This window comes from Leguminivora glycinivorella, chromosome Z, assembly GCF_023078275.1.
Source record: "Leguminivora glycinivorella isolate SPB_JAAS2020 chromosome Z, LegGlyc_1.1, whole genome shotgun sequence".
Classification (NCBI taxonomy): domain Eukaryota; kingdom Metazoa; phylum Arthropoda; class Insecta; order Lepidoptera; family Tortricidae; genus Leguminivora; species Leguminivora glycinivorella.
This window is the reverse complement of record NC_062998.1, coordinates 26,812,620-26,884,708: the sequence shown is the minus strand read 5'-3', so window position 1 is coordinate 26,884,708 and position 72,089 is coordinate 26,812,620. Positions and strand designations below refer to the sequence as shown.

The 72,089-nt window shown below is 35.9% G+C and overlaps 1 protein-coding gene across 1 annotated transcript; it reads right to left on the bottom strand.

The window, feature by feature from the left end:
- Window positions 1-18,900: 18,900 nt before the first annotated feature.
- LOC125241422 (inactive ubiquitin carboxyl-terminal hydrolase MINDY-4B) lies at window positions 18,901-67,336 on the bottom strand. The gene is made up of 10 exons (XM_048149903.1): window positions 67,101-67,336; window positions 42,637-42,725; window positions 42,259-42,488; window positions 35,478-35,667; window positions 29,695-29,765; window positions 29,408-29,555; window positions 21,815-21,952; window positions 21,303-21,382; window positions 20,782-20,919; window positions 18,901-19,712 (listed from the first exon to the last, which is right to left on the bottom strand). Exons 1-10 carry the CDS (start codon window positions 67,261-67,263, stop codon window positions 19,649-19,651), a joined length of 1,311 nt encoding a protein of 436 aa, XP_048005860.1. The 5' UTR covers window positions 67,264-67,336; the 3' UTR covers window positions 18,901-19,648.
- Between the last annotated feature and the right edge of the window lie 4,753 nt (window positions 67,337-72,089).

The window sequence follows — 72,089 nt, the reverse complement described above, 5'->3', positions numbered from 1 at the left end:
AAAATCATCGTCTAAAATTTATATAATAACTAATACTTTGCGTTATCCTCCCCTTTAATTAAACTAAAACTATTAGTAAATCTTGTCCCGGCCATACCTACCTTTATATAATAACGCACCTGCCGTCTTCCAAACGTACGTGTAGCTCGTGCAAAGGGCAGCGCTCTAAAAGCCTTGAGAGTGCTTCTTAACGCAACTGGAGCAATTAGTGAACACCTAAGCTTATGACCTACATTAAAGTAGGTATAAGCACGTACAGAAAATACGTCCTGGCTATACAGGGTGTAATCGTTACCAAACGGTTATTCCGTAAATTCATATATCAGAAAAGTGCAAGCCGATATCGAGTGTACCATAGAATAAACCTATTACGTAAATTGTTTCTTTCTTAATGTGTAATTATTTCATTAGTTTTTTAAGTTTTGTTACAATACCAGCAATAAAATAAAAATAAAAATCCTATAGCATATAACACGAAATATTTAAAAAACTTAAGACTGCGTCGTCCTCCTCGTTGGCCTTTGTCGCATAGCTTTATGAAATAGAAATACAAATAAAATTATATTTATTGCAAGAACATAGTTTTGTTACAGAGAGTGTGGTGTTACATTTAAGGAGGTCCTTATGTTCTACCTTGAATAAAGTCAAAATAACAAATAACTATTATAATGTTATGCATTTGTGGTCAAAATGGCTTCCTAACTTACAAAAAACATTTATTTTCTAGAATAATTAAAGTAAATTCCTTGATTTGGTCTTACGCAGTTTGTCTCTTTCTCTCGCGCTATACTAGTAATGAGCGGACGGCGACAAAAGATGGATGAAGTGGAACATAGTTAAAAATGGAATGATGGAGTCGCTAATTTATATTTTTTGTAAAAGAAGCCTATTTCATATTAATAATGTATGTATTTATTTATTATTATGGACCAATAAGTCTGAAATAAATGATTTCAATTCAATAATATTAATACATATCTTATAAATTACTTTAATTATAAAAAGAAACAACCCGGGAATAGCAAATTCGTTTTTAAGTAATAAAAAAGCTTTTTATTCCAGATTCCCAAAACAAGACGTTGAAAGGGAAAAATGGCGCAAGATTATAGCTGAGGAGCGGAGAGAAGATTTACCCAAACAAAGCTTTGAAAACATTGCGAAGTTTTCGTATGATAGGCATGCAATATAAAGCTAACATGCAAAAACAGTTCTATTAAAAACCTAAATAACAAATCTTGGGATTAGTTGTCAAAGCGGACCCCAGGCTCCCATGAGCCGTGGCAAATGCCGGGATAACGCAAGGAGGATGATGATAGTAGGTATTAGACATGCGCAAAATTTGTCTATCTTTCATACACTGTGAAGTACTTCACTCTTTTAGTTCAGTTTATTTAGTTCAGTGGGTCAGCAGACCGATTTATATCAACAGTTCTAGTTTTCTATCTCTCATTCGCAGATATATTGAGTTTTATGTAAGATTTACTTAAACATTTCATTCAGTTCGATATATGAACTGATGAAATGAAGGAAAAATAAAGGTACAACCTTCATGACTTGGAAATAATGGAAATGGGAACGAAGTGACATGAAACACACTCTAAAACAGGGTCACTTTTAATAATGCAATGAATTTAGGGGATCTGTTGCATTTCGTAGTAGTTAATTATTTCTTAGTAAAGTTGATATTATTCTGAATAAAAATGGTTATATCAAATCAAGTAGGACACAAGGTTTCGAGAAAATCAACATGGACGTTAAGTCGTTTTTATTTATTTCATTTTGATTTGATTAGATGTATGTATACGTAGGTTCTACCAGAGACTTCCCTTCATACTTGATCAGGCTTAGGACTGACAATCTAGATTCACTTACCGACTTTATTCATTGTCACTTTTTAACATAACAAGTAACTAAATACATTACATTTTTTTATACTATACAAAAGACATTTCAATAGGTATCTGAATGTTTTTCGTTTATTAATTACATATTGTAGACTTTATTAAAATACCTATAAGTAATATTAAATCAACGATGTTATGACTAGATTGGCGTATTTAAACGTGTGGTATATACAATGATTTCAATATACAAAATTTACAATATATGTACAATATTTACACGGCACCTATGTACATGTATGATATATACAAGCTGTATCTTCCTATGTGTTACAGCTAATGAAAAGAAGCTCCAAAAGCTTCTTCGAGGAGAGCCGGCGTCTTCGCTCCGTTAAAATATTCCCAGCTTTCGAAAAAATGCCTTCGCAGGGAACGGAAGTCGCCACATCATTGAATCTCTGCAGTATGTGTTTATATAAAATAAGGTATATAAACTGGCGTTCTTGCCACCACAGGAATGGGTCGCTTGTTCGGCGAAGCATAGGTTCTTGTAAGTAATTTAGTACTTCGACAATGCCTGCTGCTATTGGGTTGGTTGGCCTCAAGTTTCTCACTTTTTGGTCGTAATCTGCCCAAATCGAGGAGAAAAAGGTTTCCTGTAGCGGAAGCGGCTGTTCGTTAGACGTCGACGGTTGGTTCAACTGCGGCTCAGGTGTTGATTCCTGTGGTTTGCATTGGAGACCAACTCGTAGTTTTAAGCTATCAACAGCTTTAATAGCTAGTGATGGATCTCGGAATCCTTTATCTTTGAATCGAGGATCCAGAAGTGCTGCATCCACATACAGCTCTGATTGCTCAACATGGGAAAATCTTTTTTCGAGCTCCTCTTTAAGGATTTTTACCATGTTAAATATTTCAGGCACTGTATGCTCTGCAGTGAATATTTGTCTTGCGTTAGATATTAATATCGAGCACAGTGGGATGACCTTAGACAGTGTAACGTTTTTTTCACTTCCACTGTTACTTCGTAAAAAGATTTCAAAATTGGCATGGCTGCTTCTACAATTATCCAGTCGGCACCTTTAAGCATTAGATCCGGCCTGGTGAGAGACAAAGTGGCGGTGACGGCATTCTTTATCAGTACCATGCGACGCAACATTTCGTAGGTAGAGTTCCAGCGAGTAACCACGTCTTGCTTAAGTTGAAGTAATGGCACACCTTGCTTTTGTATTTCTTTTAACTTAGCCAGGGCTTGTGAACTTCGTTTAAAATACTCCACGATTTTCTTAACTCTATCAGTCGTATTTGAGATTGCAGCCAGTGCATTTTTAACGCAAAGATTTAACGTGTGAGCGAAGCACGATTTTTGACACCAATCTGCTGCTTTGATGGCTGCAGTGATATTGGCCGCGTTATCACTAGCCACTGCCGTGATCTTGTCCTCAATTTTCCACTCACGAGTAACATCTTTTAAAAACTGGGCTAAATTTGCTGCAGTATGACGTTCTGAATACTCTACACAGCTTCGAGTCTTTAATGTAGTGAGCAGTAACAGCAATGAAACTTTCATTGTTATCCGACGTCCACCCATCTGTGGTAAGGATATAGCCTCTCCATCCTCTATTTTATCTTTTGCCTTTTCCATTTCCCTTTTGTAAATTTTTGGCACCAGGCTTTCTGAGAGAGTTTTGCGGGTTGAAAGTGAGTACCCAGGGCAGAGCATAGACACAAAAGTTTTGAACTCCGGTTCCTCAACTAATGAAAATGCATGATGCCCTTTGGCTATCATTTTAACTAGTTGCTCATCCAGTTTTTCGGAGCGCCGAAGTCCCACCGGCTTTGTATTATGAACGAATTCGTCCATAGATTTTGAGCTGGGGCGGGTTTGGGTGCACGAGCTCGTAGAATCGGTCTATTTTGAGCCAGATCTTCCACGAAAACTGACTCGGTTTGTGGCTGAATCAGATACGGAGTTGGAACAACAGCAGTTTGAGCTTGAGGGATATCCTGTCGTTCAATGTTCAGAGGCACAGTGGGATGTTTAGACTTTAAATGTCTAAGTATTCAAATTTCCCACATTGCCACCAGAAATACCCAAAGTGTTGGTGCAATATGAACATTTTGCACGTTTTGGGTCGATTTCGGTAAAATGATTCCAAACAGCGCTCCTTTTTCTCGATGACGACATTTTTGTGAATTTATTTACACGACGCAATTAATTATTTACAAATTATACAGTTTATTTACAATATTAACAATCTCCTACTTTTATATACACTTAAAACTATTACACTGTTAAACTTAACGAACACTGTAAACTGATATCGATATTTTTTAGTACAGGTTTTGTTTGCAAATCAAAGTTTTAATAATCACAACTATCACAAGCCATGCGAATTGCGCGAAATTGAAACCAAAACTGGGTAAAATTCTCGTAAATTCCAAAACTTCTATATTTTGTATGTCTTTCCCATCACGGAACAATGGTGTTCCGGACCTTTGGGAGGCGTGCGCGGGGCCGAAGCCAACGCGTAGAGGCCCTTTCGACACTTTAATGAAATGTAAGGGGAACACCGAGCGGATGTTGCCCTTGCCCGTATCATGGGACACAGGCAGAGGCAACACCCGCCAGGGCGTAAGGACTATTTGAGAGTTAATGGAATCTAAAATAAACTAGTCTATTTTGATGAAAGTGATGGACTAAACTATATTTTGTTATTATTATGCACAATGTGCGTGAATTCATAACCAAAAAATGTCTTATGCAATTGTTTTAAAGATTCATTTCATTTACAAATTTGAAAATAAAAATTAAAAATAGTAACACATTTCTAATTCGTGGAAACATTGAGCGACAGCACTCAAAGAGTACCCAAAAAGTGTGAATTTTTACTAATCAGTATACATTGCTTCATTCGAACGCAGCAAAAAATAAATGTTTGTACAAAACAAGCAATATATGTTGCGTAATTATTTCTTATTCCTTATCGTTGGGTTTATGAGTAGGCAGTGGCGCCTGAGTGAAACGGAATATAACTTTCACGCGTAAGTGTGAGGAGTGTTTCCGATGTTGACGCGTCCTCGACGCGGTATGCCAGTTGGCGCGAAAAGCTTTCGTGATATTTCGGCCGCAATCGGTAATTTTCGGAGAAATGGCGGCGGGACGCAATATTACTGTGTCCTTATCGCTTACTGGGCGAGTGAACCAGTAAAAACAAAGATAGATAAACTGAACTGTTGAAGGACTAAACTAAATAGATCTCAACTGACGTAGTAGTAAGGTGTCATCTAGTGAAGTACTTCATTTGAATCTTTCATTCACGAACTACTCATGTCTAGTAGGTATCACTTGGTAGCAAAATATTTACTTACGATCTTTAACTAAATATTATTAACTTACTCTACCTATCGTGCACGATTGATGCTTAAATCTCATGGAGAGAAATTATTTCCAACAGCCGAAACTTTTAAGGGCCATAAGAACTAAAAAACAGTGTACAATACTTACACGTGAGATTATTTAAACGCAACTAAGTGCAGATATAGCACCCTTCCATTCTGTTTTTTTTTATCGACACTCATGCCACTTTTCAGCTCCTTAGTTATACGCTTTCGTAGTTTAAGTAAATATAAAAACACTAATAGTAATCACGTAAACTTTAATCAGCAACTGTGAACAGTAGACTATAATATAATCTTAAAATTACTGTCGTATTAATATAGTCACTATATTAATACGACAGTAATTTTAAGTCTAAAGTAGAAAGAAGTTCTAAGAATAACTAAGAGTTAAGTACCAATTTATAAACGCAAGTTACGACGCGTATACAAACTGTGACCAACTAATAAATAATAGTAACTGTAGTCAAGACTACCTACTATGTTGATTCATATTTTTGATAATTTTAAAACAGAAGATTGTTATTTAGTCTTTAACCTGTTAAATAAGAATAATCTTAATTATGAGTTCAATCCTAGAAATATTATAGTCAATGCTTTAAGTACCTGTGGGTACATAGCCAAGTCACCAAACGCTAATGCTCATTCGCTAGCGAAACGCACCTGTAATTGTCGCACTAAATATATAGTCTACTGTTAAAGTTTACTGCCGGCGTAGCTGAATGGCAATCGTCGACGCCAGACGCCGACAAAAATGCAGTCTGGTGCAGTACGCAAGAGCGATAAAGATATATAGCTACGAAATAGATATTATCGTGAGCGTTTGTGCATACGTTGTGGGTACGTACCCTGATTACCATAGTGTTTTTTTTTAATTACCTACATCTCGTCGCAGTATAATAATACTACGAAAGCGTTTCCCCGCTAGAATTAAAGGCTGAATGCGTAACCTACTGACTATTCAACAGCGGCGAATACTAAAAAAATAACTTTGAGCTTGTTGCCAAAGTATTAGTAGATCGTTTTAAGCAAATATTGTTTCTTTATTACAAAACTGGATATAAAATAGTCTTGTTCTTTTTTGTTTCTAAGATAGCTTAGATAAATAATACACTGCATTAAACGAATGTCTATTCTATTCCATATTAAGTAAGTTTTGACACATTTTTCCAGTTTTTAATTGTAAACTTAGCACAACATTTGTACCATTTCGGTTACAATTACGCCCCGGTTTTGTATAAAAATCATCTAAGACCGTCATTTACGACCCTATCAAATCATGGGTGTAAAGGACGTTAATAGCTTTTGACGTGTCCTTTACAACCATCTATCTTCTAAATCGTTTAGTTTATCACTACGGTTGTTACACTAGGTTAAAGATACTCGTAATCTGCATATTTTTCTTATACACGTCACAAATATAGGTCAAAAAAACAAAAAAGTGGGTTTATCTTTCTCTTGGAAACCTGCATTATATGTCCTTTACGACAATTGAACCCAATGATATCGATTACAGTTGCGGATAAAATATTTTTAGTGCTGGTCGTAAAGGACGAAGAACAAAAAACTTGTCCTTTACGCCCAACTTTACCACACTACTATAGAAAGTGAACCTTAAAAAGTAAGGGCTTAAAGGGCAACAATATATATCAAGGTGACTTACGACTATATTTTTATTTGTAGATTTCCTTTACGACACAAATAATAATTTTATCGAATACTTACATTGCAAGTTTTAATACTTTTAATATAATGATATCACGTTAATAAACAGTGTAGTTATGATACTTCTAGTATTTAATAGCTTCCCTTATCAGCTATGTGGCAAAGTATGTCGCTCTCGCATAGGTCTGTCTAGCCATCAAAAGCGATGTCTCTCGGACATTGCACCATGAATAGACGCTAAGGTGGCGCTAAAAAATACTGGATTTGTTTAAATATTGCAAGATTTTATTTAAAATTTCATTAGGTCGCGCGAGTTTACATTTTGTGGACCCTGCCATGTGTCAAAAAGAGGAACTTACAGCTCCGGGATAATAATATGGAATTAATATGATAACTAACTTTATAACATCGCGGTCAGCTCATTAACTTATACTCAGTTCATTATTTCTACCAGATTTATTAAATAATAATTACGTTTAAAAATAACTACTGTCCATATTTTTCTTCTAAATTATTTGGTGCTTTATTTCGTGTACTGCATAAAAAACTCGTACAACCGCCCTCTTCCTTTGATGGCCCGAAACTTTTTATTTCAGAGAAGCTCAATTTAGACGCCATCTGCCGAAATCTTTGCTCAAACACCTTTGCACTGCCTGGCGGGTGTGAAGTTAATACAGTGAACCTTTTCATAAAATACGATAGGTGGCCCTAGTGGTAGATTAATAAATAGAGTAGGACAATAAGTTAGCAACGATTTTACGAAAAGCTCTTAAGGGGCAGACCTGCGCTAATGACCTTCGATTTGAATCCATTGATATTATGATAGTTCCTAAAGCCTATTATATTAACAGCATCGTCTTTAAGCAAAATAGGTACCTAGTATCTTAACTTTTGTTTTAATTAGTTTAAAATTAAAATCTCTCTTGAATTTATAGAAAAAGTTGAACAATTTTAGTCCCAAAAACTGGTTTTTGGTCATAACTTTTGTTTTAATTAGTTTAAAATTAAAATCTCTCTTGAATTTTTAGAATTTTTTTTTATCTGTTATTGCCCATATTAGATTATGCCGACATTTGCTATATTGACCTTACGGAGGATCAACTCAATAAACTTGAGCGTCTGCAGAATCTTTGTATAAGATTTATTTTCGGCTTGCGCAAATATGACCACGTGTCTCACTTCCGTTCTCAGCTCAAATGGCTCCCTATTCGTCGCCGCCGGGACTCTCATATACTCGCCCTTCTTTTTGGCATTCTCTTTAACCCTGCTGCTACTCCGCCTTATCTCAAAGAGCGTTTCAAGTTTCTCTCTTCTATCAGATGTTCTCAAACTCATATTCTTGCTCCCCCACCATCTACTTCTAAATTCTTATAGCAACTCTTTTACCTTCCGGGCTGTACGGTTGTGGAATTCCTTACCAGTAGGATTAAGACTAGCAAAATCTCTTCCAATTTTCAAAAATCAGCTTAAATTATACTATCTATCTCTATCTTAAGTTGCCATTTTTATTTATTGTATTTATGTATGTATGTATGTATGTATTATGTGTATGTAAGGTATATTTATTTATGTATTCGGTATATATGTATGTGTGTTTGTGTTGGTTTTCTCTATATTTTTTGTTCTTGCACTGCCTGTTAACTTTTGTTTCTGTTCCGTTTTTCCAGCTACCCTAAGGTTGTCTGGAAGAGATCGCTTTTTAGCGATAAGACCGCCTGTTGTTACCTAGTTATACTCTCACTAAACATTCTGTATACTTATAACATGTAAAATGGTGCAATAAAGAATATTTACTTACTTACTTACTTAAAAGTCAAACGTAATAATTCCAAACATGTCGATTTCATGTAACAACTCATGAAAATACATTTTTATTTTAGATCATGTTACAAATCTATCATAAATAGAAATACCAACTGTTTTTTTTTTTCAAAATATTGCTCTTAAATAGAGATAAAGATTGAAGAACCGAAGGCCGTTGGTCTTATAATTATATCTCTGTTTCTGTGATATTTAGAAAATGAAAAAAGTTGGTTTGAACAACTGTCACTAATTTTGGGTCCCTATTTCTGAAAATGTTTTTATACTTCTAATACGGAATGTATCGTAACTCCAATTTTTGATACAACGCACCAACGCTGTAAATATAATATAAATTAATAGTTACTACCTACTGTTAGTAACTGCATACATAATGATTGATGTGATAAAGTTGCCATGTATTGTATGTCGATACGGGTTGTCGCGTTCAAGAGGAATCAAATAAAGACTTATCTTTTTGTACCTTTTGTGACGCGGTAATTTCGGAGCATCCTTCGAAATGCCTCCTACTCAATCGATTATGGCGCTCGGGACATAGCAAGACACTACAAAGATATTGTTTATTATTATTTTGGCTGCAGCAATTCTGATAATTTTTATTTCTTTTAATAAACACAAGAATACATAAATGAAGCCTCAGGGACCTTCCCATATCGCTGAAACGAAAACTCATTGATATGTGCATTCTCCCGATCCTGACCTACGGCGCTTCGACTGGGTCTTTGACCAATGCTCAAAAGCTTTCCCTCAAGGTTTGGCAGAGGGCGATGAAGCGCAGCATCCTTGGTGTCAAACTGACCGACAGGATTACAAACTCCATCTTGCGCTCCAAAACCAAAGTAACTAGCCGACGTAACCCTGACAGCCACTATGCTTAAAATGGGACTGTGCCGGACACATCTGCCACATGCCAAACGACTAGGGCTCAGGCCAGGACTCTGGGCCAAAAGTTCCGAATGGACACCAAAAATGGCAAACATGGCGGCACGATATTGTCGTCTTTAGAAAAGATTGGCCAAACATTGAATTAATATAGACCGAGATGCGTGGAAGAACGAGAGGGAAGGCTTTTGCATAGCAGTGGGACAAAACAGGCTAACAATCTTTTGGTCTTTCAATGTGTACACTAACATTAAACAAACAATATTATAGGTTCATAATGGTTTAAGCCGATTCAAAATGACAAGCACACATCAAAGTCATCGCTATCTGCGACGGTAACCATCCGTCCTGTTTTGAAAGTTTCTAACTCAACTTTAATTCTGGCCAACGTAATTGCTAAAGTTGGAACACAAAACCTTGTTCGCGGGACTTGCGATTTACTGTCAAGCATTTTGAAACTTGTGTAACGAATTTGCGACCGTTTTTATTGGCCAATGAGAGATATGGTCTGCATTTTGAGGTTCCGTACCAAAATGGAACTCTGCACATTGTTTCTTCAAATTCCAAAGAAACTAAAAACGCATTTCTACATTTTTGCAGTCACGGGCCGCATTCACAATTTTTTTTTTGAGGCTGTATGGCGACGTTCTAATCAATATTTACTCAACTGACCCTTTAGCATAACTTGCCTGGTCGAGCGCGAGTCCATACATCAAGCGCGACTTCAAGTATGGACTCGCGCGCGACAAGGCAAGTTGTGCTAGAGGGGATCTCATTATGAAGTCAAATGGAAAGTCTGTCATAAAACTATTATCCCGGAGCCGTAAGTTCCTCTTTTTGACACATAACAGCGTCCACAAAACGTATACCAGCGCGACCAAATGAAATTTTAAATAAAATTTTGTAATAATATTTAAAGAAAAATCAAGTAGGTACACAGCATTAACTTATTGATTATTATTATCGTTCATTTTTATTTTAAATTAGTGCTGTGGCAGAGTCTGACATTTCGATTCAAATGACATTTCAGTTCAAGTTGATAGGATATCGTACATTTTATATTATACTATACTTTTAAAAACAAGTAAAATATTACAGTAAAATTAAGTAAGATGAATAACATGTTAAATAATAATACTAATGAACAAACCATGAACGTACAATGAACGCGCGTTTTGTTGAAGCGCCTCCTTGTACATATCCATATAAGTATATTATACTTGTACAATTCGTAAATAATCGCTAGATTTGGCAAACGATCATACGTCTTTCTTAGCCACATCGCAATATAGTACTTCAAAACTAATGTGCCAAAACGAGGAACTTACAGCTCCGGGATAATACGTTAATCTTTATAGCATTGTCTCGAAAACTAAGTATAATTACCCGTAGAATTGAAAACTTATTTCTAACACTAATTATCCAAGATATATAAGTAAGAAAAGCAGGAAAGGAATTCGGCCAAGGAATTGAGCCGAATGCACAAACGCTCACGATAAAATATGTATCTCTTTCATAGTATCTATCTCTGTCGCTCTTGGCGCGACAGAGCCAGACTACATTTCTGTTACGTTTCGCGTCGCAGAAATGCCATTCGGCTACGGGGCCTGGTTCGAATACATAATGCGGACTTACTGGACCTAATGGACAGAAAATTCACCGTTTGACGTATTCTTCTGTTTCTTTATACAAAATAGTGCTAGAAAGCATGGACATGAGCTAGTTTCATGCTAAAAGCTCAATAAAAAAGACGGTTGACTGGAGCCCAGCGTTTCAAAATACCTTTAAGACTGTTTCAGAATAATTTAGTTATATTATTCGGTAAAAAGTAGGTACGTGTTGCTTTTAAGAACTTTCGCGCAAGAGATGTTCATCAACTAACGTTTTTCAGGTTTTATCAACCATAAAACAGGCAAAGCCATTTTTGGCAACGTACGTGGCAGTTTCAGGGGTAAAATGCACCCATGGGATAGCCGATAAAAAATTACGATGCCGCAGAGGCGAGCTTTTAGAGAATTCAATCGACACATTCTAGTATTTTTTGTAACGCACCGGGTGTAGAGCCACATTGTGAAAACGGCTGAAATTTTAAGGTCTGGTGCCATCAAGGTAAATGTTAAAAACAGATGTCAATTAAAGTATCATGATACATTCATGAACTACTACTTACTTAATTCATATTTTTTTCTAATAAATACCCTGACAAGGCCAAACAAAAAATGTCATACCTAGTCATCATGTATTACCAGACAAATCTTATACTTTTAAACGAGCAATTCTTGTATATTTATTTATTTATTTATTTATTTATATATATATATTTATTTACACTGACGATCTCGAAACCGCTCTAACGATTTCGCAGAAATTTGTTATGTGGGGGATTTTTGGGGGGGGTTTTTGGGGGTGAAAAATCGGTCTAACTTATCCTTAGGTCTCGGAAAACGCGAATTTTCGAGTTTTCATGCGTTTTTCTTCGCGCGCCATCTCGTGTGCAGTAGTTGTACTGTTAAGACAGAATTCTTTCGGTCGATGTAAGTACTATTTATTGCAAACACTAGATGGCGACACAGGTCAAGGCTAAAACGAATAGAAAAATACAGTATTTGAGTTTTTGTGGCGAAATGCGCGCCATCTCGTGTGGAGTAGTTGTGTTGTTAAGGCTGAGAATTCTTTCGCTCGATGTAGGTACTATTCATTTTTGAACTAGATGGCGACACATGTCAAGGATACGAAACAGAACCGAGCGAAGCTCGGTTGCCCAGATATTAATAATAAAGCGGAAATAACCGAGTGGCATGACGCCTGACTTTCAATCCGGAGGTCGCGGGTTCAGTTTTTTTTTTAGGGTTCCGTAATCAACTAGGAACCCTTATAGTTTCGCCATGTCTGTCTGTCTGTCTGTCTGTCTGTCTGTCTGTCTGTCCGTCCGTCTGTCCGTCTGTCCGTCCGTCCGTCCGTCCGTCCGTCCGTCCGCGGATAATCTCAGTAACCGTTAGCACTAGAAAGCTGAAATATGTATATTAATCACGCCGACAAAGTGCAAAAAAATGTTTTATTAGGGTACCCCCCCTACATGTAAAGTGGGGACTGATATTTTTTTCATTCCAACCCCAACGTGTGATATATTGTTGGATAGGTATTTAAAAATGAATATGGGTTTACTAAAATAGTTTTTTGATAATATTAATATTTTCGGAAATAATCGCTCCTAAAGGAAAAAAAAGTCTGTCCCCCCCCCTCTAACTTTTGAACCATGTTTAAAAAATATGAAAAAAATCACAAAAGTAGAACTTTATACAGACTTTCTAGGAAAATTGTTTTGAAATTGATAGGTTCAGTAGTTTTTGAGAAAAATACAGAAGACTACGGAACCCTACACTGAGCGTGGCCCGACACGCTCTTGGCCAGTTTTTTTTTAGTATGAATAGGTAGACGTTTGACGACGATCTCACCTGATGGTAAGGTAAGTTTTACGAAACTTATGTGTGAAACATCATTTAGCTTGTGGTAAATATTTACCACAAGTTTTTTGGCGAAGGAAAACATCGCGAAGAAACCTGCATACAAGGAATTCAAAGGTGTGGTGTTTGTGGTCACCAAACCGCATTGGGCTAGCATGGGTACTATGGCCCGAACCGAACCCTTTAATGCATGAGAGGAGGCCGTAGTGGGACGTGTTTTGGCTTAATTATAAGTTATATTATTATAAAAGATAATACATATGTAGTGAAGAAAAAAGAGCCAGTGAAAGTAAAACTGTTGTTGCCCGTGTGGTGACGTGGGTTAAGAAATTCATCAACCCTTTTCCTCCCGTGGGTGTCTTAGAAGTCAACTGTGGGATATGGGTTCAATTGTGGTGTCGGCGATGGGCGAGCAACCTATCACTGCAATATCTCAATTTTGTTCTCTTAAAATGTCTAATAGCTGAGAGTGCCACGGAAAATTGAGCAGTTGCATAATTGCATATACTGCTCAAGTGCTCACCCCTTTTGAGAGTTTTGAGTTTGAATACGAAAGAATATACATACACTACTCAATGGATATCCCTTTTGCGGAAAGTCGCTACTTAAAAGTGATGATTATAATTTTAGTATAACATTATAATCCATTTTAGGAATATAATGCGTATAACCACCGAAGTTCAATCATTTTCATTTTACGATTGCTATAAATACTGGCTCCAGACGTGCAGAAGTTTATTTGATAGGTGGACCTATTTTTAAAAACCGGCCAAGAGCGTGTCGGGCCACGCTCAGTGTAGGGTTCCGTAGTTTTCCTTATTTTTCTCAAAAACTACTAAACCTATCAAGTTCAAAACAATTTTCCTAGAAAGTCTTTATAGAGTTCTACTTTTGTGATTTTTTTCATAATTTTTAAATATATGGTTCAAAAGTTAGAGGGGGGGGGACGCACTTTTTTTTCCTTTAGGAGCGATTATTTCCGAAACTATTAATATTATCAAAAAACGATCTTAGTAAACCCTTATTCATTTTTCAATACCTATCCAACAATATGTCACACGTTGGGGTTGGAATGAAAAAAAATATCAGCCCCACTTTACATATTGGGGGGTACCCTAATAAAACATTTTTTTCCATTTTTTTATTTTTGCACTTTGTTGGCGTGATTAATATACATATTGGTACCAAATTTCAGCTTTATAGTGCTAACGGTTACTGAGATTATCCGCGGACGGACGGACGGACGGACGGACGGACGGACGGACGGACAGACAGACATGGCGAAACTATAAGGGTTCCTAGTTGACTACGGAACCCTAAAAAGTAGTCCGCTACCTTTTTTTAATTTAAATTAAAGTTAAATCTCTTTTTTTTTACATTTTCCTTCAAAATTTCTTCTTTTTTTTCCACAAAAAAGAAATTATAAAAAAAAATATTTACGTTTAATTTGAGCTCTTTCTAACGGTATCCCACTTGATCTAGTTTCTTGAAATTTACAGTTTGCCCCCATTTCATTTTGGCCATTTTCCACAATTAAAATTATTAAAATAATAAAAATTATGCTTTCTATTTGTAGAGGTTAACAATGCTCATAACTATGCCAAATTTCAAATCGATAGCGTTAGTAGTTCTCGAGATATTTAATAATGTGACAGACGGACAGACGGACCGAATCGCACCATAAGGGTTCCTTTTGTACCTTTTTGGTACGGAACCCTAAAAATGGATGGAAATATTAGGATATTTATTTATTTTATTGGAATCAAAAGCGCTAACGTTGATGAATAGATTAAAGTTAAGTATATGATATCTCAGATTAAAGTTATAGGTATAATGAATTAAATATAAAACATTGAAGTGCGGGCACTTCCTACTATGCAGGCGAAATAAATAATCAATAGATTTACCATCAATCAAATAAACCTCCAAGTTCTTAAGTCCAAACCGTTGGATTGATTTAAAAGGATTTAGCCTTTGACAAATTGATATCGCCACAATAGACGCACTTTGTTCCCGTAAATTGATTTAGTGTATCGCTGCCGCTTCCCGCTGACAACGGCTATTTGCCTGCATTGTCTCCCAAAGTTATGAACTATCTGCATTTTGCCTCGATTGATTTATAAGCACAGACACAGATTCAACAATGGGATTAGTACGGCTTTGAAAGTTAATGCATAAGCCTAGCGTGCAAATTTAGAGAAGAGATGATAACCTAAGTAGGTATCTGGGAATGTGTCGGACTATTTATTCATAATTGATGGCACCATTTCATAACACGAGGAGAAAGAAAGAAGTCGCCATTGTTCTTCTTCTTTGTCTACTTTAGTTTTGGCAAAACAGGCCTGTTGAACGAAAAAACGATTTACGCTTACCTGGCCGATGCTTCTGCTAAGTAAGACTTATCTGATCAGTCCAACGTATCGGGACCCACCTCACGTTCCATTACCTTCCTACTTATACAAACTGAAATAACTAGAATTGTAAACGCCAAATTTTCTTAAAGAAAACAGGAGCTAAAAATCCCAAATCGAAAATAAAATAAAATTACAGTCTTGATATTTCGTAGGTAACTCTTTGCATCGTAGTGAATGAGAGAAATTTAGACCATGTTTGAAGGACTGTTCCTTGTAGCGTATCAAAACTAAAAGTAAATAGGTATCATTAACGTTAAAACAGCCCGACACTGATATTGATATTAATCTCTGTTCAACTTAGTTATTATTTAAGCATTTACAGGGTGTGTTAGAATTGCTTAATTTATCAAAAAAAGGGAGATGTCGACACCACCCGTGCTATTTCACATTAAAGTACAATTTATTGCCGAAAATAGATTCCTTCCAAATGGATGCGAAAAAAATCTTTCGCAAAGGTGAGACCAGGACGCCATTGGGATTGACAAGCATTTGATAAATTACTTTTATTGGTACATTTGTCGAATAAACCATCAATCATCTTCGTTTTATATAACATGTAACAACTCTGCAAATGACTACCTGCCTCCCTATTAAAAGTACATAAGTATTATAACGAAGTAAGTTTGATATCTGAAGATACAGAAAAAAAACACTACCAACCAAGATTTCTTAGAAAATTCCAATAGGTTCCCGACAGCTTCCGGACATAATTGAATCATTATGGAAAGTTATGACGTAATTTAATTAAAACAATACGGTTGTGTGGAATTTACAGTTTAACTGTGATTGTAAATAAGGAGGTGTGTCGATGTCTATTCGAAAGGACTTTTAGTTTTCCATGGAGTTCATATATAAATAAACCCTTTTGAAAAGACTCCTCACATGTTCATTTACACATCTTTATTTTTCCCTAAAATTCGATATTGATATTATGTGTTTAATTCATTTAATATAAATCTATTAACCATAGCTATGAAGCTATACCTCTACTTTCGACTTTATTCGATTTTTAGGGTTCCGTAGTCAACTAGGAACCCTTATAGTTTCGCCATGTCTGTATGTCCGTCTGTTCACGCCAACAAAGTGCAAAAATAAAAAATGGATAAAAATGTTTTATTAGGGTACCCCCCCCCTACATGTAAAGTGGGGGCTGATATTTTTTTCATTCTAACCCCAACGTGTCATATATTGTTAGATTGGTATTTAAAAATGAAAAACTACGGAAAACTACGGAACCCTACACTGAGCGTGGCCCGACACGCTCTTGGCCGGTTTTTACTTATTATTATGTTTAGTATAAGCGTTAATTACAAAAACATTCTTCCAACTTTAAAACTTTGAGTTATACGTACTTATTTTAAAAATGTATGTTAAATTGATACATTTCTATAACATTATTTATTATTCAAACACGAAGGGTACGCTGATGGATGTACAGTAAACGGCGATAAAGAATGCACGTCAGTCTTTGGAAAGAGACAATAAAATTAACGTCACATAAGCAAGAAAGAGACAACGCTCTACGAAGACCAAAATCCGATGTGTATTTTTTATCGCCGGGTACTTGTAATCTTAATAGGTATCTACTATACGTATTGGGAGATAGAGTGATTTAAGGTTACAAATTAACAGAAACAAAATTAATTAAAAGTAGTTGATATCTGCGTTTTGATCCTATGTGTTTAAAATAACTTACTAAAAACTACACTCGGGTGCAAAGAAATCAGACCACCCCTGCATTTTTAACATTTCTTCAATTTCTGTAAAAACTGTAAGCAAGATCGCGATTTGTTATATACCAAATGAAACCTAAGGTTTACCTCTACAAATTCATATGCTTTTCAAAAGTTTCCGTCCAACACTTTCAGTTTTTCAGGGCTTCGAACGTTGCTGCCCTAAAAATGCGTACATGGAGTAAACCGTATGCCTAACGGGAAAATTGTGGTTCCAAGGAAAATCAGGAAAAATTAAAACAATTTTCAGCTTTTCAGTAATGTGTATTGCCTCCTCTAGCCCTATGATAAGCAATCATGCGGTTTTTCATCGACCTTATCAATTTTACCACGACTTCTTGAGGGAAGCCCGCCCATTCTTCTTCAATTGCATACCGCAGCTCCACTAAGGTTTCAGGGGCGGGAAATCTGGCCTGGACTCTTCTTTTCAGTTTGTCCCATAGGTGTTCGAACTGGTTCAGGTCTGGACTTCGTGATGGACAATCCATAACCCCTATGCCGACCTCCTCCAGGTACTCCTTAGTACCGGGCCGTATGAGGTCGAGCGTTATCTTGCATCAGGATAAACTTGTCGCTGATGTAACCCGCGAATGGGACCACGTGTTCATCCAGGACTTCCTCAATGTACCGACGAGCAGTCAAACCACCCGGATTCGGCATGGTACCTGGCCCTGTGATAAAAACAATGTCCGTCTTCGCTTCCAAGGAAATGCCTCCCCAGACCATTATTGATCCTCCACCATAGACAACAAGTTCCTCGATTCAGCATTGAGAAAACAGCTCTCCAGGCCTTCGGTAGACTTGTGCCCGTCCATCATTACCGAATAAAGTTATCCTGCACTCGTCGGAACAAAGTACGGTCCTCCATTGCTGGAGCGTCCAACCTTCATGTTCCTGAGCGAAGACGCGTCGTGCAATTCGGTGGTCTGTGGGGAGTTTTCGGCCATTTGCAGGTCTGTGTGCTGTCAATTTCTTTTCTTTTAGTCGTCTTCTAACAGTCCATTGGCTGACATAAACAGTGCTGGTCTCTTAAAGCTTTTGCTGGACCTGAACAGCGTTCAGTCGACAATTTCTTAGAGAGGTAACAACGATAAATGGGTCATCTCTCTCTGAAGTACAGCGAGTTTTGCCTGTTTCGGGTCTTCTGGAGAGCCTATGGTCCTTTTGAAATCTCGTGACACACACGTTGACCTGAAGACTTCCATAAATTCAGTTAGCGAGCCACTTCACGCTGACTAAGCCCACTTTGCAACAGGGCAACTGCTTGACCTTTTTTTTTCAGTTTTTCAGGTCAATTTGATGAGACCAGTGTTCAGGAAGACGTATCAATTACGGAGGATGCATAAACAATGGTAATTACGGGTTTTATGACCAATGGCAAGTGCTCAATTAGGGCAAGCGTCAAAGAGAAAATTGGAGGGGGGTGATTTCCCCGCCCACATTTTACCCAATATTCACCCCCACCACAAACTGTTGGTGTCATTTGATAGGGCAGAAAATTACCTATCACGTGGTATTAAATTTTTTGAGGTAGGACTTACACTTTTTACAGTAATGGAAAAAAATGTAAAAATGCTGGGGTGGTCCGATTTCTTTGCACCCGTAGTAGCTTACTTACTAATAAAGGCGAGTTTTATAGGAAATAAAAAAACGTTCTTTGTTTGTTTATGTATTTATTTAAAGCACTTTTAATATTTCTAACATACAATCGTATGAGTTCGCTACATAAAAGCATTAACTACATTAAAATACTGACCTACGAGTAAATTCAACAACAAACTGCTTAGTCAACCTGCTAATCGATTACGCTGACACTTGCGCTGAAATCTTCTCGAGGCTGAGGCGTAGGGTTAGAGCTGGCGTAGCTTTATTTGACGTTCATATGCGCATTGTAATATGCCTACTTGAAAAATAAATATTTCATTTTCATTTTCATTTTCACTGTCGAATAATAATCGAGAAATACAAAGCTTTACGTTGTCATAGTGCAAGCGATTGCCACCTTGCTTAGGCTGGTTGCAGCCTTAGCCAATTTTTTACATTACCAATATTATACCTACTAAAATTTACTCCGAGTGCCTACTTATCCAAATTTTGTAGAATCTACTACCTACTCATCCAACCAATTTAACTGAGACTACGCAGTGAAGTGAAGAAGTTACATTGAATTCAGTATATTCGGATTAGTTCACTAACATCAACTAACATTGTGTTAATTATATTGGTAAAGCGAACTAAACTTATTCCTTACATATATATGTATACAATTAAATATACATACCTACCTACTCAGGCGAAGATGGTAAGACCTCGATTACGGATGACAGCAGTAATGATATCAGAACAACAGGACTAATTAACTAATTTCACTTTCTAATTCTTAAATTCTACATCTACAACTACCTACGCGTGTATTAACTTGATGATGTTCATATTGGGGAATCGCTGACATGAGGCCCTGGACCCGTCCAGGTTATTTTTGCATCTTGCCACCTGTGATTGACAAAAGAAGTCAGTATGTATGTAAGTAGTAGGTACCTACTGAATAATAAATTAATAATATAGCCTTTGCTTAAGTAAGTAATTAAGGTCAGTCGGGGTAATAGTAACTACGGGACAATTGTAAATCTTCCATATTTAACATCATTTACTATAGTGCCATATATGTCCAGATAGCGTGTAAGCTCTTTCATCCTTTAACCGTAGATGGTGTTGATAAACTTAATGGTCTATGATCTACACGACCGTGCAGTTTTCCACGAAATTCCATAAAAAATATGATTTAAATGTGAACATTTTTTATGTTGACCCGCTTACATTGCGATGGAGGCTAATTTCGACTATTTGGTAGGTATAGTCTTAAAAACTGTATCGTTAAGTATGAAGACAACTTTTAGTAGCCGTATTTATTTGCTATTATATTTTTTTCTTATAACAAGACATTGGCTTAATAAGTCACATAATAAAGTACGCATTTAGTCCTAGAAACTCGACGTAAAGCATTGTTTAGACAGTATTTAATTAATCCTCTCGAGTACCAATTACGATTTCGGACAAATGCTACTAGAAAATTCACAAATTGCGTACAAGACGATACGATTGCGAAAAAAAATTGTACAGTGCGAACTTCAACTACACGTGATCCACAAAGCAGAATATCTGGACATAGTCTAGCCACTGTTATTTGTAAAAAATAAAGTTTAGGATCTGTGTTTGACGGCCATTTAGATAACCTGGCATGGCACTTACGCTAACTCCGACTTTGATGTCAAATATATCTATCACACAGTGTTTATATCGATCTGGTTTACCTACTCAAAGATATTACCTACTCAAAATTCGTCGCTCCGTTTTGCCGTGAAAGACGGACAAACAAACAGACACACACACTTTCCCATTTATAATATTTGTTGTTGCACGGAAGCGCGATGTAGTCAGTGCGTCCCTTGTGCACTTACAGCAATGCACGAAGCTGTATCACGCTACCGTGCTATGAGCCCAAAGGCTCATTATTAGAAGTGGTAACTTGTGGCGGATGGACAAAAAGAGCAAAAAATATTACTTTGTATGAATGAGTTTTTCGAGAGGCGTGGCGCTAATGTCATCGTTCCTCATAGGCCCCGCTGAGTCATCATGAGCGCGCGTATCGACGTTCAACAGGACATGGCAGCCACCCGAAGTGTAATAGTGGACATCAAATCTGAAATGCATTTATGTACACATACATACATACATACATACATAAAATCACGCCTGTATCCCATAAAGGGGTAGGCAGAGCACATGAACTACTCAAGTTTCAGTGCCACTCTTGGCAAAAGGGGCTGAAAGAAAACGAAATTGTGACACTGCAGCATGCATTTATGTAGGTATACATATTACATAAATGACAGGTTATTAATAACCATCTTGTTCGGGAATAGTGGTTACGATTCAAAATAAATCGCAGACTCATATTAAAACTTGTGGCTCTATGAGTTGTTATGCAGGAACCGTTTAAGACTAGCATATTTTTACGCGTTCGCTTAGGCGTTATGAGCTTGCATAATGCATACATTTCATGCATGTATAAAAGTTACGAACCTTCGTTCTGCATGATAATTCCTTAACAATTCACGATTCGTATTAAACATCACGCCATAATGTCCCGAACAACTTGTAACCTGAAATGGTAGTTCATTAAGTTACATTTAAAACATTTAGAACTTCTGTATGAAATGAAAGACGGATGATTTTTGCAGTCAGAAGTTGTTTTGTGCAAGACCAATGCAAGACACTCAGCACGTGACATTGTTATTTTTTTCACATTTTTTTCGTAAACGGGATTTTAATTCCCAACTAGAAGGATCAAAGTTGCATTAATCTGTTCCAGGACTTGTTGCCAGTATAACATACTATGGCAACGAAAAGATCGTATTTATCGTATCAGCTCGTATTTAAAGAGGTATTGTATTGCGCTAGTATCGTAATGTACTATTTGGAATAAGTACGTGCTATTTGTATCTTAACAATTAAATCATGTAAGTATCTGTTAAATACTTAATTACTTATAGATGACTTAAACTACGAGTACTTAGTTTAGCATTCATGCTAACCCAAATAGGCATAGCTGGTGTTTTAAGCCTAGATCCTGGATGCTGCTGGTTAGCATTATTTTTAGCATTGTCTTCGCTTCCATAGAATACTAAAAGACCGACTGGACTACGTGACAATACTCCGAACTGTGGCATGGCCTGAAATCAATAATTGCACCACTAATAATATATATGTTATGGACCAAGTGATTAATAAGGGCATTATGTATAATGCCCGGGCATTATGAATAATGATAAGATAAGATAAGATATGATTTATTGTATAACTGTGTACAAAGATATTTACAATACTACAATTTGAGAACCAACAGTTTATCCATCACGGACGTACAATATAATTTCCTTACACTAAACTATAACTAATTAATACATGCATGCACTATTGTCGTAAGCATCAAACTCTTTCATGCTGTAGAATACTCTACCAATAAGCCACTTTTTGAGAACACTTTTAAATTGTTTGTCGTCAGCTGACTTTATTTCAATTGGCAATTTGTTAAAAACTTTTATTGCTGAAATATAAGCACTTTTTTCCATTACTTTATTGTTAGTCTTTGGAACACGATAGTTATATTTGTATTGTGTGCGCAAGTTTTCATTGATTGTGGACATCTTTGTGAAATACTGTCCGTTGCGCTTTACAAAAGGCATAGCTCAAGTATGTAGATTCCAGTTAAAGTCAATATCTGATTTTTCCTGAAAACATTTCTGACTGAGTGACGTTTGTGTAAGTGAAACATGTTTCGTAAGCATCTTTTTTGCAATCTGAAAGTAGTCAAGACATCAGCAGAATCACCCCAATAAATGATACCATACGTGAGATGCGAGTAAACATTTCCGTAGTATGCACTCTTTACTACAATCTCTGAACATGTTTCAGAGAGTATGGATAAGGCATAAGCTGCTTTTGCAATTTTACAATTTAAATCTGCTATGTGAGATTTCCAATTGAGATGAGAATCTATTGTAATTCCTAGAAATTTAGCACTGTCAACCTGTTCTATTGCCACTGCTCCTTGTCTTACGGCGATAGACATCGGTGTGGTTTTGTAATTTCGAAACTGAATAATTTTTGTTTTGTTTAAATTTACATATAAGTTTAATGTTTCAAGCCATTGAACTACAGTTCCTAAAGTGTTATTAATACTTTGTTCGAAGTGCTCGTCTGTTAGCGATCCTGAAAATAAAAGCGTAGCGTCATCAGCAAATAGAACGCATAATTCATTGACAATTTTGGGTAATTCATTTATATAAATTAGAAAAATAAGTGGGCCTAACACACTTCCCTGCGGAACTCCTACGTTGACAATTTCATAATCAGATTGCTCTTGCTCTATGGACTTTGTTAAATCATTAAACGATTCGATAACCGTCGCTTGCTTCCGGTTACATAGGTATGTTTTGAAAAGTTTTAATGCGTTACCTCGTATTCCTAAATTTTCTAGTTGACTTAAAACAGTATTGTGTACCACGCAATCAAAGGCTTTTGATAAATCCAATAGAAGAGCAAAACATGGTCTCTTGTTATTAATCTCATCCCATATGTTCATAAAAATTTTGAATGTTGCCAGTGAAGTAGATTTTCCCTTCTGAAATCCGAATTGATTTGGATTAAGTATTTTATTTACTTCTATAAAGCTAAGTAACCTATTGTAAATAACTTTTTCGAAGATTTTCGAAAAAGTTGGAAGCAGAGCAATTGGTCTATAATTACTAATTTGATCCTTTTCGCCTTTTTTATATAAAGGTTTAATTAGCGCTTTTTTTAAATCTTCAGGAAAAATTCCAGTCTCAAGAGTTAGGTTCAAAATGTGTATCAACGGATCTAAAATAAAATCTACGCTTGCTTTAATTACTTGCACTGGAATTGAGTCATAACCAACGCTTTTTTTATTGCTTAGTGATTTTACAATGTTTTGCAGTTCATTTCTGTCAACCGGGTTTAGGAAAATGCTTTTACAGACAGTTTGAGATACAGATTTATATTGATCTATGGAAGCATTACTCGAATTCTTATTTAGAAAAAAATGGTTAAAAGTTTTGGCTATCATCGAGGGATTTGATATAGTAATTCCATCATCCGTTATCTTTTCTATCATTGTCTTCAAAGGGTTTACGAAAGAGGAAGTATGTTGTTTAATCAGTGCCCAAGAGGCTTTAGATTTATTTTCACTGTTCTGAATAAATTTATCATTCGCAATCATTTTTGCACGTCGTACAACTTTTTTATACAGTTTACAATAAGCCTTATACTTAATCAAGTTTTGAATATTTTTGGATCTTTGAGTTAACAAATGCAGTTTGCGTTTAGTTTTAGATGCCTTCACAATACCTCTTGTTTTCCAGTTTGGGTTACTCTTGAACGTCTTACGAACGGTTTCAAGAGGTATTGTTAAGTCAAATATTAACTTATACAAGTCTATAAATGTCTGATAAGCACTATTGGAGTCCGATTTTTCGAAAACCTCAGAAAAATTTGTCTGTGAAATGTACTTAATAAAAATTTCGATATACTTATTAACGTTTCTACTTTTAACGAACCAATGTTTCTGTTTAAAACCAAGAGATGTAGGAAAAGTCATTATTTGTCCTGTGTGGTCAGATATACCCAAATTTAACACTTTAGCTGCGCATTGTCGAAAATTTGAAATTAAATTGTCAATGCACGTTTGAGACGTGTTCGTAATTCTTGTCGGGTCTATAATTTTGGCTTTAAAGTTATACTTGGTTAAACAAGAAATGAAAGAATGCTTTGCTGTATCGTTACTTAACAAGTTTATATTGAAGTCACCTGCCAAAATTATTTTGCGCTTAAAGTTACGAGAACGCTGTGTCAATTTATCAAGCAGGACTTCTAAACTTTCAAAGAAAAAAGTTATATCGCTATCAGGGCTTCTGTAAATACATACCACTATACAGTTAAGATCAGGAATTAAAACACCGCATGATTCAAAATGCAACTCTTTGGACAGTGCAGAGATCCATTCAAGGTTTATACAGTTTATGGATTTTTTTATGTAAATGCACACTCCACCTCGAGTCATTTTGCTTCTACAAAATTGCGAACACATCTTGTAATCGTTAATTTGAAGAGAGTCTACCTCATTTTTTTTTAGAAATGTTTCAGAACAACAAAGAACATCCATATTTATAGAGTCTGTTAAAATTTCTATTTCACCAATTTTAGACTTTAGGCCCTGAACATTTTGGTGAAAAATTGAAAAGGTGCAATCGTTAGGATCGAAAAAAATCACATTCGTTACGGACGTCAATTGGTTTTTCCTTAACATTTTCGTCTTCCAGTTTTACTTCAGTATCATTGTAGCTGTAATACTCATACTTATAGTTAAGACTAAGTATCCGATTTAACAATGCTAAGCTTAGATTTCGTTTCCTGGTTCTAAAAGTAAATGAAGTGCCGTCATAAGGACTTATAAAATAAGACCACTGCCTATATTCATCGCATAACAACTTATACATTTCGCTGATTATAGGGACATTAAGATTTTTACTAAGAAATACATCGGTAAGTAAAAGGTTAGTGTGAGATAATCGGTCCATACAATTATATAGAGTTGCCTGTAATTTCATGAGGCTTTTATCATTTTGGCCACTTAATATAATGACATAGTCATACTTTGTGAAGTCTCTACACATATTTACACAAGATTCTAACAGTTTATCTGTTGATGCACCTGGTTTTACAATAGAAGTAACGATGTGTGTATCTCCGAGATGGTTTTGTAGATATCTTCGTAAAAATACGCATTTTTCATCCGAAAAAATCAGTACTCTATGTTTTTTGATTTCGGCAAAATGCGAATCCTCCGTGACAGTAGAACTGTCCAGGAGTTCTTGATCGCTTTCCTTGTCGGGTGTATCTATTTCACATTCTGGATTAATTGAATTTTCTTTTTCAAAGCTCGTGACAGTCGACATCTTGAGATCAGCAGTGGAATTATTTAAAGAGTCATTTAGTCGTAAACTATCTGCTTGCATGATGGGAGCACGGGTTATGATTTCCTGATTAGTGCAGCTGAATAAGGTGTCTGTTGTAAGTTTATTTGCGTTCTTTTTCTTGGTTGACTTGGTTTTAGGTGTTCCTTTTTCTCCCAAAATTTGTTTGTATGCATTTATTTTTTTCAGTTTCTCCTCTAGATCTTTTGACATTTCTGAGATAGTACAATTTAAACGGTCTATTTCTTCGTGCGCGCTGGCTAGCTGCACGGATAAATTTGAGACCTGAGTTTTCAGCTCTATTACTTGTACGTCATCTGTTGTTGATATATCCGGAAGACTGTGAACGGTATCGTCATGCTCTTGGGAGTCAAAGTTTGAGTCAGTATCAGATTTGTGAGACATTTCCGGAGAAGGGCTGCGTTTTACTACTTTAGCTTTCCGTCGCGTTTTTACCGGCGAGCGTATCCTACTGCTGCCAGCAGTAGTTTTTTGTTGACCCTTTGTAGCAGTTGGACTATTTTTACGGCACTGATGGCATTTCCAAGCCTGTTTACCTAACTTAGACATTAAGTCGAAGAGCTTAAGACTGACATTTGTAGTGCATGTTACGTCATAGTAACTTCCACACTGATTACATTTTAAATAATCCTTCGATTTGATTTCCTTTGTACATTTGGCACAGTAATGTATGTCGGTTTTTGAAGACATTTTAATTTTATTTTAAATAAAATACTAGAATACAAAAAGTCCACACCGTCGGGGATTTGAACCCGGTTCACTTGAGATTGCTGCGTATTATAGTCAGGTACTAAGTCCGCTTAGCCACGGCCACAGTGACGTAGAATACGAAATTTGCTTACACTTGGTTTGATTCAGATGTCTGTGTGCTTATTATATAGTTCAGTTAGATCCTTAGAGATGGCGTAAACAGCAATAAATATGGCGTAGATAAGAGCTTCGTTCGGTAGTTCAGCAAATAACCCACAGATGGCGCACCAAAGTACTCGTTTAACTAGTTATTGTTTATGTTCACGTTTGAAATTTTAAACAGTCACTGGTCACATACAGTATTTATAATTTTTATGCCAAATATTCTTCACTGGATTAAAATACTGTTTTTTAAATTATTTCTATAAACTGTCAATAAGCAGAACACTTGATAATTTGTCAAAGTTAGTTCATAAACATGCACCGAGCAGAAGCATAAATTATATCACTTAAAAACTACATTGTCTTGAGATAACACTTTCACAGTTCACAGTAATTGTTTCCAACACAACAAGTTAGATTTTTTCGAGATTTACGTAAAATAGACTATTTCGTCGAATATAAACACGGAGCTCATTGTTTACATGACTCGTGCGCCATCTACCCTCCCTGCCTATCTAATGCCTAGCCATATTGGGCAAAGTGATTAATCATTGTCTAGACGCCATTTTTTATCACATTGCCCGGTCATTATGATAATGCTACGTGATTGTTGGGCAATTGCCCGGTCATTATGATAATGCTACGTGATTGTTGGGCAATGTGATAATAAGTTTAACAAGTTTGCCGGAACGCCATTTTTTATCACATTGCCCGGGCATTATGATACTGCTACGTGATTGTTGGGCAGTGTGATAATAAGTTTAACAAGTTTGCCGGAACGCCATTTTTTATCACATTGCCCGGGCATTATGATACCGCTACGTGATTTTTGGGCAATTTGATAATAAGTTTAACAAGTTTGCCTGAACGCCATTTTTTTATCACATTGCCCGGGGCATTATGATACTGCTACATGATTGTTGGGCAATTTGATAATAAGTTTAACAAGTTTGCCTGAACGCCATTTTTTATCACATTGCCCGGGCATTATGATACTGCAGCTGCCCGTAATAAGTCAACTCCTCTTTTTCTGCTTCGAGAGTACCAGAACCCAACTAAGCAGACTGACCACCATTTGCAAATGGTATAATTTTATAACCCGGCCCCGCCTACCGCGGCACAATGTTTGTGGGGGCATTCTGCAGAGCTAGTTCATCATGTAAGTTTATTAACAATTGGTTTTTGACACTAAAGTGCTATCTTATCCCTCTCCTAGCAAGAAAGGGACACTTGGTCATACCTACGAAACAAACTAGGCGTTTCACCATCTTTGCCATTCGTGAAAGTACACTTTTATGATAGCGCTTACCGGTAGCTCTGCCTTATGGTTCTCGCCCTCCCCCGACATCATCTATGTTTCACTAAGGCTGGAGGCGAGCTCTGCTCTGCGGCCTATGTCGGACTTGTCGTTTAACTCTAAATCATCAGTACTATCTTAGCCATCCTTGACATCGAGAGGTCCTAAGGCATTGCAGGCGGCTCGCGGCTGTGTCCCTTGTAGTTTGATATGAAACTGAACTCTTGAACAGATCGGCACGAAAGTCTGCTGAAGCTGCGCCAATCCATCTATTAGCTTTTCTACATGTTTTATTATATGATGATATGGTCCCCACCAGGTGCAAAGACTATTGCAGTGCAACACTGTCTGTTGTGCTACGATGGGAGCTAGTCATGGGTTATTGTATTGTAAGTTGGATGAACTGTATAAAGGGCTATGGGAGGAGACTATCAGATACCTGCCGTGACAATAAGTCTCAGAATTGTAAAAGACAGGAGGTGACTTGCCAACTCATTGAGTGGGCCCTGCAAAATGGGCGCACACACGGTGCGACAACAGAGCAACACTTGAAGAGTGGCTGAAAGGTTATCGAGAGGTGAGACTGCGGTAGCCAGATTCCGGTGATCCGTTCAGCAAGCCGCCGGCGTTATGACACTTTCCCATTTATAATATTAGTAAAACTTAATGAATGAATAATGAATGATAATATTTATAATATCTTAGAAGCAAATTTTATAGGTTTGTTGTTAAGTTATATTGTTTCTGTAAATTTGTTATTTATTTTTTAATTTATTTTAATGTAATTTTGACGATTCGAAAGAGGTTGTAAAATCCTACTTGAATAAACGATATTTTATCTTTATCTTATCTTATCTAGTATGGATGCTCATACTGTGTAATTTCCTTTGTGTAAATAAAATAAATAAAAAATCTATAAAATGTCTATTCTTGGGCAAAATTCAGTTATTTGGTGTGTTATTATTACTTTGCGCAAAAAAGGATGGGCATTATGTATAATGCCCGGGCAAAATTCAGCTATACAATATGTTATTATCACTTTGCCCAACATAGGATGGGCATTATGTATAATGCCCGGGAAAAATTCAGCTATTCAATATGTTATTATCATTTTGCCCAACATAAGATGGGCATTATGTACAATGCCCGGGAAAAATTCAGCTGTCCGATGTGTTATTATTACTTTGCCCAACAGAGGATGGGCATTATGTATAATGCCCGGGCAATTTAATTATTTGAATAGTTATTATCAAACTGCCCACTCACAATGGGCATTATTCATAATTTTTTTTGCCCCGATTTATCATTTGGTCCATAACATATATAATAATTACCAAAAAATTTCTTTAAACAGTCAAATTTTTTTTTCACAATCTGTAATTTAAAGGTTTATTTTTTATTCTAATAAAACATGATATAATTATATCGTATATAATACCGTTGCTATTGTTATAACTACAACTTACATAGTGGTCTTCGTCACCAATATAAACGACTCCGTTATGAAGGTATGGAGTGGCCCGGCCGGTGAGCAGCAACGTCACAATGTTTAGCGATCCTTCCACGTGCGAGGAAACCAAGTATGTCAGCTTGCCATCCAAGTCTTTTTTGACGCTGTTTAAAATTTGTATTTAAACACTTTCACCATCTTTATAGAGGAGTTCAAGGACAGTATTTTGACAATCGTGTATTTTATCCTGAGTTAATAAATTTTATCGCAACAGAATTTTAAGATAAAATATAATGTTCTTACTTTTCACATCCTCTAGATAGCACTGCAGCATACAGCAACAGCAAAGCTCCGCAACCATCTTCAATTTTAAACTAAAGAAAATAAATAGATTTTGTTTGCTTTTTATCATAAAACACACATTAATAAGTCGAGTAATTCCGAAAGTCGTCTGATTTCAAAATCACCATTATTTTCCACCATATCAAGATTCCCCTTTCGAAATTACACGAGCATTTCTGTCATTGGGAATCCCCTAATGCATCTTATTTAAGTAAATATTAGGTGTAACTTACCAGATGTAAATACCTCTTCATAAAAATCTGAACGTCCTCCAAATTTGTGAATTCAAATAGGTGCAGCTTGCGGAACAAATATAGTAAAATTAATATAACGGAAATCCAGATAGATATTTGAAAAGTCAGTTTTTTAAGAATGCTATTTTGTATTGATATTATAGGCAAGTAAATTAGTCGTAGGTAATTGTCGCCCACTTGGAGTTGTGTTGTGTTGTGGCCGGTGACCTGAACACTGTAACTTTAAGTTGTCCAATCCTATTACCAGGCCTGTCCCAGTCGCGCGTGTAGGTATCGAACTGTATTACCTCGCGAGGGGCAAATCAGTAGGGCCTCACGGGCGAGCGGTGACGCACGCGTGAGAGTTGTTCGTCGCATACCTACGTATTGATTCGACCGCTGTTACAGAATTGATATTTTATCGTGATCGTACTATTCGAAACCTTATTTGTTTACAAAAATAACTAAAGGGCGGAATTATACAAGGCCTTTGATTTGAGTAGGTAATATCAGGCCTGTTTCAATTAAGGTACTTACTTATTTATTTATTTAAACGTTATTGCACAAATTATTAATAAAAAGTACAAATGGCGGACTTAACGCCTTAAGGCATTCTCTACCAGTCAATCACTGAGCAAATCATAGATAGTTTGGTGCACAAGATTATAAAGCCAGTATGAGATTGTAATGATTAAATGCAAGTCGATACCTACTATTATAAAATAAAACATACACAAATACAATAAATAAACCTACATACGTATTAGAACCTATATACATACTTATCTAAGGAAGTACGCCTTAGTTACACGCGAATTTATAAGAATTAAACCTACATACCACTAAGTCATATCTTAGGTTTTTTCGAGCTAAAGTAGAGCAATATAAAAAAGGTAATAATTAAATATTAAGATTATATTATTTTTTAAAAGGAGACAACCCTATATCGTCAGAAAAGGTACGAGTTACGCGATAGAAAGAGAGCGCACTTCTACTTTAATATAATTGTAGGCATTTAGCGTTGCGCGGTGGGAATTTGAACTTAATAGTATCGTGGCATGTGTCGTTATTTCTTTAAACAGGTTTTTGGAGAGGGCTTTCTGTACTTGTACTAAAATGTATTCTGTGCTATTGGTGCCCGATTGATATTCCGATATAAAATACGCCGATTTTCGGTACGCCGACAACGATTCGCCGACACCTTTTTTGGCCGAATAACGATTGGAAGAGTCTCATTTCGCATAATATTCGTTCGTAAACGGAGTCGGTAAGCAGAAATTTGATACGCCGATTGACTTTTCGTCGAATAATCATTTAGTAATTGTAAAAATTGGCCGACAAAAATTTGGTCGAAACACAATAGGAGTGATCATTTGGTTTTTTTTTTGGTGAGTTGGCTGGAACTTGCGTACAAACTGTTCTGCGCATTCAAAAATCTAGTTGTTACTTAGATCGTTTATAAGAAACACACATTTATTGCAACGTGTCAAAATGTTCTGATTCTAAGGATTAATTTTAGTAAATTATGTATTGTTGTTTTCAACTCACCAAATTTATACATTTAAAATTTTAGTTCTCCCATTCGGAAATTAGCACTTTTCTGCTCAAGAACATAATGTTAATTGCCAGAATATGTAAATTATTACCGCAACGAAAAAAAATTCACATTATACATTGTTTAAGAAAAAAAAGTGTCTATTAAGTGCGTATTTTTTTTATATACAACAGCGATAATTCATTCATTCGAAAATATTTTAACAATGTATAAAATGTGAAACGTTATTCGACTAAACGTGGCCTACACGAAAATATTACTTTGCAAAATGAAAAATGTCCAATGATAGTTCGGATAATTTGCACAAAAGCGAACTGAATTGTATGCGAACCAAGATTCTACGTAACGTTATTGGACCAAAAGTGACAGCGATAGTTTGATTATTCGGCTAAATGGCATTCGGCGAATTGTTGTCGGCGAATCAATAATCGGCTAAAAAATTGTCGGAGAATCATTAGGTAGCCTATCATTACGTCAAAATGCAACGTGGCCAGTATCAAAAGCAACTTTCTGATCGAAGTAAAGAACTTGGGATTCACCTGTGGGATTTGCCATAGATTCACCCTTTACAGACTTCTTTGGTTGCTTCTGCTTTAATGGCAAACTCTCTTTCTATCAATTTCTTGACATGGCTCTTACTTTGATGTCCAAATCTTTCGTGATATAGCTGTAACAGATTTGAAGATGTGGACAGCTGGCTCACTCGTACAGTTTAAGGTTTAATTTGAATAATACGCCGAAGATTCTGCGAGTACCAAGAAGTTTGATCTGTCTGTTTTTTTTATAGTACGGGGAAATTAGCTAAACTTACGGCATAATTAATGAAAGATTTTTTTAAATTGAAATATGTACGTTATAGACCGAAGTTATTTTTCATCAACCCCTCCCCACTCCTCCCCCCTCTGCGTCACCCCTCTACCCTCCCTTAAAGTGCCGAAAATGCGGTTTTTCTCGATTTCAGTCAAAACTGTTGAAGATACAGAAAAAGCGCGTAGGAACAAAGTAATCCTTAATAAATTTACTACAAATCATTCATTGACACTTTGGTTGTAGCACTTATAGTTTTCGCGTGATCCATCACGAAAGTTGGTCCTTTGCTGCAATTTTCTTTAATGAATGTTAAGTTACTTCGTCTTTTCTTCGGCGGTTGCTTCTTTTGGCGCCACGGCTGGTTTGGTCTTCTTCCCCTCGAATAAATCCAAACTTCCCGGCATTGCCCTGAGCACTATTTAATTTCAATTTTGATCTCCATGTTTAATTATTGGTATCTAAATTACCAATTTGTACTTCACATGCATTTTTTACGCTCGTTTGCATGATCTCTGCCAAACCAAACCAGCCATGGATATTTTGTACACCAATGCCGTTGAAAATATAAATTTATTTTACTTTGCCAATGGGAATCGAAATGTTTCGGGGGCGACTAGAACTCTTTAAATGCTTTTAATGTTTCTAAGTCACTTTTTTCATCCTGAGAGTCCTGAGATTTTCTCAATATCGTATCCATCGACTTCGTGTTGTTGAGATAAAATGTAGATGTTGCCAACGACGGCGGCGGTGGTGACGGCAGCGTTGTCGTCATCAATTGTAAAGGTGAATTTGGCTCTAATTTACCCGTCATAGCTGAAAGAAAGTCGTCTTAGTGAAAAACTATAATCGAGGTCATGGTTGCGTCATGTGATTGGTGGTGGAGATGCAGGTTGACCTTCTTCGTTGAGTATTGGTGTGAAGTCTACATTACGCCAATTTGGCTGATTGTACTGTCGGAGTAAACCAGAGTCATAACTCATAATTATTTTTTTTACAAAATAAATAATTAGACACTAACGTGTACTTATCTAATCCTAAATCTAAGGAGGATCAAGAACACAAAATTACTGATTTTACCCGGAAATATTTCGATTGCGAAGTTTTTACTTTAATATAATTATGATTTATTTTACACCGTACAGAAAATGCCGTGAACACACATTTCCTGATACAAATTTTGTAAATTATACAATGCCTTTTAAATTTAAATCATCGTAGAATTTCCATCGATTTAAATGCTTCCAGTGAGCCACATAGTGACTCATTTCTCTTTTATACTCAATTAAGGCCAATATTTGGAATGTTCTTTCCCACCATTTCTTTTGAACCATTTAAGAATATTCAAGATTGTATCTGAACCACGTAAGAAAGTCTCATACAGTATAACATAATTATACTAGAAAATCTAAGCGTGTGTGTTCACCGTTCACTTTGTTACATTTTTTCATTCTCAAATTTAAGTTGAGAAGAATATTCGTAGCTGCTTCAGCGAGCGACGAAATTAGTTAGTTAGTTAGTTATGTAATTAGTATGTCTTCAGGCGTGTAAGAGACATAACACGGTATCCCAGATTTATATTGAGCACAGTCTGCGTTCGAACATTGCTTCACTGATGTTGTGATGTTCCACTCTGAATAGGTATCGTTTATTAAAATCAATATTTTGTCCAACGTATAAGGCACATTTGATAGGCAGTTTATTACTGTAATATTGACAAATAATTCGTTTGAATGCTATAATTTTGTTTTATAATAATTGTCCGCATTGCATATATATTTTTTGTATAGTCCGTTGTGGCTATTGCCTTAAGAAGTACGGCGAATTCACCGCGTAGTCCATATAATTTAATTTTAGTTGTATACACCCTCTGTCGGCACACACAACAGCTCATACTTGAAGCACAGCGTCCAAAGCGCGTGTATTTTCTACAATGATTTCTTTGATTCCTTTTACGGCCGCAGAGAATATGTTTCTGTTTTTAATCAGATCTATAAGGTGATTCGTATGTGAATATTTTTTAGATTATGTTCTCATTTGTTTTTACAATGAAGCCTTTCAAGTTTTCTATTAAAATCATCATTTTCAAAACCATTACAAGTATTATTGATGTGCTTTTTCTTTTTTTTTTGCTTTGAACAGTAATATTACTCATTGCTAGTTTAATTTCCCCTGAAAGGTATTCGACGAGGCGCATTATAAATTCGTCAGTCCTATGTCTTTCTGACCGATATTTTAATAACGTTTTAATGTTTTTGAAGTAATTTTCTACGACGGAGCTGGCAGGGGTTGTATTTTCACTATTAAAATATGAGATCATTATGTTAGTCCATAATGGTAAACGTGATAGTCTTCAGTGTTTTAATAAAACTCGTTAGGTATTAGGCACGATCTTATAGTAAATGGGAATCAGTCACTTTGGTCGAATTTGCCTTCATTGTAGTTGGTACTTATCAGTAATAACTCTCGCATACTGTTGTCACCTATAGTAGATTCACCTCATTCTAGTTTTACTTAGTAGCACTTGACAGACACTGCTCCTGAGAGTGAGTCTATCGGAAAAAAAAATTCAAGTACGAGTAACGAGTGTTCATAAACAACTAGAAACCCATTTTAGTTTCCTCCCTCTCAATAGCCTTTACAATCTGACAGGTATGCGCCCCATGAGACACATAAAATCTACATATTAACTTTGCCTTCCATAATTATATCCGGAATAGTATTATCACAGAATATATAATAGTACAAGTACAGAAGGCCCACTGCTTTGATGTTCGCGAAATACCGCCTTTTTAAATCGCCAGCATTTACTTGTAGCGCGCCGATAGAATCGCGGAGTGAGCCGCCCCTGGTATTATTCAGTAGGTACGGAAAGACACAAATATTATACGTGAAATATTAATATTTTATTTGTGTGTAGTAGTGTGTAGGTGTACCCACAAATGAACGTGTATATACATATTTGTAGTGTATATTGGACTAGTATGAACATGTTGCCAAAGCCTGTACATGGTTGCAATAAATGATTATGGTTATGTTATGATAGTAGTAGTTTCATACATTTTAAATATACATTGAAAGTTTCTTCTAAAACATAGTCGTTTTCAGACGTCATACAGTTACTGGTTTGAATTCATCGTCGTTATTACCTTTTCGGTAACTCCATCTTGATAGTATGTTGAGCTGTGTTGCACGTACGTCATATCTGATGGCAGCACCACCACTGCTTTTGCCTGACCAGTCTGCGGGGGCGCCATGCCGCCCGCACAGCGCCATATTACTTCGCTGCACGCACGCCATAGAGCCTCTTCCTGACGCTCCTCAGAAGGGCGCAAGTAACTACAACCAGATAACTATTATCGTTTAATAGACCAGGGTTATATTATATTTGCCGTGATATACCTAAGGGTGTACTGTGATTTTTATGTTAATTATTGTAAATTATTTTATTTACATTTTTTTTCATTGTTTAATTGTAATTGTATCTTTGTATTTTGACTTTTGTCCATGTTTTGGTGTTTGGTTCGCTGTAAGCCAAACATGAATGTCTAGATATGATAAATAAATAACATCGAACATACATAAAATAAGTGGTAAATGGGAATACATTATGTATTACATAACCTAACTAAGTGCTACGTTTTATCAAAAACTCCGTTGGCAAAACCAAGGCAATCTTACCTATCCAATGGTTCAAACACATTCGCAAACGATTATACTCTTATTTATGTTCAGCAATATTTTATAAATTTGAATAACCTTAGTTCTTCTGCCGTTATGTTCAGTAGTGAAGTAAAATATTGTCCAAAAGTACATAGACGGCCGGAATTTATGCCGGAGCACGTGGCTGGTAGGAGAATTATGACGGGTATTTCGATGTTATATCGTTTGCCTTCACCCGAGTAGTTTTAGATCGTACCTACCGTATATCAATTGACAAGTAAGTTACTGAGTAAGTTGCTATTTATTTCAGAGATATATCCACTCGTTCAACGAGTTGATATATCCACTCGCTGTTATTTTCTCTTTCTCATTCTCATTGAGCGTAAGCGCTAAGCGTGAGCCCGATAGATACGTGTGCATATGCACAGATATGAAGAAACCATGTTGTTTTAAATTTTGTGTTTTTATACCTAACAAAAAATAATCATTAAAACTCCCGAGAAAAAAGCTGTACATTATATTGAGTCCAGTGGCGCCCTTATTGAAGAGGTTGTGTTTTCTATTAAAACAATTTATTTATTTATGTTTCAATCACTATGTATTATTATGTTACTTACCATGGAACAGCCGTGGAGTGGAGCATATGAATGTTTAGGTATATAATTTGTTATTATTTATTATTATTTAGAGCCTAATGTGTCCCACTGCTGGGCAAAGGCCTCCCCCCTCTTTTTTCCACTCATCCCTGTTTGGAGCAACATCTGGCCAATCTTTCAAAAAGGAGTCCAAGTTATCCCGCCATCGCCGACGTGGTCTGCCGGTTCCCCGGTTTGACTCGTGGGGCTCCCATTCCGTGGTTATCTTGGCCCACAAGTCGTCCGGCATTCGGCAGACGTGGCCAGCCCAGTCCCATTTTAGCTTAGCCGCTTTTTGAGCTACGTCTATTATTTGAGTCTTAGAGCGCAGCGTAATAATTTGTTAATGTTTTATTTTAGATTGAGAATAAGACGATATTTTGGTAACTAAGTTGGTAAAAACGACACTTTACAAAACGCGAGAATTTAAAGTGTTATAACGACGCTTTAATCGAATGCGCTGCCGATACCGATTGAGATATTAACAAAACAATGTAGGTACATATACCTATTGGAATTAGTACCTTTTATATAGGTCTACAAAAAAATCCGCAGTATTCCCGATGAACTACAGTATGGGGTTCTTCAAAAAAGGAGTGTACAAGTTTCTAATCGGTCGGCGACGCGCATGTGACACCCCCTGAGTTGCAGGCATCCATAGGTTACGGTGACCGCTTTCCAACAGGCGGACCGTATACCTGTTTGCCACCGACGAGGTATAAAGAAAATATTTTCATTTACTTATGTGCGTTTTCACCTAAGAATATATTATTATAATTTATGAGTGCTTTCAGTAAATTGATTGAAATATGACATGTGCAGTAATAGAGTGATTTTTGAGGAAGGTTTAGGTAAGGGTTTTTTCTGTAAATTTATTGAATTATGACATGTGTTAATCAAGTCGGTAAAAATCACGCTTCGTAAGAGGTTTAAATATTTAGGGCAGAATAATGTTAAAAATATTTAAAATTGAATTCCATGAATTTGACAAAATCAAAAAAAGTTTAAAATCATGGTGGTAAATATATGCCCCACCTTAAGGGTTAATGGAATACGTTAACCATACCGATTGAGTTGAAACGAAAATGTAACTTCCTATAAGCTTCATTCCCCGTGTGAAGTCGGAGCGGATCGGTCGGTAGTGTCTGCCCACAGCCTGGTGGCGCAAACGCATACCTACCACTGGTAAAACTTAGATCGTGATTTTAAGATTTTGCCTGATTGGTTTAGGTCCGCCTGATGATTGAAGCTGAGTTTTCATACTTTGCACCTAATTATCTAAGCGAGCATTCGTTCATTTCGCTCCTTGAAAAACATAGTGACACTATCCAAAAACAATAGGTTTTTAGTTAACAACGCCATCTAGGTCGCGCGTTCATAACGAACGCAATGCAAAGACACCTATCAATTTAGCTTGCTTAGAGGCGACAGGGGGCGCTAATGTCACTATGGCGAATAGTGGGAATAGACGCGTGGGGGACGGGAACAATGTCATGTTTGCATTAATGACCTGGACGCCGATCAAAATGTAGTGAACTCTAAGACGAAAGTTGTCATTTTGTGTTTAGTGACGGTGTTCCGCGAGATTGAATGGTAAGTATGACAATTTTCTTATGGAACATTGTATCAATCCTTAAAGTGTCACTTTGAACTTGTAATAACTATTCAATATTGAGTTTCATTTTAAAGTAACAGTGTCATTTTTGCTATAATGACACTAGTACTTTAACAATTCTAAACGTTTTGAGATAGGTATAGTGACACTGTGCACGTAATGACGGTTTGGCTTTAAACTATTAGGCTTAATGCAGGTTAAAAATAAAGTTGTACTGTACTTTTACTTAAAATGACGTTATGGTCTTAACTCGCTAAAAAGAATTTGCATGAATGAATCGTCATTATCTGTTTAGTGTCATTTTTGATTGTATGAATTACCATAATTACGCTTGCAAAGAAATGGAATACTGCTGTTATGAGTTTAAAGCCACTTTAACTGGTAATGGTAGCTTTAAACGCGTTGACTGATTATTGTCACTTTAAGTTTTATGTCATGCTTTGCGGTAATTAAAATTACAAAACAGTTAATGATTAATTATCTTCTAGACATATTATTACGTTTAATACCATTGTTCCATTTAAGTTTAGCACATAAACCTGCACAATTTTGATAAAATCCTATGAAAAAGACATTTTAATCTATTTTTTTGTAAAATACCTACAAACAGCGCTAATAAAAATGAAGGTTATTTTTTGTATAATCATTTTTTACGAAGTAATTGCTATTTTTGTGATCTACAAGACACAATTATTAATTTAAGATACAATATAAAAACTATGATTGCTAGTGGATAAATTTCTTGTGCATTAATATAATTAAATTATTAGCCATAAATAAGTATATTTGTTTGTTACAGTAAAAAATGGCTCAACGATATTCAAGGCTCAAAAATTCAAAGCAATCATCAATAGTATAAACACACCAGCATCTAGATCACCTATTTGCTACATCGCCACGAGCATGCACATTTCAAGCGGCCGACTAAACTTCGCATAAGTTTGGGTATACCACGTCGTCAAAAAAAAATCGCACCTCGCGCAAAATCGTTTCAAGCAAAAATATCTCTAATCTTATTGACTGTAATCTATCAATATTTGTATCATTTCAAAGTACAATTAAAGCCCTTTAAGAGAAAATGTGTAAAACTTTCTTAAAAACAATAATCGCCAATCTGCCGTTGTATTGATGCGATTTTAATGGGACTCTAGGTGTGCTACCCCAGACGGTTTTAAAAGGAGCTGTAAAGGTGTCATGTGGATCTTTTGCACTCCAAAGGTCACCGAGGACGAACGCCTGCAGAAAAAAAAAGCCTTGAAGGCAATAGGGGTTTAACACCAGAAAAAGCAGCTCAAGTGGTGGTACTGCTTCTAAACGGACTACGGCAGTAGCAAGTCGCTGAACGCCTAAGCATAATCCGTTTCCGGGTGCGACGAGTCTTGTTGGGGTATCTGGAGACCAGTAGCTACATCTGTCAGGAGGCCTGGATCTGAGAGAAGACGCTGCATGCACCACCGCTAGAGACGACCGGTACATTGTATCGGCCTCTTTTCGGAACCGCTTTCTTATCGCTCCTGAGCTGCAGATACTGCTTAAAACAGCTCGAAGAACTGTAGTGAGTGTCTCCATGATCAGAAGAAGATTGATGGAGAAGAACATGTTACCCCGAAGAGCTGACAGGGGCTGCCAATTGAAGCCAGACCCAATACCCCAATCAAATTGCCATAAGTCTTAAGGATTGGACGTTGCACCAATAGAGGAATGTTCTGTTCCCCAACGAGACGAAGGAGATCATTTATACCAACTATAGATGCAAAAGGGTGTACAGGAGTCAAGGAGAGCAGTTTACACCAGTCTTCGCCGAAGAAACAGTCAGTTACGTGCATGCTCTGGGGCGGCATTTCCATCGACGCCAAAACGGAACTCGTCTGTGTTTCCCGCACTGGCTGTGGTCGGTTTGAGGGGTCCTTAACTGCAGGCAGTTACATTATGGAGATCTTAGAAGAACGTATGGTCTCGTACGCTGAGTTTTTGGACCTGATTTCCAATTCATGCACGTCTACGCCCGTTGCCATACTGCCTTGATAGTGCGGGACTCCCTGCATGAGGTCGGAATGCACCGTAATGGAGTGGCAGCAACGAGCCCCGACCTGAACCCCATCGAACATCTCTGGGATGAGTTAAAACGGCTTGTTTGGTCACAGGATCCTGCTCCAGCCACCCTCAACCAGCTGGAAGCCGTAGTTATTGAGGAATGGGAAAATATTCCTCAAAAACTCATCGTAACACTGATCAGCCCCTCTAGCATAACTTGTCTTGTCGCGCGCGAGTCCATACTTGAAGTCGTGCTTGATGTATGGACTGTCTGATGTTGACGACAAGGCAAGTTGTGCTAAAAGGTCTGGTCCATAACTGATCGCATGGAAGCTACACGAAGGGCCAGAGGGAGGAACACTGGGTTTTAAGGTTAGTTTTAAGTCATTTTTTTCGATATTTGTTGATTTTATTGCGTTTGATTTTTTTTTTTTTAACCTGAATGCACTTTGGTTACTTTTTCCTGACAATTTTAATTTTTTGTATAAAATGTCATGAATTTTATGGATATTAAAATAAATGTTGTATTATTAACGCAAATGTCAAGACTGAAAGTGATTTTTGTTTCTAATATTTTTTTAGTTATATTTTATTGTTTCAGAGGGCAAGCCAGGAGAGTTTACACTAGTTTTTAAGGGCAGTAATGCTAAATAGATATAGGGTTTGAGACCGAATGTCATATAATTCAATAAATTTAATGTATATACATAAAAGGTGGTTTGATTGCTAATTATTCAGTGAAATAAAAGGTACATTTCATTAAAAAAATGGCTATAGTGTCATTTTTCCACAAAGTAAAACGAAGATATAAAATTGTCATGTGTCCCTAAACAAAAATAAATGGAAAAGTGTCACTACCATTTTGTTTAAGCTTAATTATCTTAGAAACAAAATAAAAAAAATACAATTTACTATTATAATCTATCAGGTTTAGTCACAAAACTAACAAGAACTGCCAAAAAAATTACAAGTTTGTTGTAAAAATGGCAATTTTTGACAATTCAAAAATTTCAAAACTTTAAACCATTGTACCCAAAAAAGACGTTTTTCATTTAATGACACTGTGTTTTTCAAGGAGCGATTTGTGCGCTGATGAAAACACTTAACATACTTTACCACGGTGCACGAACGAACGAATGTTCGCTCAGGACTGTTATTAAGTGAAAACGCAGTCTTCACTTACTGTTCGCATGCACTTATTTACATTTATCGGTAATTAAGACAATATTTTTGATGGCATCTCCTTCATTCATATTGGACTAGCTTTTGCCCGCGGCTTCGCTCGCGTTGGAAAGAGACAAAAAGTAGCCTATATCACTCTCCATCCCTTCAACTATCTCCACTTAACCCTTCGTCTGTTTGTGTCAAAAAAATGTCATAAAAAAATTTACTTTGATATAAATTTTTAAAGTCCATTGCCTTATGTTAGGATCCTTATCAAACACAGACGAAGGGTTAATAAATCACGTCAATTCGTCGCTCCGTTTTGCCATGAAAGATGGACAAACAAACACACACACTTTCCCATTTAGAATATTAGTATGGATAACGAGAGGTGGCATAACAAAACATTTGTCGAATATCGTATACCTTTTAAACTAGATGCACTGGTGCTGCATATTGAATTATATGGTGTCAAATTGGTTCCAAACGGCCGCCGCTAGCGTAAATGTTGGACATGCCCATAATATGATGTATGTTTATGACAATCAGCACTACTCTGTGACACACGTTGCCAATGCATGTTTTCTACCTATGTGTGTCGTCCTTTCAGATTAGTTTGTATGTAGTGAATTATGATGTGCTAACTACTGTGTACAAAATGGCAGACCGATCTTGTACGGTGACATGTAGCTTGGGCTTCTCCCTTCCGACGTGTGAGAATCAGAAGCTACAAAAGTGTTGCTCGGAGGTTAATGTAAACAGAAAAAGGGCTTTATTCTTCTTTTCTACGCAGATGTGTGAAAAATAGGTAATACTTACGTTTCTGGAGGGTCGGCAGATTTATTATCCTTAGTCAAAGGTCGGGAATCAAACAGTAACCACTTAATGACATGAGCCTGGAGGCCTGCGAGCAGTGACCTGGTGCCATTGCGAGGTGCTGCCAGGCCATACGCTAAAGGCAGGTCTGGTGCTCTCATTACAATGGGAGATCGCACCCATTCTACTCGCGGTGGGCATGAAGCTGTCCCAAATGTTGTTACACGAAGTTCCTATAATCATTACTGCACATGAATAAGATTTTTTAAGTTGTAAGTCTTTGACTGTTAAAATAATTCAAAACGTGAAACAAATTGCTAATGTTTCTAAATTTCTGACTGAAATAAAAATTGTGTTAGAATTATTATAGTTTTATCTCACAACTGCTAGCTCCTCAGTTATCGGGTTTCCTCCAACGACGCCAGGTTTCGTGCCAGGCGATAACTTGTTTCGCGGATACAACACCCGTTCTGAAATAGATAACTGTGTGTGTATATACTCGTTAAGCAACATGCAAGCAATTATTTCTTGCATGTTACTTAAACTACCTATTTATAATTAAAATAATGAGTTTTTAAATATGTTATCCAGTGACTTTATACATCTGCAGTATGCATCAAATCCGGTAGTTCTGATTTTTAGCAGAATTGTTTAAGATGTTGGCCTAAGGAATAATACAAGTTTGTGACCTCGAGCGCCGAACGAAACTTTGTCAAAAGTCGAAAAAACCGAAAAAAAATAGTTTTTTTTTTTTTGGCGATTATAACCCTAAAGAACTAGTTTTTAAAAACTTTTCTTATAACGTAGACTAAATTTGCTACAATATGATACTAAAATTGCCTCTGTAGACACAATAGTTAACGAGATTAAGCCTTAATAATTATAAACACTTTGAAAGGCTTAATCTCGTAAACTATTGGGTCAGCCAATTTAGTCTACTTTAGAGTTATAATTACCAAAATTAAAATAAAAACTATTTTTTCACGATTTTTTCGATTTTGGACAAAGTTGCGTTCGGCGCTCGAGGACACAAACTTGGATTTTTCATTAGGGCAACATCATAAACAAGTCTATGCAATCCACCTAATTTACTTAATTAAGTAAAGATTACCTTATGTATTTTATAGTTAGAGGAAGATGGGTACGATTCGTACGAGAGGCTTCACTTACAGTGTTCTTATCTCGACTGTTAAACTAAAGGCGTTATAGCGTAAATCTAGACACGCGGTAGCGTGTCCAGCCAAGTTCAAGTAACAGAACTGGCGAGCAGCACCGTGTGTAATATTACACGAACCATTTGGATATATTTAACACAAAACTGCCGCTTAAAATAACATCCGTCATTATAGCCGTAGAACTATTTGTACGGTTGCTTATTCACGTCGCGCACTACTAGAACCGTCATTCTTATGACGGAAAGAAATCGGATGAGGGAGATCGGATGTAGTGCGAACAAATAGTTCTACGGCTATAACAGATTCGGATCGGATTTGGATCGGACGTAGTGCGAAATCGCTTTAAGCCCTTTAAAAATAAATGTAGTGTGACACTTAGGCACTGGTCCCACCAAAAGCGAGTAATCAGCGATAAAAACGAACAAAAAATAGTCATTCCCGTGTAAATAAATATCAGATTGACAGCGATTTTTAAAGACAAAGAAATCATGACGTTTCGACACAGAATAGAAAGGGCTATCAAAATCACTGTCAACTTAGATTGGTACCTATGGCTTAAGGCACAGTAGCAGACCTTGCCAGAAAACAAACAATATCCGTTTTGACTATTGGAAAGCAATTTAAATTTAGAATGGATATCACGAATATTTATTTTCAATAGAATTAGTTTGATAATTTTAGTTTGAAAATAGGTACACGTTTAACATTTTTATGTAAGTGAATAAAAGTTTCAAGTGTAGTATTTAGTAGGTATTGTAATAATAGTTTTCGGCCTAGCATTACGGTATTTTTTATTTTCTGTTCTGTTATATAAGTATTGAGGCACAATCGTGCAATGCTCAGTTTTTGGGAGAAAAGAGAAGAAGTTAGTATAAGGGCAGCAGGGTAAGTGATTTACACGAAATGTAACATCTTAGATATTAGGTAATTCTCACAAATACATTGATGTATGTGCTACATAATCAAAAAATTATGCGCAATGGAAATTCGAATTGGTTACTTAATATAAATAGCTTCAATAAGAGAAAATACCAAAACACTCTTCCTGTGATGTACCCAGAACACTCTTTCGTATCATTTGAAAAAAAAAGTGATTATTCAATTGTATTTACACGTAGAACAATTCTTCGTTGTATTTTTCTTACACACTTCAAGATTAGAGCATTTTGTATTATACTATATATGATATTGAATTTCGAAATGAGTTAAAATGTTTAAACAAGAGTAATATGCACGACAATTCTATGTGCGAGCGATTCTTTTTAAGCTGTCGTAGAACTTGGTGCACGGATTATCTAGGCTGAAACTTCGTTCTAAACAGTTCGGGTGTATCTGTAGGGAAGTGATTTCTAACTGCGTCGAAGTGTGAAATGTGAACTGCATTACAAGTAATTGCCTTCGTGCTGCACGCTCTGGCTATAAGCGTCAAGGGCACACATCTATTGCTTAGATTCGATTTTAAAGTTGCCTTCAATAAAAGCATATGTGCTTCATGATGATATTAAGGTCATTTTTATGGTAATGTACCTAAGTGATAACAACTGTGAAAAATTAGTCATTTAATGAAGAATCATTTTCTTACACTAATTAAGCATTTACGATATTTAGATCATCAACATAATAATATAATATATTAGCATATAGTAATCGTCAATAATATAAATCTGATTATTATTAACATCAGATGTGAACAATGAGGAAACAAACTGGCATTTTTATCTCTCCAAGTGGTGCCACTATAAATAAGACTCACTGTCAAATGTAGTTTAGTATGTGCTACATTTTACCGAATATTTTTTTCTAGCTTGACATCCTGTACTTTGTACCTACAGCGGTTGCAGTGGCGACATCAGACGCAACCTTCCAGAACACCTCCTACACTAGTCCAATATAGGTGATGAACCCTAACTCTACCCAAGTAATAGTAAATAAAACTCTAGTTCTATGAGGTCCCGACCCGGCGCGCACAAGTACTTCCAGAAATCGCGAGGCGTATGATTGATGTTGACCAAAGCCGCTGGCTGGAGACTGTGTTTTTTTAGCAATACCATACAGCGAGAAAATGCCAGAATCAAGATATAATTACTCAAGGCCTTTTTAAAGATTTAAGTTAACTAGGTATTTAGTTGTATGGTTGCTATGGTAGGTACATACATAACCATGTAAGGTACATGGAGCAATTTTGACTGGCGGGTGCTTTCATCTCATCGATGTTGGAGTTGAGAAAAATGATCTTGAGATATTGCAGTGACATAGCCCACAAGATAATGGATCAATAAATCACTACTTGTAATGGTGAAATATACAAATACACATACACAATGTGTATGTATGTCATACATACAGAACAGGAATAAATATCGCCGCCTGCCCTTCGCTATGGTCATCACACTAACAAATGCCCTATCGGGATTCGAAGCCAGTCGATTCGTCATATAATTGTGATATTACTCTGCAAAGCAAACTGTCACTGGTATTTCTATCGGCTTTAGTTTACGAAAGTCATTTAAATATTTATTTACCTTCATTGAGTACGGCAGAAGTATGTCGTTTTCCCGGAAGCATACTTGTGTTACTGAATAAAATAGTTATTTTGTGATTTTCCGCTTTGAATGCCACTTAACACTTATTTTAATAACTTGTCTATATGATACTATCACAGTAAAAATGTTTATACACTTATACGAATTATTTCACTAAAGCTATAATGCAGCGACCTTCATATAATACAATGGTTGCTAACCGCACATAAATGTGCAACCTAACTGCACGTCATACTAGCGTAGGTGTTTGGATCAAAATGCTTGCATTTGAAAGTGTAATAATACTGAATTTACTGTTGTTACACTACTAAGGCAAATGCATATATTATCAAGAATATGCTAGACTACCAAACTCACTGAAAACCGATATTTGTTTCTCAGCCTATTTACCTGCCCTATTTGTTATAATAATATTTATTTATTTATTATAGTTGCCACAAAGTGTCCTACCTATTAATTATATTTTCAACCATAAAATAAACCATATAAAGTGGGGAATGTGTTTTTAGGGTTCCATAGTCAACTAGGAACCCTTATAGTTTCGCCATATCTGTCTGTCCGTCCGTCCGTCCGCGGATAATCTCAGTAACCGTAAGCACTAGAAAGCTGAAATTTGATACCAATATGTATATCAATCATGCCAACAAAGTGCAAAAATAAAAAATGGAAAAAAAATGTTTTATTAGGGTACCCCCCCCTATATGTAAAGTGGGGGCTGATATTTTTTTTCATTCCAACCCCAACGTGTGATATATTGTTAGATAGGTATTTAAAAATGAATAAGGGTTTACTAAGATGGTTTTTTGATAATATTAATATTTTCGGAAATAATCACTCCTAAAAAAAAAGTGCGTCCCCCCCCCCTCTAACTTTTGAACCATATGTTTAAAAAATATGAAAAAAAAATCACAAAAGTAGAACTTTATAAAGACTTTCTAGGAAAATTATTTTGAACTTGCTAGGGTTAGTAGTTTTTGAGAAAAATACGAAAAACTACGGAACCCTACACTGAGCGTGGCCCGACACGCTCTTGGCCGGTTTTTTTATTTGGATCCAACTTTCACACGTTTATATTGGATAGGTATCAAAAACGAATAGTAGTTTAATCATTTTCTGAGAATGCCTCTCCAGGAGCCGTGGTAAATGCCAGGATAACTCAAGGAGGATGATGATATGGTGGTTTTGGTGTTTTCTTAAGCAACTCGGGCAATTTCACTCAAAAACCACCCATTTGAAAAATAACAGTTATTAAGACGCTACGATACCCCTCATTTCTCCATACAAACGCTCTCGCCTGTTTCCTCTCTGGTTTTTGAAGCTAGATCAATGGTTTTTTCAACACAGACTTTTATTATCAATATCTGTGTCGGACCGTTTTGCTTTTTTTGATATTTTTGTTTTAAAAGGAATTAGAGCCTCTCAAAGTTGGCCAAAACGGCTTAATTGAATTTGCCAGAAAGAAAGGCGTGGTATTCAAAACTGAGATCAATTATCCAAAAAAACGAAACGGTCCGACACAGATAATTTCCTTGTCATTCTGATTTCCAAATTTCGTAACGATTTGTTAAGTTTTGGAGGAGGAAACAGTCGAGGGCGGAACCTCGATTTTTGCAGTTTCTACGCGGGATTTCGCGCCTGAGCTGCAGTTGTCCCTATCGCACCAAATTTAGGGGCGGGGCTAAGTTTTTATATTCGTACACTGAAATAAAGTGATGGGAAATACTCGACATCTAATGTCGATAATCTAGTGATGTGAAAAGTTATCGATATACTACGTCGAAATATCGACATACCGTGTTTGACGAACTTTTTGTGTGTGTGTGTTAGTACGTTCATATTTAAAATTGGTGGTCCAAAAAAGACCAGTCTGCTCCGAGACTACGGGGACAATGCCGTCCTTGAAACGTCGGAGGTTAGTGTTTAAAACATAGTAAATACGCGATTAAGTCCCGTTTGCAATTTTAAATATGTGTAAAAATCGTGAAAGTTTGAATCTGTATTATATATTCTGTGGAAATACTAAGTCCATATTTTTATAAGTATAGGTACGTAACAATTGCATACAGGTATAGGTTTATTTTATACATGCATAACTTTTCTCGTCATTGGTTTACTAGTAACAATTATAAAGTTATGCTGTATTTTACGATAGATTCCACGAATATTAGGCAACTATTTGGTATTCGGTCTTTTCAGCCATTTTGCCGAAAATTTGGTATTCGGTCATCATTGTTTATTTATTACTATTCTGCCGAACACCAATTAGGTAAGCAGTTATATTAGTCATATTATATGTACTTATTTACACACAATAAAAACAGACATAATATTAATAATTTAAGTCATGTTTTAAAATATTAAAAAAAACGATGGGCCTTATTTAGTAATACATAGTTTGTTCAGGTTGGTACCAGTACCTGCCCTTAATAAGGCCCAGTGCTTATATTTCTTCTAAGTTTTATCAATCATGCCGTTTTGTATATTTTCTTCGCAGACATAGAATCAAAAAATGCCTTAAATAGTTACTTCTCTAAATAAGGCCCATCGCTCGCTTCTTAAGTTTTATAACTTTGTGTAAACATTGTGTTCATGAATTCAATCATCAATTTTTGTGATAAGTATTTATTTATACTACGGTCTGTCGTCTAAAACACATTTATTCAGGACTATGCATTTAGGTAGGATATGGTACTCTAAATTAGAGGGGTTCAAGTCTTAACAAGCAGTGCGTCAAGGTCAATGTGGTCAAGATAGGTAGACTTTATTTCATATTAAGTTTAAAGGGACAAAATTAGGTACTTAATTAAAGTAGTATGGGGTAGCCTGCTGTCCTACGGGGCAATAAATATTATAATGTATTGTGTTTATGTGTATTGTGTATCATAAGTACTGGGCGTTTGCGGGGTCGCCTTCCACTCTGAGGCCACCACTCAAATACTGGCGCTGTTGATAGCTCATCTTTGAATATTATATCCGATCCATCTCTATTTCCGCAGCGCTACTTTTTGGGTATCGAAGGTTGTGAACATGTGGACACATGGGCGGCATGGGCCTTATTTCAAACCTGCATCAAATAAGACCCATAGTTTTTCTGTTTAATAATACTTACTTTTTACTTTTTTACTTACTGCACGAAATTTTTGAACCATTTACACTTATCAAGTTATAAAATGTACATAACATTTCGAAACTTAATAGCCGGGCCTTGTTTGCATTGACATTACATATGCCCTTAGTAGGTAGATGAAATGAGTATTACCAACGTTTTAATTCTGTGGTAACAAAAATGCTTTGCCGAAAAGTAAAAATAAGATCTAAATAATAAAAGTATATAAAGTATCTATACGTTTAAATAGCCTAGGTTTAAATTTAGCTGGCAAATTAGTTAAGCATTTTTATGGTTGGTATGCATGTTGGTAACCACGAAAAAATGCACATTTTATTACATTATGATTATGGTAAGTAATTAAATAATTAAATAAATATTGGGGACACCTTACACAGATCAACTTAGCCCCAAACTAAGCAAAGGTTGTACTATGGGTGCTAGGCGACGATATAGCGCAGGACACCATCGCGAGCGCAGACTTCTGGCCGAAAGGTGTGGTTTTTCGGCGATTCCGGGGCAACTTGCCGAATCCTATACCGGGCCAACGACGCAACGGAGCCACGCTGTTACGTCATCGCCCAAATAAATTGTTTAGTTTTAAACTTTATTGTTTGTTTTTTTTTCATGTTCTTACTTACTGTTTTTTTTTTTCTTTTTTGTTATCTAAGTTTCGTGACGCATTGGTTTTACTGTAATGTCATGTAAACATGTTTTTACTAATAAATAAATAAATAATACATACTTAAATAGATAACATACATACATACAATCACGCCTATATCCCATAAAGGGGTAGGCAGAACACATGAAACTACTAAAGCTTCAGTGCCACTCTTGGCAAATAAGGGGTTGAAAGAAAACGAAACTGTGACATTGCAGTGACAGGTTGCCAGCCTCTCGCCTACGCCACAATTTAACCCATATCCCATAGATAAATACAAAACCATACTTAAATAGATAAATACATACTTATATACATAGAAAACATCCATGATTCAGGAACAAATATCTGTGCTCATCACACAAATAAATACCCTTACCGGGATTCGACGAACGACGACGGGAACCGAAGACGACATTAAAATTAGGTAGTTAATTAAAGTACTTTGAAGTAACCTGCTGTCCTACGGGATAAATATTATAATATATATAGGTAAAATATTGGGTGAAGACACATATATCAGCATCGAATCGCATTTTGTAGTACAAAAACGCAATATTGTATGGAGATGCGTCCGCATCAATTCACCCTTCCGCATCGATTCAGCTTCAGCATCAAATGCGTATAAGTGTAACTATCCACTTCTCATGCTGAAGAATGCTTATTCAAGATAAAGCATGAGAACGGCTGCTTATGACACGAGGTTAGATGCTTGCGGATGAGAAAAGATGATTACGCGTGAGTCATGACACTTGCGATTGATAACGGCTGCTTAAGGGAGGGATGCGAATGAGCAAGGCTGCTTAAGCATGATATTCACAGAGTGCGGGTGGACGACCGCGTCATTATCACTACGTGTCCATCTAGCAATAAAGTGCACTAGTTTGTTTACATTGCAATAATTACTTACTTGCGAAAATGGACGAAGATAAATTGATTATGCTACTTAGTGCAAAAATATCCTTGCCTTTATGACATGGCTTCACCAATATATAGTGATCATCAGAGGAAGGAAAATGCATGGCAAGAAATAGCGAAAATAATGTCATCTAACCGTAAGTATTTGCAAAATACGCAATTTTGATATTCATATGTGATTATGTGCTTATTTAACCAGTGTCCTTGCAAAGGACTAATTTTAGGACGACAACAATTTCCATATTTTAGCACATTCAAACGATCTGCGAAATACAGTTGCAGGAAGTTGTATTACGTTTCTACCCACATTTCTCGTTTTTAATTTCTTTGGTTTAATTAAAGTTTTCAAGTTTAATTAAATTCAATAGCATGCGATCGCATGCTTTAGCGGATGAAATGCATGCTATATGATACTTCAGCTTTAAAAACGTGCGTTAGCTCCCTTTAGCACCTGAACACATGTAACAGCATACTTTAACTTCCGATGCGTATAGTGTGTCCAAAATCATCCAGCTAAATGCGATTCGATGCTGATATATGTGTCTTCACCCTCGCTGTCACTTCTGTCAAACATGTGCAAAAAAAAAGAATAAGATTCACATACATTTTTGGTAGGTAGATACTGTCAACCAATTATGTAGAATCCTAGGCCACTCTAGAACCCTGTCGTATTAACACCGTCCTTTATTTGCTACAGAGTCAGTTTTACTTTTACTGTGAAAGGGTCTAGATTGGCCTATGACCTAGGATTCAGATTAATTGGTTGATTGTACGTACCTACTCCTATAATATGGCTTCTCTTTGAAATCGAAAAGGTTTTAGCTTTTTACATACCGAATAACTTTATTTCGCTAACAATGTGACTATCTTAAAAGAAATCATCTTTTAAGATAATCACATTATGTATATATAAGGTAAGGAATTGTTTCTACCATTCCTTAAAACATTACAAATTTGCATTTTAGTCAAATCAGTACACTTAATATCTTCACGGAGTCCAGAACATAATGCATCAGAAGTCCGAAACTAGACAAATATAGAGAGCGCTTGAGCGCGAGTAAGTACTCGCGCCGGCGGCGGACGCGGGTGTGTGCGTGCGCCACGCGCACGCACACAGGGCCTCTCTGTGGGTTCCACCCCCGTCAGCGCGACGGCGATAAAGACCTAAAAATCTCAAATTTGAATTCGTGCTTCGGTATCGTATCCTCTTAAAAAGTAGTGTGTTCAGCTAGGCTGAGCGGTTTGGAGCGGAATTGGTTGAGATTAGTGGTTGAAGGGTTGCGGTTGATGGTTCTGTGATCAGGGTCGATGTGCTGTGCCGCCTGTGGGGTTGAGTGATCGATGTGGGATAGGGTTAGTGGCGGGGTGGAACATGGATTGGAGTGTAGGAATACACTGTAAATTATAAATGTACCAAAAATTGTGTGATCAACTTTAAATTAAATCTGGCTACCTAGTCAGTTACAACCTACATACTGGTGTATCAGGAACAGGGCGCACGATGGGCTCCCACAAAAACTAATGTCATAAGTGGAAACTTGAAAGCCAACTCAGCACGATTGAAACGGAGTAAAAAGACTAATAAATAACCAGAATGCTTTACTCAATATTTTAGTTTTAGATTTTCTAAAGACTGTTCGTGATGTCTGTCTAACCGTCTCTTTTTGAACAGTGATTTATTTCACACCTACAAATAGTACATACAATATGGATAATATAAGCTTTACTGTTTAGATGTGTTTGTCGTGATCTATGGTTGTAAAACTGTTGGTTAGTGGTGGTAACCACTGTTCCATTCTGCAAGATATAACTATTGTTTGTCATGCTTTTTATGTATTGATACGATTCATGCAAATTTAAATGATTTACACATGGTTTGTTGCAGAAACCGAATTTCCTTGGAGAATTACGGGCAAGACAATGTCAGTTTGACAAGGTTATAAAATAGATGGAAATACTTGCTACACTAATCCCTACCCTAAAGCGCCAGTAATTGGCAATCGTTACATTTTTTTGTTTTAAGTAGATCTATAATTTGTTTGATGTAGTGAACTTGCCCCATTGATGTAGTGAACTTGCCACTCGGCAAATTTAAGTCACATGTTAAGCGCTGTTTGCTAGGTAAAGCTTACTATACGGTAAATGATTTTATAGATGATAAAAATGCCTTTAAGCCAGTTGCTTGATTATGGTAGCAGGAGTTTGTAATACAACCGTACTAGTATCCAGTAAAAATGACACAGCGTAATTTTTCTCATGTGATTGTATTGTATCATTAGTTATGTTAGTAGGACGCTTAGAGACCTTATACACCTCTAAGATTTTTGTTTTCATTATATAGCGTAGTTATATAAAATTTATTTAAAGTATGATAGTACACTGACCCTTAGAGACCTTTACATCTCTAAGTCACGTTGAGCATGTAATTAGTTATGTATAGCTATACTAGGCGTTGTTGCCCTCTTTAATGTCACCTACAAGCTTAATGTCGTGTCTCACTGTGTCGATTTTTCTTTTGTCAATTTGCTGTTAGCTTGAACATGTCATGCTCGCTTAAAAGTCTTTGCTTACGGTGGCGTGTTGATCGGGTCGCCACCTTCCCGAATGGAGGTTGAGGGAGGCGATGGCTGAGATACGCGTCATACTCGTGAACGGGTGCTGTTTGTGGAGACTGGTCTGTTCAAGCTTACCTGGGCCACATGTTTTGTTAGATTATTTACTTTTGAGGGGATTGCCAGACACTACATTTGGTTCTTGTAAGAATTAAACTTAAGTAAGTAATGTCTTAAGGATGACACTAGAGACCATCACGTTGTCGTTTAATTTAGTTAATTTTAGCTTTTGGACACTTAGAGACTTTATACATCTCTGAGATTTTGATTATATTTTATTTTAAAATAGATTCCTTACTTTAATGATCTTGTTGTCGTTTGATTAAGTTAATGTTAGTTTTTGGACACTTAGATACCTTATACATCTCTGAGATTTTTGATTATATTTTTTTGTAAACTTGATTTGTTCTTTAATGATTGACAACTAGAGACTTGTACATCTCTTGAAATGTGTAATTTAGCTGTTCATTTTCTGTATTTTTTTTTGTATTATTTGACAAAGGTTTTTACTTTTAAATATTTTAATTTTATAAAATTTGACTCTTGGAGACTCTATACATCTCCATGGATTATTTGATTAAGAATAATATTTTTACTTGTAACATTCAGTTTTTTACAACTGTTGAAGTATTATAGATTTCTTTTATCTTTGTATCTGTTTGCGCCTTCTTTATGTATTGATTATAGTTAGTAATAATATGACATTTAGAGACTTTATACATCTCTAATTCTATATCAGTGTATAGCTACTTTGCTTTTGATTAATATTTTTAGTTAATATTTCTATTAATTTCATTTGTTTAACTTTAATGAATACTCTGTAATGTTGACATGTAAAAGTGCCCCCGTGGCCTATTTGCTGAATAAATGATTTTTTTTTGTATTTTGTTTTAAAATTTAGACAGTCGCAACAAGTAAAAATAATAACCTATATCAAATCACAAAAATACCACAATGGACTTAGACCTGACCATACCTGTGGTGTCACCATTTTCGTAATGGTTTCGAGGTAAGTTTTCCTCTTAGACTATGTCTCTATATAGAGAGTTTTATGTCTTTGTTTGTTCAAAATAATATCCCTCCAATGCTCGTAGTTTCTGATAATAAAAAGGAAAATCAATTTATTTTTCACCAAAATACTATTTAAACACCTCTACTCTATCAGGTGGGCTCTGTAACGAAAGCAAAAAATTGATCTGTAGGCTATTATTACTCCTTAAATTGACATTGACCAACATTTGTTCAGCGACTTTTAAAAATAACTTGTATTTCGATTATTATCACCCTTGAAAATTTTCGTTAAAAGTATTGGGAATTTTGTTAAGTCTCAAACGTGACAGACAACGACAATGACAACAATAATAGTTGAAGTTGAATTTTTTTTGGGATGAATTAATAGTATTTTATGCAACAGGCGTTTAAATGAGGTCAAAAAAGACGAGTGGCGTGGGTAACAATTTGAGGCGAAGCCGAAAATTGTTATTAAGACGCCACGAGTATTTTTTAACTCAGTTAAACACCGTGGCATACAGTACTTTTTCTACGACCATGCACTTACTTTTTAATAAGTAGTTTTCTAGAATAACTTTCGTGAAATTCGCACTGTTCCCTGTCGCTCGCACTCCTCGCGCCGCCGTCGCCGCCGCCAGCCCCCGGCGCCCCGCGCACCCACGCTATATCCCTTAAAGGCTACCTAACAATGCTTTAAGAGCTATATCGTATGCGTGGGTGCGCGGGACGCCGGGCGGGGGCGGGCATCTTTTATGTAGGGTTTTAACGATCTATGCTCGACCCTGTAAATGACGAATAACAGTTCGGGAGTAGAAAAAATATTTTAAGACATCGTAATTTTGAAAAGTCGCTGGTAATGGTTGAAAGGAGTATAACCTACAGTTTACTTTTTTGCTTTTGTTACAGGGGCCCCACCCAGTATAGGTATACATTTATAATGAAATGAAGGTTGTTTCATAACAAAAATATATATTTTAACAACGTGTTCATAAATTAATGATGTTAAAGGCTTATTACAGAGTCGAGGACTATTTGACAGACAAACATGCATGGCCCGAACCAGAAACTACAAAAAACGAATAGCAATTAAAATAATTGTATTATGTATAGAGGACACAGTTCAGATAAGAAAGCACATCAAATATTTTATATTTTATGTTGTGTAGGTAAATTACATATTTAATGATATTGAGATTCATATTATCTTTTTCTTCTATGACAATTTGATATGTTTTCTCTGAAGAAGAACGACGTATTATTAAGCAATAATATAATTTATTGAAATTGATTTCCATAGAGTACCTAGTCTGTTCATATTCTTTGATGAATACTTTTGCATGTTAAATTGTATGTTGTTATTTAATGCATGTTAATTATAAGATGTAATGTTTTGAAAAGAAGTTGCCCGCCGAGTTTCTTGCCGGTCCCATAGTGGATACCCCCCTCCCAACTGAGGGGGGACTGAAATCTTCTCGAGGCTGAGGCGTAGGGTTAGAGCCGGCGTAGCTTTATTTGACGTTCATATGCGCATTGTAATATGCCTACTTGAAAAATAAATATTTCATTTTCATTTTCATTTTTAATTATTAGGAAAAGATTTCGATTCTTTTTTTTTAATTTGTGAGATAGACAAATTTCCGAATACACGATGGTCACGGTGTACAAATAACATGAGGAAACCGAATTATTTTAAGAACATATTCTTGATCACATTTCAAGACTAAAGTGTAATAGATATTCCTACCAAATTTTCTAGAGTTCGCTTAGTTTCAGACAACACACAGACATAGTGGACCGATTTTCATGAAACATGGTTAAGAACACTCCCGACTAAGTCAGCTTTCAAACAAAGAAAACTAAATCGGTTCATCCGTTCGGGAGCCTCGATGCCACAGACAGACAGACAGACACGTGAAACTTATAGCAGCCCGTCGTTTTTACGTTGGGGGTTAAAAAGTAGATCTCATGAGAAAAATTACAAAATTAATACTTAGGTGTAATTTCTTCGGATAACATTTACTTTTAAGGTGAAAATACATTCGAAAAACACCATAAAAATATTTTGCCGAAATTTCCAATTACGGCTCGTTGCAACCAAATTTCATAATACCATACTTCTAAAACTTCGCAATGCCAAAACAGATTAGTGTCATAATGTCTAAAACTCGAAATGACTTAAACCTACTTCTCAAATTACCGCATTGCCAAAATGTCTAAAAGTCAAATTAACTTAAAACCAAAACTTAACTTTCTCAACATAGTTACCTAAAATGCATGAAAACTGTATTTTCACAGTTTTTCATAAATGGTTAGCATTCATCATCCTCCTTGCGTTATCCTGGCATTTGCCACGGCTCATGGGAGCCTGGGGTCCGCTTTGACAACTAATCCCAAGATTTGGCGTAGGCACTAGTTTTTACGGAAGCGACTGCCATCTGACCTTCCAACCCGAAGGGTAAACTAGACCTTATTGGAATTAGTCCGGTTTCCTCACGATGTTTTCCTAAATGGTTAGCATTAATTAACTAAATTAAAACTAAAGATAATAATAAAACACAGTGCAAGGAATATAACGTACACTGTAAATACAGTTTTGGTATTCTGAGAAAGTGTCATTTGGAATTTTGGTTATTATGAAACTAATACATTTCAGATATTGGATGTAGTAGGCAAATATCATTTTGGTATTTTCGACGTTGATTACGTAAAGTTTCCTCTAATTTGTATTTATTTATTACACAAGAACGGTTACACCAATTACACTTGCTATAAATATCGTAAGGCCGTTTTCACATTATCCGATCCGATATCGGATGTAGGAAGGATGTAAAATGTAAGATTTATGCGCTTCCAGGTCTTTATTTATGTATTTGATAGATCATTATTACTAAAAAACGATATAAAACGCAAAAATTGCGGATTTAATGCAGCTGGCACTTTCCTACAACAGTTTTTGTCCGAGGCACCATCGAACTGCCGATATCGGACATTTTTGGCATGCCGGACCCCCGGCAGCTGTCGGCCGATAATATTTGTATGTGTGCGTATATAATGTAGGTATACGTTTGTAGTAGTGTGCGTGACAAAAATGGCGTCTATTAAACAGATGTTAATGATGAATTTCTGTTGAAAAAAAAATTGTAATTCATCGTTCCGAATTGCGGATACTAAATTTTTCATGTTTTAGTAGATATAGTTAAATGTAAAATTATTTATTTTACCTGCACACACTTGAGTATTTTTATGCTCGTTATTTTAATTTTACAATAAAATATTTGAAATATAGTGCTTATAATTATTAAATATAAAACTTTTTAAAAATATTTTTGATACAAAATCATACTTCATTGATTTGGAACAATGCGTTTTATCGGACCGACATCCGACACTATCGGAAGCGTTTATCGGGTGTAGAATGTCGGTCCTACATCAGATATCGGATCGGATAATGTGAAAACGGCCTAAGTCAGGGACCAAACGACCTCTTTTACAAAAAGTCGTCGACATCTCTTCTAAATACCTAAAACAGGTATGGATGTGTTCCTCGTTATCTCCAGATTACGAATTGACCTGATTTAGTTTAAGGAGGGGGGGACGGGTTGAGAAAAAGGGGAGAGAAAGATGGCGGCCGACCATCATGGATATTTATTCACACCTCGAGTCCTATGGCACCAATCTGTTCGTGCGAGGTGTCATTTGAAAGCTTATTAAACCTACTTTAATTGTTTTTAAATAACTTTACTCATAAAAGTAACCGTTTAAGAAATATTTGAAAATATGTGTTTTTTAGCGCGCATGAATTGCACAAGTACTAGAAAAAATGTGTCTAACTCAATAAACAATAACTTTACCGCAATTGATGTTGTTATAAAATTTCCGCATCTATTTATGCTCTTTCTAAAAATATAAGTTTCATTGGTATATGATAATATGTAACCATGTAATTACGAATTTGGTTTAGCAGGAGTCACTCTGCCCGGTCGCAGAAATGGGCGCTGACCGTAGTAAATTATTCAATATTTTTGAGGTCCTATTTTACGGATCCATATGCGAGAGGTATCGTTTCAAAGCTAATTAAACCTTCTATATTTTTTATAAATAACTATACTCATAAAGGTAGCTGTTTAGAAAATATTTGAAAATATGTGTTTTATAGACCATGAGTCGCACAAGTACCTACTGGTAAAAAATGCTTCTTAATCAATAAACAACAACTTTTCCGGAATTGATGTTAGTATAAGATTTACGCGGAATTTCATACGCTTTCTAATAACATAAGTTTTATTGGTGTATGATATTATATAACCAAGTAATTACAAATATGGTTAAGTAGGGGCCACAGCGCCCGGCCACGTATGGATGCTGACCGTCGCCAAATTTTCTATATTTTTCAGATCCTATTTTGTTTAACAGGAATCTTTTGAAAAGCATATTATGCGTACTATCATTAGTTCTCAATAATTGGACGGTGTTATGGAATAGCGAACTAAGCGCCACAATCCGAAAAAAAAGATATGAATGCAGTTCGGATATAAATGTTTCTATAGTATTGACTATTTATTTGTTGAAAAATCAGCTTACAGCCTTATTTTAAGGGGTAGAATCAAGCGACACGTTAAAATTTGTATGGCCCTGTGTACTAAGTCGTTACGTAAAAACGAATTGAACGCCAAATTTACTTTTACAAATTATAATAAGCGTATATTATTCTAAATCGCAAAATCGAGTTAAACGCCATAAAAATGTTATTAATTCGTTTTGGTTTAAAGTTTTGATGATTTATAAACGCAATATCGATTTAACCGCCCTAATAGTGTCGTTTAATTCGTTGTTACATATTTGAAATTGCAGGATATTTCGCTTAATGAGAACTAAGTATCAAGAGGTTGTGTTATATCATAATATCTTATGTGTGTAATTCTGGCTAGTACTAATGAATTATTATTAGTTACAATGCCAATTTTGCCATATATGCTGATTTTTTTGACATTTATTAAAAAAAGTTGATTGGAGAACAAAACTAAATTGTTAGACGGATTAGTCCTAATCATTGTGGAGGAAAACATTGTTTTTCATTTATTTACAATAGCACTATTTACTCAAATATATGGAATGTTATTTTATTCCAGTATTCACTTTACCTCTAACAATTTGCATTAAAGAATCAAGCGACAAAATATGTCTCATAGTACGCTACGACGAAATAAATTAACCTCATCCCAGTATTAGTTCAATAAAGAATCAAGCGGAAACACGTTAATAACTTCGAAACTTGAATAGGTATGGTGTTATTTTTTTTATCTATTTAAATTATGAACACTTTTATAGGTTCAATGTCAAAATTAACTTTTTTACTTTATAAATGAACTTACAACAACTGATTCAAATTTCAAATCTTTCTAGCTCATTTTCTCGATTTCAACTAACTGTCGCTTGATCGCTTATTCCATAACACTGTCCAATTTTAGTTGTAACTGTAGTAGCTAACAAAATATTTGAAAATATGCATTGGAACCGATGTGAGTAAAACATGCTTCTAGCTCAATGAATTATATTTTTTCCGCAATTGATATAATAACAAAATAAACGGCGAAATGTATGACCTTTTCAAATAATAAGTTTTGTCAGTATTGCATAAACATTTAATGTTAATTTATCCATCATACTCACTGCGCACCGTCATATACATGGATGACCATTTTCGTTGCCGTTTTCATAATTTTTAAGATTGTATCTTGGTGCATGACCAATAAAAAATAACTTTACCGCAAATAATGTTATTATAAGATTTACAGGACATTTCATGTGCTTTCTAAAAATATAAGTTTTATTGATGTATTTTTTTTTTTTTTTTTATTATAAACTGGCCAGTGATTGACCTTAGTCGCACCTGATGGAAAGTGACGACAAGGCCGAGGTTGTAGCTCACTGGTTCAGTAACAGCCTATTCACTCTTGACTTGAATTCACCCAGATTGTATTCGCCCGGGAATACAGATGAGGGGAGCATGTTCCATTCCTTAGCAGTTCGCATTAGGATGATAATTATTATACAACCAAGTAATTACGAATTTGGTTTAGCAGGTGTCACTGCACCCCCGTGACGTAAATAGGTGCTAACCGTCGCCTAATTTTATGTATTTCTCAGATCCTATTTTAGCGATCAATTTGTGAGAGGTATCATTTGAAAGCATATTATGCGTACTATCGTTACTTTTTAATAATTTTAGTCGTAATTGTAGAAGTTTACAAAATATTTGACAATATGTGTATTTTTACTGTATATGAATAGCATTCGCACTGATACGAGTGAAACATGCTTCTAGCTCAATAAATTATATTTTTCCGCAATTGATATAATAACGAAATGAACCGCAAAATGTATGGCCTTTACAAAAAATGAGTTTTGTTAGTTTTGCTTAAACAATTAATGTTAATTTGTCCACCATACCCACTGCGCACGGTCAATCGTCATATAAACGGATGTCCACCGCCGTTGCCTTAATTTTTTCATCATTTTACAGATTTTATTTTACTGATCAATTAAGTATATAAGTAAATTCGATACGTGATAAATTATATTTATTATGAATATACGATCAGTGAAATAAAATCTGAAAAATCATGAAAAAAGGCAACGACGGTGGACATCCATTTATATGATGGTGCGCAGTAGGTGAGCTGAACAAATTAAAATTAATTGTTTATGCAATACAAACCAAACTTATTTTTTGTGTAAGTAATAAATTTTCCGTTTATTTTGTTATTATATCAATTGCGGAAAACTATAATTTATTGAGCTAGAAGCGTGTCTTATCAATGCCAATGCTATTCATGCACAGTAAAATACACATATTACTAATCAAATATTTTGTAAACTTCTAAAGTTTTCGACTTGAAGTATTAGAAATAAAGATAGTACGCATAATATGCTTTCAAATGATACCTCTCACAAACTTATCAGTAAAATAGGATCTGAGTAATGTAGAAAATTTGGCGACGGTCAGTCAGCACCCAATATCGTGACAGGGCGCAGTGACCCCTGCTAAACCAAATTCGTAATTACTTGGTCATATATTATCATACACCAATAAAACTTATATTTTTAGAAAGCGCATGAAATTTCGCGTAAATTTTATAAGAACATTAATTGCGGTAAAGTTATGGTTTATTAAGTTAGAAGCATTTTTTATCTGTATATGTGCAACTCATGCTCGAAAAAAAACCCATGTTTTCAAATATTTTGTAAACAGCTACCTTTATAACTATAGTTATTCAAAAATAATTATAGTAGGTTTAATTTGCTTTCAAATGATATCTCTTACATTTGGATCCGTAAAATAAGAACTTAAAAATATTGAATACTTTACTACGGTCAGCGCTCATTTATGCGACCGACGGAGTGACCACTACGAAACAAAATTCGTAATTTAATGGTTATATTATCACTTACCAATAAAACTTATATTTTTAGAAAGCTCATGAATAGTCGCGTAAATTTTATAATAACATCAATTACGGTAACGTTATTGTTTATTGACTTAGAAGCATTTTTTCCCAGTACTTGTGCGATTCATGCTCGATAAAAAACACATATTTTCAAATACTTTGTAAACAGCTACCTTTAATACTATAGTTATGTGTAAACAATTATAGTAGGTTTAATTGTCTTTCAAACGATACCTCTCACATATGGATCCGTAAAATAAGACCTCAAAAATATTGAATACTTTACTACGGTCAGCGCCCGTTTATGCGACCTGGAGGATAACCCCTGCCAAACAAAATTCTTAATTAAATGGTTATATATTATCATATACGAATGAAACTTATATTTTTAGAAAGAGCATGAATAGACGCAAACATTTTATAATAACATAAATTGCGGTAAAGTTATTTTTTATTGAGTTAGACGCATTTTTTACTAGTACTTGTGCAATTCATGCGCGATAAAAAAACACATATTTTCAAATATTTCCTAAACTGTTACTTTTATGAGTATAGTTACTTGAAAACAATTAAAGTAGGTTTAATAAGCTTTCAAATGACACCTCGCACGAACAGATTGGTGCCATAGGACTCGAGATGTGAATAAATATCTATGATGGTCGGTCGCCATCTTTCCCCCCCTTTTTCTCGACCCGTCCCCCCCTCCTTAAACTAAAACAGGTCAATTCGTAATCTGGAGAGAACGAGGAATATATCCATACCTGTTTTAGGTATTTAGAAGAGATGTCGACGAAAATCGTGAAGGAGACGACTTGTGGCCAAATTGGCTCTAGACTAATAGTAAATATCGTAAATGTCCGTTAACGATATTTACTATACTTACACTTTAGAGGAAACAATATTCAACAGAGTACGAAATCGAATCAGTAGTTTGAGTTAACAAAATTGATATTCCTATTAATGAGATTTTCTCTGAAACTAATAACATAGGGTTAATATTCCGTACAAGCAATACTTGACCAAGGTTCTTAAGTATAAAGTAGTTTATTTTCATGTAGGAATATTATTACAGTGCGCTTAATTATGAATTTAAAAATATTATTTACATAAGGGCAGTTTCACCATGCTTACCCGGCTATGCCCTTTAACATTGATACTTAACACAATTATAATTTATCCTGTAATAGGTATATCCCGTAACACATCAGTCTAATCCCTGGCTATAAATATATAGTCCATGGGCCAGTGAAGAAGTCGGTATAATTTGGGGGTACTAAGTTTCCTTTTTACAGCAGTTAGGTAGGCCTATAAGGATGTTAAAAAACCATGATTGCCATCTCAAAATGGTAGCTAAACAAAATGGCCGCCAATCCAAGATGGCGGATATTGAGTTTTAAAAAATCGACCACAACTCCAGAAGTATTGGTCCGATTTCATTTTTATTTTTTTTAAACGAAAGCTCTTTTTGTGTACTCAAATATTTGTTATATTCATTGTTTCGATAAATTCAACCATTAGTTAGTAATTAACGAAAAATATAAAAAAAATATCTTTTTTTCTAAGACTTTTTGTCAAAAATCATGTTTCTACAAAATACCTTGCATATTCTAATAAATATTTAAATGCAGAAAAATAGTGCTATTAATTACCTTTAATTTTATGTATAAAAGATACAGACTTAATTTACAAAAACACATTAGAGGCTTAATTTTAATTCTGTCTTCGTTGAAATTCACCGTTGTGCATACAGTACTAAAAGCTTCAGGTCGAAGTTGTAGATTACTAATATGCTGTTTTTAGTATATTTCTGCAATTGTACTTACAATTAAGAAAAGAACTGAACATGTTAGTATCCGAAATCCATTAGCTTTAAGAATATAATAAAATATGTCATAGGTAAAGTACAGTTTTAGATATTTGATTATTTGTATAAAATTTCTTTAGTGATACAGCGCCAACCAACCGAGATAATACAAAATAAATAAACTAGACATAGTTGAGGTCCTATCTCATCACATTAACCTTTTGACCACCATGGGCGGATATGGCCGTCGCTGGAAATGCTTCCTAAGGACGCCAACCATGGCCATCAGTTTTGCCAATTACATTGGGGACCCATGCGGGCCTTCTTAACACCTAATTTTGCTCAAATAATCGCGATCCACGTCTGTCTGGTATCCGGGGCACGACGTATTCTTTTTCACTATTTGGCGTTTAAAAGGTTAAGCCTAACCCTGATCCGTGTTCGAGAAAACTTATATTTAGTTAAAATAATCCTTGCATACAAAAGGTGAAGAACACACCCCAAAAGAAAAATAGTCTTGAGAAATTCACTATAATGCATTAATAAGGCAAATCTATGGAGTATCCGACTACTAAACAACGTGATATAGGTACCTACCGAATAAACCTTAATTTACGCACAGAAATATATTACTTATTACCGTTAATGTAGATTGTAGAGCCAATATCACCAATATCAAGCCTTCAAGACGATCACAGGTAACAGATTAATTTTCTCCTAATTTTTCGAACTTTTATAGCAGGCATTCCACCTTCAATCACGACTTACGTGCCCTGGCCCGGCCCAAGCCCATTTTAGAGTAGCAATACGATCTTTATAATTCTGACCCGTCGCCGCATCAGCATCATCTCGTTTCGCTTCCATCGTAGAAAGACATACTGAACGTGTTGTGCTCTATACCTCTATGCAACTTTTAGCCTCTTCATTTAGTACATTGTTAGTGTCCACGTCTCGCAAGCTTATGTCACGGTGGGAAGTACCCAGTTACACACTGATCAAACATGTTGGTCTCCAGTGACTGGTATCCTTGCCCTTAATACGTCCTTTAGCTTACAAAAGGCATCCAAGTCCTCCGTGTGATCTCCGCCGGCAGCGAGGCCGACCCAAGTCTCTGTATTGTGTTATGGTTCGCCACAACTCGACGTTTTGTGCCTATTTTGCGTGATGTGGGGGATTTAGCTAATCCTGCCAGCTTATCTCCTCGAGAAATCCTATTAGACCTTTAATGTTGAGTAGGAGAACTTTGGAGAGGTCTCTCGGGGATCCGAGATGTTTCTTCCTGTATGGAGCCACTCTGCTCACTCCATCACCAGGTGAGAGGCACCCTCGTCACAGGGGAATGTTCATAGCATCTGTTATGAAAATATGTTTGTTAAGTAGTCTACGATCTGTTCTGACATTGGTTACCATTCTCAGGCGGACTTTCCCTAGTTGAAGGAGCGTCTTTGTGAGTTTTCCATTGATGCTAGGCTTGGCTTGTTTGACTGCAGCATTTGATCTGGTTTTGCCAGTGTGCTGTGTGTAGTTTCATATTGAGCATACCTTGCTGAAGGACATCGGGAGAATCGGCAGTCGACCCCAGCTGCCTGGCCAGCTCGTAGGCCGCATCATCACCTCGACATCCACTGTGTCCTTTGGTCCATTGAAGGATGATTTTGTTATTATGACTTACCTCCGTTAGTCGTTTATGGCATTCCTTAACCCAACCTTTATTTGTTGTTCCGGATAACGTATCTTCTGTTACTTGTTATAAAGGCTGAAATATGGAGCTTTGGATAAGTCTGTCCTTGCCGTAACTTTCAATTTGTACATACCTCTATATGTTTAACTACTTTAACCCAACACTCACCGACGGCATACAGTTCCTCCAGCACCTGACGGGGAACATGTGCTTCTTTGAAGATGACGATGATATCCGCATATCGAAGATGAGGCATACATTTATACATCTATCATCCCTATTGAGGCTTTTATAAATGCCTACCTGTTTAAAAAGTTGGCCAGATTGCATAACCCCGGAGTTACTCTCTACTAATTGAGATTCGTCGATACGGGTGCTAACTTTTCTTCTGATTCAATAGCAGGTTGCATAGAAACATTCACATTTTGGTACACCTTTTATGAAAATTCAACTCACGTGAGTAGGTAATTAAAACGTCTGTTATTAACGTCTTCTAACGTTTTTCGTTCGGTAATGACGAACAATACATGTTAATAATATTTGGCTCTACTTTAAGCGGTGATATTTGTCTCAAAGTTTGTCCATCCGGTATTTAACGGCTTCGTTGTTTAGTAATCGGTAAAATATAGGTAAGAAATATCTATTAATTCTGTACTAAAGAACATTTCTAAAGTTTGCCCGAATTCTGGAGGTGCTCTTCACTAACCCGCTCGTGCGTAGGTTTTTCTTTTTCTAATCTGAGAGTCCTTGAATGCGGAACGATTTTCAATCCGGAATACGATCTAACCCTTATACGCAAGATGATGACGGAGTATTCCGTCTCCCAGGCACAATCGCAACAGAATTGCATTGCGGATTCGCGAATATATGAGCGTAATTAGGCATTACGGAGTCCCAATTTTATTTCATTTGGCGTCCGTATCGTTGGCGTCCTTGGCAAGAATTTCCGGTGACCACCGTGGCCGTCCGTGGCGGTCAAAAGGTTAATGGTTCTACAGTCTCGACACATGTTAGTCATATACCTAGTACACTTAAATACTTAATTTTCATCATTGAGGTGTGTTGCACATATGGTATCTAAACAAATTTTATCCTAGTACTATCGAATATCTACAAACTCATGGATACTATCATGTTCTATTAACATAAACTATTATTCTAATTGTACAATTGCTAAAATAAACTAAAAACAGCATATTTGTACTCTACAACATCTTTTAGTACTGTATGCACCCCAACTGCACACATCTTTTAGTACTGTATGCACTCCAACCTGAAGCTTTTAGTACTGTATGCACAACGGTGAATTTCAACGAAGGCAGCTTTAAATTTAAGCCTCTATGTGTTTTTGTAAATTAAATATGTATCTTTTATACATCAAATTAAAGGTGATTAATGGCACTATTTTTCTGCATTTAAATATTTATTAGAATATGCAAGGTATTTTGTAGAAACATGATTTTTGACAGAAAGGTTTAGAAAAAAGATATTTTTTTTATATTTTTCGTTAATTACTAACTAATGGTTGAATTTAGCGAAACAATGAATATGACAAGTATTTAAGTACAGAAAAAGAGCTTTCGTTTAAAAGAAATAAAAATGAAATCGGACCAATACTTCTGGAGTTATGGTCGATTTTTTAAAACTCAATATCCGCCATCTTGGATTGGCGGCCATTTTGTTTAGCTACTATTTTGAGATGGCAATCATGGTTTTTTAACATCCTCATAGGCCTACCTAACTGCTGTAAAAAGGAAACTTAGTACCCCCAAATTATACCGTTTGGCAAAATTAGACCAGCTGGCCCATGGACTAATAAGGTTAACGTTAATAATAATAAGAAATGATTTTGTCAAAATATCATACCTACTGCTATGTCATACCTTCATTCTTTCTTCCAAGATCCGGTGACAGTAAAAGAAGTCTTTTATCAATATTTCCTTTTTCTTGGTTCCCTTTTTGCTGCGCCTTTATAGCTTCATAATCCATTTTGTCATTTGTTTTTGGTGTCCGATTGTACAATAAATACTTTGTCAAATGATCCATTATTGCAACTTGATTTAATTGTGATTACCTAACTATGTTATTTAACACATTGTTTTATAAACCTTACGATTTTTGATAATTACCAATAGGTAATAGGTTCTCATCACACCATTTTCACCATACATTTGTCTGTAAATATACAGACAAATGTATGGTGAAAATGGTGTGATGAGAACACTGAACAGTTTGAATTCGAATTACAGAATGTTTCGTGTCGTTTCGCAAACACAATGTGCGGCAAAATGTTTATGTAAATTACAATTTACATAACTTAGAATGTTGCACCTTTAAATACTTAGGTAAAGTTGCACATCACACTGAGTACGAGTATGTGCCAACCCGCAATGCTAGTGGAGTAAACCCAGTCGATTTCACTCTAATAAAGATGTTGGTACCTACTCATATACCATTTTCGAATTAGCTGAGATATGACCTACATATTTCTAAGTATCTATTTACAAAATACATATATAGTATAGGTACGTAACAACGTAGCTAGCTAATTATTATTACTAATAGTTTATTGTGTATTTATTTATTGAAGACATTTGGGTTTCAGTACATTTTCATAATTTCACAAAACGATGTATGTTTGACTGTGGAGTCAAGTCTCGTCAATATAACAAAATATATTATCGTTAGGTAGGTATTTCTAAACAGCAAAATTTTTTGGACGATTCAATAAAAAGTATTGACCAGCGTATAACGTCCAAGAGATGTCCGATTTCGGAAAAATGGCGTTCCGGGCCTTTAGGAGGCGTGCGCGGAGCCGAAGCCAACATGTTTTGATACTTTACTGAAATGTAAGGGGTAAACTGAGCGGATGCCGCCCTTGCCCGTTTCATGGGATGCACGCAGAGGCAGCACTCGCCAGGGTGTTAGAACTATTTGAGTATTAATGGAATCTAAAATGAACTAGGTTATTGAATGAAAGTGATGGACTAAATACTGGACTATGGGAGAAAACCGGACGCCTACCTGATAAAACCGTATTCAATTTTATGAGACGGTGACTCGCCCCCACAAAAAGCGACATATAAGATGGCCCAAGGGCAACACCGGTGTGAGAGCTCAAGGGTGTCGAGAGGCCACCCACCGCTTTCGCCACTCGCGTCTTAGGCAAATTTTCACTTCCAGAGGTGAGTCCTGTTACCCGTAAGGAGTCTACCCACCTTACGGGTAACAGGACTCCCCAGCACTCGGGTACGTGGGATCGCTTTTCCCCAACAGCTCGCTACAAGCTGTCCTGCTTTGACTGATTGTACTGGTAAAACCAGTGGGCGATGGGGTCGTCACATCCCTACGCTAATATTATTAACAAATGACTAATATGATTATTATAAAACGTAGGTATATACATATAGAGAAGCAAAAAGTTAGTACTACAGGACATTTCTTGGTAAGAGTCGCAGAGGATAAGCATATTTCCATGTAAAGTTTCAATATTTTACACATACAGGCTACAAATTACCAAATTTTTTAGGGTTTCGTACCAAATAGGTAAAAAAGGAACCCTTATGGTGGCGCTCTATGCATCTGTATGTGTCTGTCACATTACTTAATATCTCGAAAACTACTTATGTTATCGATATGAAATTTGTAATAGTTATGAACATTGCTAACTTCTATAAATTGAAAGTATTATTCCTTAAATTTATTAATTAATTATACAACATGGCCAAAATTAAAGGGGGGCAAACTGTAAATGTCAAGTGGGGTATCGTTAGAAAGAGCTCAAACTGTACATATCAAATCAATTTTTAATCAACTTTTATCTTCGGAGATAAAATTCATGAATATTTGTTGGTAAACTTCGGAGTTTACCAACAAATATTCATGAATTTTTTATCAAACATGGCTATTATAATAAATATTACAGGAAAAACAAAATCGTACACGTATCTTGATAACTTTTTTTTTATTGATAAAAAACCTTTCCGATTCACATTTTAAATTTAACCAACCTTGCGGGTGGTATCTTGTACCTGTAATATCTACAGAATAACAATTAGTAAGGCGGCGGAATTGAAAAAAGTCGTCTAGTTTTGAAGTTAATGTGACTGGAGAGTATACTGCTGACAAGTGGTATCGTTGTGATCGGTAGACTTTACTGAGTACGAAATAATGACTTGTCGCATTCTCAGACTGTGAGGGGGTTAACTATGACGTCACAAAGATCGCGGTCCCGGGTTTAAATTTTTTGCCAATTTGTCTAGAACCCCTTATCCAATTTTGAAAAATGGGGTGTCGATTGAAAGCGTATAACATCCTGATTAAGATTTCTTATATATGAAAAGTATAGTTTTGTTAGTTATTTTTTAATTAACAATAATGCAAAAAATACTTTTTTTTTACTCTCTTTTTTGATTTTTATGACTCAAAAAGGCAATGAAAACGGCCACTTAGCTAAAAAATATGTTATATAAATCATTTAACTACATTATTAAGCTATCTGTTGCTTTTAAAATTTCTACGATCGGATAATAAATAAGCAAACTACAAGAACATACCTGTAGGCGGGGAGTACCGCTTGACACGCGTTCCCATACATTCGGCGTCTACCAAATTACACCTCGCGCAAAATTCGTTTCAAGCAGATATACCTCTAATCTTATTCATCGTAACCTATCAATATTGGTATCATTTGAAAGTACAATTAAAGACCTTTAAGAAACAATGTCAACCATTTTCTTAAAATCAATAATCGCCAGTCTACGGTGGTTACAAAGAAAAAAAGCGGGGATGCAATTTGACTGGTTCCCTAGGTTTGATACCCTAGACGAGTTTAAAAGGGGAGGTAAAGGTGAAATATTGGTTGTTCTCTGGCCTGAAAGCTACACAGAGGAGGCAAAACTAGGGTTTAAGTTTAGTTTTAAGACGATACTGTAGGGGTCAATTCTCCATACAAACGCTCTTAACTATTTCCTCCCTGGTTTTTGAAGATAGAGCAATGATTTTTTCAACACAGATTGTTATTATTTTTATCTGTGTCGGACCGTTTTGATTTTTTTGATATTCTGCTTTTTAAAGATTCTAGAGCCAATCAAAAATTTCCAAAAACGGCCTTTTTCATTGTGGCGCAAAAAAAGGTGTGATACTCAAGATTGGTAACAATTAACCAAAAAAGCTAAACGGTCCGACATAGATTATTTCATTGTTATTCAGATTCTCAAATTTCGTTCCAATTGATTAAGTTTTGAAGGAGGAAAGAGTCGAGAGCGGAACCTCGATTTTAAAGATTTTTTTGAAATATCTTTTGACTGAGTTGTTCTTAATGGACAATTTTTTTTCGATAAATCTAGTTAATAACACTTGTATATTTAACTAAAATTCCCAAGTTGAAAGGGGGGCTCCTTTCCATTTTAGCATTTTCGCTACCGTATCCTCTTAAGTTATTTTTTCTTTTATTTGTTGATTTTATTGTGTTTAATTTTTTTGTAATTTTATCAAGAATACACGCTGGTTTTTTTTGTCAAAATGCCCTTTTTTATGAGAAATGCGATGAATTTCATGACATTTTCCGATAGAGACTAAAATTTACTTTCAAATAAGGTCACATAGTCATACTTTTACTTAAGTATATAATATTAAGGGTAATAGCCCCGGCGGAGTAGTGCAAGCGGGACAGCAGTGTAGCAATCCACTGGTTCCTCAGTGCCACACATAGTCTTACGAGGGGCCCTGAGCGCCTTGCTCTCTAATATGTGGGTCAATCAAATACTGCTTCAACGCAAACGATTGAGATGTGTGATTTTTTTGACACTGAGTGTATTTGCAGGAGCTGCATGTACTTAACAAGTGTACCCCAACAACTAAATATTTCATATTTATAACGCATTATTAATAATAAATAATTATGCTCTTGATGTTATCTTGACTGCTGTTGAATAATTATGTTTTGAGAAAAGTGGCTAAAAGTGATGATTATAATTACTAAAACATTATAGGTAACTTCATTTTAGTGATTTAATGTGTATAACGACCGAAGTCCAATCGTTTTGATTTTACGATTACTTTTTAATACCTACTGGGTTAAAAAACCGCACCTTTAAGTCGTTTTTCAAACGGTATTACTTGGTATTACCCTTAATATTATATAAGTAAAAGTATGACTATGTGGCCTTATTTGAAAGTTAATTTTAGTCTCTATCGGAAAATGCTATGAAATTCATCACATTTCTCATAAAAAAGGGAATTTTCAGCAAAAGAAACCAACGTGTATCCTTGATAAAATTACAAAAAAATTAAACACAAAATCAACAAATAAAAGAAAAAATAACTTAAAACTAAACTTAAACCCTAGTTTTTAGGGTTCCGTAGTCAACTAGGAACCCTTATAGTTTCGCCATGTCTGTCTGTCCGTCCGTCCGTCCGTCCGTCCGTCCGTCCGTCCGTCCGTCCGTCCGTCCGTCCGTCCGTCCGTCCGTCCGTCCGTCCGTCCGTCCGTCCGTCCGTCCGCGGATAATCTCAGTAACCGTAAGCACTAGAAAGCTGAAATTTGGTACCAATATGTATATCAATCACGCCAACAAAGTGCAAAAATAAAAAGTGGAAAAAAATGTTTTATTAGGGTACCCCCCCTACATGTAAAGTGAGGGCTGATATTTTTTTTCATTCCAACCCCAACGTGTGATATATTGTTGGATAGGTATTTAAAAATGAATAAGGGTTTACTACGATCGTTTTTGATAATATTAATATTTTTGGAAATAATCACTCCTAAAGGAAAAAAAAGTGCGTCCCCCCCCTCTAACGTTTGAACCATATGTTTAAAAAATATGAAAAAAATCAGAAAAGTAGAACTTTATAAAGACTTTCTAGGAAAA

Coding starts and splice junctions, on each gene's coding strand:
- LOC125241422 (XM_048149903.1), bottom strand. CDS start 67,263: ATGGATCATTTGACAAAGTATTTATTGTACAATCGGACACCAAAAACA. Junction 29,766..35,477: donor AAGATGGAGTTACCGAAAAG/GTAATAACGACG, acceptor TATTTTCTTTAG/TTTAAAATTGAAGATGGTTG. Junction 20,920..21,302: donor AATTATCATGCAGAACGAAG/GTTCGTAACTTT, acceptor AATGCATTTCAG/ATTTGATGTCCACTATTACA.